Source organism: Pelodiscus sinensis, chromosome 28, assembly GCF_052426305.1.
Source record: "Pelodiscus sinensis isolate ZL-2025 chromosome 28, ASM5242630v1, whole genome shotgun sequence".
NCBI lineage: Eukaryota > Metazoa > Chordata > Testudines > Trionychidae > Pelodiscus > Pelodiscus sinensis.
In genome coordinates, this window is record NC_143079.1 from 19,412,047 (window position 1) to 19,483,202 (window position 71,156).

Consider the following 71,156-nt stretch of genomic DNA (forward strand, 5'->3'; position numbering starts at 1 on the left):
GAGTGTCACACAAATGTACTGGGATTCTCTTTGTTTTGCTCCCTTTCTTCTAATTACCTGCAAGGGTTGCCCTCACATAGTTGTTGTCCTTTTCTAAATAACCTCCTTCGGCGTCTCATCCTGGGCAAAGGCATCTTTTGTCCTAGGGTTTGGCTGATCTGCTGCAGAAGAACAGTGAACAACTCCGGGAACAGCTCCTGCACAGTTTTGCTCAACTGCAATGCTGACACCACTTCAAAGATGGCACATGTTGCCTGAAAGGAGAGCATGGTAAAAGAAGAGGTCTCTTCCTAACACTATCACACTCTCTCCCCTTCTGATACCTGCTGGACTAAATTCTCACTCCTGTCACTAACTTGATGAATGACCGAGAGCAATTCACTCCATGTGTGCCTTAGCGTCCCATATCTGTAAAAATGTGTAGGACCTATCAAGGCATGTTATGAGTTGCACAAAAAATTTGCAAAGCACTGTAAGAAATCTGATTCAAAGACTTTCTAATTGCCAGATATTATTAAGTGAATCAGCCACATACTCTAAATCTGCCACAGAAAGCACAGCTGGAATCCAGGAAACAGTACTTCAGAAAAGAAGTGCCCATATGACAATATTATACCACTCATCTAGCTTTCCATCAGCATGTTTGTCACAAAGCAGAGAAATACATGTCTGTCGTCTAACTTACTGTGAGAGGTGCAGCAGCTGCTAAATGCAGGTCAGTTTCTGTCTCTGAGGTCATGCTTCCTTCTTGGCTTGTTGGAGTCTTTATTCTTTCTATTAGGACCTTCAGGACTTGAGGGACGAGCAAGGGATCTGTCCCCAGAGATCTCCACAGCTCAGTGGTGTTACTGCAATTTAACATAGGTTATATGTGACCCCTGGAGACTTTTGTGGCTCTGACTATATGCATCATATTCAAGTAAAGAACACATTTTCTCCTTGACTATGATCAGGGCTCACCAGCCGCGCTGTCCGGCGATCTGCGCATGCACAGATCGCCCGAACCCGGCTCTTCCAGGTTACAATCTACACGCCATGGATGAGTAGATTGTATTATTTGTCAAGCCCTGCCTATGATGAGCAAGTTCAGAGTGCTGTCCTCCTTATATGGTCCTCATGTTTTACATATTGAGTTTCTAGTTACAGAACTAAGTTAAGTTACATTTCAGGTTACATTTCTACAGTGCATGACTATTTTGGGATCCTGGAGGTATCCCGAAATACCTACCCCACATTTACAGAAGCAGCCCGTTATTTTGAAATATTTTTCAAAATAATGGGCACACTATTTTGCCATCCCAATAAACTTTGTTGCATGAGGGATAAGGGATGGCTTGAAATAGCACATTATTTCGACGTTTGGTGCTGTGTAGAAGCGCCACATTTCAAAATAGGCTATGCAAAATATGATACGCAATTTGCGGAGTGCAAATTGTGCATCTTATTTCAAGTTTAGGGTGCTGTATAGACACAACCCTAGTCTTACTGCACCATAACCATTAATGCTAGACTTCAGAAGGAAAGGACACAGAGCTCTAATCACAGTTCCTGTTTTCCTACTTCTCAGTAGATATGGAATCATGAGCATATGATGCCCAAAGATCTAGGGCCTGGGAGACAAGTTGAAGAAAGAAAAATGATCTTCCTACTAACTGGATGTACAACTATGAGAACAAATATTTGTGGCTAGCCCATGACCTCTTCACAAATGGCATTCCCTGGCCTCTATTTGCCAGAATGGGCATGTTCTGTTCATTCCCTATGGGGCACCTGGCATTGGCCACTGTCTGAAGACAGGATCCTGGGCTAGATGGACATTTGGTCTGACCCACTACAGCCGTTCTTATGTTCTTAGATTCCAGCACAGATGACTGATAATTCAGCTAGGGATGTTTGAATGAAATGATAGATATGCTTACCGCCCTGTCTTTAAGTACCAAGAATGACAACTCCATTCCAGCAGCCATACCCTTCCTGATACCAAAAGCCTGGTGCCCTATCCTTGCTAATCAGCCAGGAATTTGGATTTGAAGCTTTCATGCTACCAGAAAACGAACAGTCACTGGCAATTTCCAGGGTGATGTTAGTTCAGGGGTCTGGAGAGGCAAAAGTCCACTCCAGTGATGCCAGTAAAGGGAAGTCTTTAGGATGCCAAAGCAACTATTAATTAATGGAAACAGAATGAAACTTAATTTCTCCCTGCACCCACCTTGACATGGTCTTGGACCTTTCTGCAGAAAGACCCAAGCTATTAACCTTTAGGAATTATCTCAACCTGTCTGTGGCTTAAATGAAGCCTTACATCTTCCAGTGAAGCTGTGGGATCCATGGTTACCAAAATGAACACTGTAAGGAGCAGTATATACCTGTCCATCGGCAGACGTTTGATGAGGAGGCTGAAGATCACTGCCTCTAGGTGATGGTGGGCTAGAATGGACATTGCCTCCACCAGGAACTGCCTCAAGCTACCCTGCTTGATGGTAGGCATATGAATATATATTCTCCTCAGGATAGCTGGCACCTGGACAGAATAAAACCAGAAAAAATGTCCCTTTTCCATTCTCTCCATTCATTCTGCAGAGCCAAAACCTTTATTTAGTCGTTTAGCAATTTGCTGTTCTTGTAGAAATTCCTCCCTTCAAAAAACAAGTATTTAGACATGGCTGCATAGATTTAATCCACAAAAATTATGCATATCTCTGCCCATACCTGGCTGCAACACCGGGTTAAGTTCTAATTAAAGATCCTAATTCCATGAGGAGTAACAGTAGTTCGAATTAGGATCTTTAATTTGAACTACCTAGTCCATGCCGCATGTAGCCGCGGGCACGGAGTTTGGAGTAAGGGGGATTTAAAAATGGTGGCGCCAGGGAACACGCAAATGAAGCCCGGGATATTTAAATCTCGGGCTTCATTTGCAACTCCGCTTGCCCTCATTACCCTACCGAGCTCGAACTAACGAGCTAGTGCAGATGTACCGTTAGATTATCTCTGTCTTCTGCTGTTGATTCCCCCATTGCCTGACTCAGGATAGGAACACAGATGGAATTAACTTCCAATCCCAGGGGGAGAAACAGCAAGACTTGTGTTCACTGCAAATGATGGCAAAGACCTGAAAGCCTGCAGGTTAGCCAGAAAAACCTCTCCAGCTTCTATTTTACCTCATCCAGCATGGCACCTCCACACTCCTGCAGGATGATCTTCATCCACAGACCGGCTGCTGTGGCACAGGAGGGGCTAGCAGACCGCATACCATCCAGTATGGCCTCAATAAAATCTGTGGCTTGTTCAGAGGGAAAGTACTTACTAACCACCTGTGGACAGATCAAAAACAGGAAAGATTGCAATGATAGTCGGCTCCAGTACTTTTAAGAAAGGAGGCCTAAGAGCTGTATTGGAAAATAATGTATTCATCAGCAAATTGCTAATTGGGCTCATATCTGGCAAGGCAGTTGCAATTAAAATTTTCTCTGTAATCTTTCTAGCTACCACATCTCTATTCTACACTAATAATATCAGGTTAGATCTTAGGTTGTACAGTTAGCACAACATTGTATGGGACAAACAGGATGTAAATTTCCAGTTTATATTCTATTATGTACATGACATCTTTTCACAAAATATAAAAATATGCAAAGAGATGCATGCACACAAATATAGGTTCAGGTAAACACACAAGGTGCCAAGACTGGTTTCTCAGCTTGATGTCCCGCTCACATATTTTCCCCCTGGATGGATGGATGGATGGATGGATGTGCGCGCGCACATGCATGGGCATGTTCATGCAACTGTCTGGAATCTGTTTGTTTTTTACATGGCATTCATAGCATATACCTATGAAAAGCATGTTACTGATTACCCATGAATGCCTCACTCCCATAGCTCGCTCCAAGTGTGGAAAGACATCACAAAAGCATAAAACAATCATAGAATCATAGAATACTAGGACTGGAAGGGACCTTGAGAGTTCATCGAGTCCAATCCCCTGCCCTCATGGCAGGATCAAATACTGTCTAGACCATCCCTGATAGACATTTATCTAACCTACTCTTAAATATCTCCAGAAATGGAGATTCCACAACCTCCCTGGGCAATTTATTCCAGTGTTTGACTACCCTGACAATTAGGAACTTTTTCCTAATGTCCAACCTAAATCTCCCTTGCTGCAGTTTAAGCCCATTGCTTCTTGTTCTATCCCCATAGGCCAAGATGAACAAGTTTTCTCCCTCCTCCTTATGGCACCCTTTTAGATATCTGAAAACTGCTATCATGTTCCCCCTCGATCTTCTCTTTTCTAAACTAAACAAATCTAATTCCTTCAGCCTTCCCTCATAGGTCATGTTCTCTAGACCTTTCATCATTCTCGTTGCTCTTCTCTGGACCCTCTCTAATTTCTCCACATCTTTCTTGAAATGCGGTGCTCAGAACTGAACACAATACTCCAATTGAGGCCTAACCAGTGCAGAGTAGAGCGGAAGAATGACTTCTCGTGTCTTGCTCACAACACCCGTTAATGCATCTCAGAATTATGTTTGCTTTCTTTGCAACGGCATCACACTGCTGACTCATATTCAACTTGTGGTCCACTATAACCCCTAAATCCCTTTCTGCCGTACTCCTTCCCAGACAGTCGCTTCCCATTCTGTATGTATGAAACTGATTGTTCCTTCCTAAGTGGAGAACTTGGCATTTGTCTTAAACTTCATCCTATTTACCTCAGACCATTTCTCCAATTTGTCCAAGTCATTTTGAATTAGTGACCCTATCCTGCAGATTAGTCGCAACCCCTCCCAGCTTGGTATCATCTGCAAACTTAATAAGCGTACTTTCTATATCAATATCTAAATCGTTGATGAAGATATTGAACAAAGCCGGTTCCAAAACAGACCCCTGTGGAACCCCACTTGTTATGCCTTTCCAGCAGGATTGTGAACCATTAATAACTACTCTCTGAGTATGGTTATCCAGCCAGTTATGCACCCACCTTATAGTAGCCCCATCTAAGTTGTATTTACCTGGTTTATTGATAAGAATATCATGCGAGACTGTATCAAATGCCTTACTAAAGTCTAGGTATACCACATCCACCCCTTCTCCCTTATCCACAAGACTCGTTAGCCTATCAAAGAAAACTATCAGATTGGTTTGACATGATTTGTTCTTTACAAATCCAGGCTGGCTGTTCCCTATCACCTTGCCACTTTCCAAGTGTTTACAGACGATTTCCTTAATTACTTGCTCCATTATCTTCCCAGGCACAGAAGTTAAACTAACTGGTCTGTAGATTCCTGGGTTGTTCTTCTTTCCCTTTTTATAGATGGGCACTAGATTTGCCCTTTTCCAGTCCTCTGGACAAGGGAAAATGAATGGTGCACAGCCACTAGGACAGTCACCTAGGGTGTGTCTAGACTACATGCCTCCTTCGACGGAGGCATGTAGATTAGCCAGATCGGAAGAGGGAAATGAAGCCGCGATTAAAATAATCGCGGCTTCATTTAAATTTAAATGGCTGCCCCGATCTGCCGATCAGCTGTTTGTCGGCAGATCGGGGGAGTCTGGACGCGATGCCCCGACAAAGAAGCCTTTCTTCATCGACACAGGTAAGCCTCGTGAAACCAGGTTTACCTGTGCCGATGAAGAAAGGCTTCTTTGTCGGGGCATCGCGTCCAGACTCCCCCGATCTGCTGACAAACAGCTGATCGGCAGATTGGGGCAGCCATTTAAATTTAAATGAAGCCGCGATTATTTTAATCGCGGCTTCATTTCCCTCTTCCGATCTGGCTAATCTACATGCCTCCGTCGAAGGAGGCATGTAGTCTAGACACACCCCTAGTGTTTGTTACCTTAGCCATTTTGGAAGATGCTTGAAACAGAGCCTCAGGGTCTGGAGTTGTTAGTGCCTCACGGAGACAACTCAGCTCCTCCTCTGCTGACCCCAGGTTAGTGCACTGACCTAGGATAGAGAAAAGGAGAAAAAGTATGGCAACATTTAATAAAACTGAACCTCTGATCCATAGATAATCATACAGGAGGATCTATGGGGTATGTTATTACCAGCTGTGTGTGAAATTTTGGCCCCACTAAAGCCAATGACGAAATTCTTGTTGACTTTAACGGAGTCAGAATTTTACCGTCAGGCTATGTCTAGATTACATCCCTTTTTCGGAAAAGGGATGTAAATTAGACGTATCGCAATTGCTAATGAAGCGGGGATTTAAATCTCCCCTGCTTCATTAGCATAAAAATGGCTGCAGCTTTTTTCGGCACGGAGCTTTGCCGGAGAAAAGCGCCAGTCTAGATGCTGATCTTGCGGAAAATTAAGCCTTTTCCGAAAGATCCCTTATCCCTCCGAAAAAGGGATGTAGTCTAGACGTAGCCCCTATGTCTGAAAGTTAACGGTAATGGCATGTGATTCATTGTGATTCATACAGGATTAAACAGGCACTGTATTCTGTGTGGAGCATCTTTCTCTGTATATCTGGTTTCAGTAGCCACTCTGCTCTCAGTATTTAAATCTAATCTCATAGTCAAGCACAACTCATGTAGATTGATCTGAGGTTCTGATTTGGAGGAGAATCCCTCCACTGAACTCTCATTGTAAAAGAGATGGGGCTGACCAAAAGCTTAGGTAGGAAACCCAGGCTCTTCGCTCACTTCTAAATCATGAACTGTCTCTTTAAGGGAAAGCTGTCCTGCTCTGTCATCTCCCTCTCCCCACCCCACTCTGCAGAGCGGGGGCATATGGGCATATGGCGGGGGAGAGAGTGTGTGTGACACAATGTATGTGTGGTATGTGTGTGTGTGTGTGTGAGAGAGAGAGAGAGAGAGAGAGAGAGGGACATGCTGGCTGCCAGAGAAATCTTAGAAACAGTGCCTCTTTAGATAGGCACTCCGTTACTCACCATACTTCAGACTGGAGCAGCACTATTGTATGTGTCCCTCTCCCCAAACTCTGCTCTGCAGAGATGATGACAGGGGCAAAGGGTCACCCTGACTTCTGCATGTCTCCCTGCTCACCTCCCCTCCACACGCCACTAGCAGCAGATAGGATGGAGCAAGGTCGGAGAGGGGCAGCTGAACACATGCTGCTGGCATGCTTGCTAATCAGCTGAGCGCTCCAGACAGAAATTCTGGGGAGAAGGGCAGATCTGGCCTGTGTGCTATATTTTGTCCACCCTCTAATATTTGCAGATTATTTATTATTTGTGCAGTTCTCTTCCAGCAATGTACTTACAAGGCCCCAATCGTTCTGTTATATAAGTGTCGCTAACAAAACAGAAAGAATTACAGATGGAAAAAATGGTCATTACAACAATGAAAGAAAGTGAAGAGTTACTTACACCTGCTCATGGTCTCCTCACCTTGTATATTGAGAAGACAGTTGATACAGTCAACCACCCACTGACGCGATGTCGTAAGTGAAGCACAGGTATATGGTGCTAACAGCCCAATCAGCGATCCAAACTGATCAAAAGTTTCCTGAGGCTAATTTTAAAAGAATGAAGAATGAAAGTTCTCCGGCTATACTGGACATTATTTGCCTTCCTTATTGTGAACTCCATTACTGTACCTGGGTACGGCACATTGGAAAACATAATCCTTGTTGTACATGCAAATTGATGGGGTCTAAATTAGCTGTAGCACTCAAGAAAAATCTCAGAGTCATTGTGGATAGTCCTCTAAAAACATCTGTTCAACATGCAGCTGCAGTTAAAAATGCTAATGGTATGTTAGGAACCACTAGGAAAAGGGATGAATAATAATATGATAAATATCATCATGCCACTGTTTCAAATCCATGGTACACCCACACCTTGAATATTGCAAGCAATTGTAGTCCTCCAACTTAAATAAAGTTAGGTTATAATTGGAAAAAGTTCAGAGAAAAGCAACAAAAATGATATGGGATATGGGACAAGTCATACAAGGAGAAGTTAAAAGGACTGGGACCATTCATCTTAGAAAAGAGATGCTTACAGGGGAGGTTGATAGAGCCATATAAGATGATCAGAGATGCATGATATGGGTGTCCCTATATCTCTGACTGCCTGGGGCTGGGACTGGACAACAGGGGAGAGATCACTCAACAATTGCCTTGTTCTGTTTGTTCCCTCTGATGCATGTAACACCCACCACTGTCAGAAGACAGGCTACATGAACCATTTGTCTGGGGGATCCAGAATGGCCATTCATGTTTTATGTTCTTATCCGATTAAATAGAAATAGAAATTCAACTTTAACAGCGATAGAAATGTAGCTGTGTTAGTCTGGGGTAGCTGAAGCAAATGCAGGACAATGTAGCACTTTAAAGACTAACAAGATTTATTTATTTATTTATTTATTTTTTAAGATGGTTTATTAGATGATGAGCTTTTGTGGGCCAGACCCACGTCCTCAGATCAGGAAGTGGGTCTGGCCCACGAAAGCTCATCATCTAATAAACCATCTTGTTAGTCTTTAAAGTGCTACATTGTCCTGCATTTTGCTTCAACTTTAACAGCCTGAGAGTATAGGAATGCATCTATGACACTGACACAGCCAACCTATGTGTGACCACAATAACTTAACAAGCGGCACTGCAATTGTATCAAGACAAGTCACTTCTATGTTATTTCAAAGGGTGTGTCTAGACTACTGAGTTTTGTCGACAAAAGTGGACTTTTGTCGACAAAACTATACCTGCGTCTACACTACCGCTGAGTTCTGTCAACATAACGTCGACAGAACTCAGCAGTTTTGTCGATGCTGGTAAACCTCATTTTACGAGGCATAACACCTTCTGTCGACAGAGTTCTGTCGACAGAAGGTGTCATTGCATGTAGGGTTGTGTCTAGACTACAGGGTTTTGTCGACAAAGCAGCTTGTTTAGTCGACAGAACTGAATGTGTCTAGACGCTCTTTGTCGACAGAAGTTTTGTCGACAGATACTGTTGACAAAACTTCTGTCGACAAAACCCTGTAGTCTAGACGTACCCAAAGAAAAGTCCTAGACTAGCGATCACCAACATTATGCATTTTGGTAATAGATATGAAAGGTAGATGTTATGTATTATTGTCTGTATTTATATCTTGCTAGAAGTTTAACATAACCAAATTAGCTTGTAGATTCCAATTCCTTTTCATGTCTTAATTGCCTTAATTATATGCAACTGTCTTCAGTTAACCTTAAGATCAAAGATATAAGATAGTACAAGAAAATATTTTGTACATTGTATCTGTGTTGTAATGGAAGACTACGATCGGCTAATTACTTTATGTGAATGACTATCACCCATTTACCAGTGTATGCGTAGGAAATAGAAAATTAACTTCAAAACAAAGTACGACAGGAGATCTGCATGACCTATTCTTTCTCAGGGAGAGATCCTGCTTCGACAATTTCTGTGAGGAGGCTTGCCAACCGGCTAGAATAGCTATAAAAGACAAGTTATGGGACTGATCTTCTCTCTCCAGTCTGCTTAAACTTTGAACAGGGGACGTGTAAGCCATAGGACATAGATCTTCCAAATAATTATTTGGAATAGTCTGGGAAATGCATGGAAAAACTAACAGCCTTTGCATCTAAACTGGCTTTGGATGTTGACCGGTTAGCATGATTCCAGAGAGACTTTTACAAGCCAGCCGTTTATTCCACCATGGTTGTGATCCTGAACTATGAAAAGTGAAAGTCATTTTAACAAATATCTATCACTTAACCATTTGTAACTCTCTTCTTTTTCCTTTTAACAACAAATCTGATATTCCGTTATTAAGGATTGGCTGATATTTAGGGAAGACCTGTGATTCATATTAACCTAAGGATAAGTGTCTAGTCCTTTGTGATTGGTGATTATATTAGACTTAGTTGTCTAGATGGGAACCAAGGTCTGGAATGCCTAAAGGGTACTATTGTTTGGTATTTTGTTAACCAGAGTAGAAGCTCTTTTCTTACTGGTTTGGTGAATCTAATTATAAAATCACTAGTCTGGGGAACTGCCTGCCCTGTTTCTTACAGTCTGGCCTGAGTGCTGTCACAGCACTATTATGGAAACCTTTCTCTTATGGAAGCAGAGGGATCTTACTCACTTTGAGGCCCCAGCTGCAGGCCTAGTACAATTTCTCATGAATTCACGTTGAATGTCAGATTTGATATAAGTTGGGAAGTCAGCTCAAGGAAGAGTAGAACTATACTCACTGTGCTATTAACTATCTCCTGATAGGCAGTTAGCAGCCAGACACTGGCCTGCAAGGCCCTTTCTCTCTCCCACTCCTGCCCTGAACTGAGCCAGGTCTCTAGTAGCTGTTGGCAAAGCAGGAGAATGGACAAAGTTAGTACCAGAAAATCCCTCCCAAACGTTTCTTTTAAATAGGTTTGATTGTCACTAAAATCCCTCTCCAAAGCATTTAACTTCCATATAGCAAAAGATTTATATGTCTCCAAAAAGAGACCCTTGTATATACAAGTCCCAGGGACCAGATTCACCTCTGGTGTACGTAACTCCATCAAAGCCAAAGGAGTTACATGAGAGATGAGTCTGGCTCTGTGTATGTGAGGGCTTCTGTAGACTGTCTGATGGCAGCTGTCTAGCACATTGCATGCAGTTTGGGGTCCGGTGCTGTGTTCTCTTTCCTGGACAGCTTCTCCCATGCTGAGTGGCAAATGACAGAGAGGAGCATTTCTTTTTATTTAGAGCAGAGAAGTCTCCCCAGCCCAGCTCCTTTTATAACTTTATTTTCATACCAACGTTGCACCTAACTCCCCTCCCCTCAGCTCTTCAAACTATTCTGTTTATGTCTGAAGAGCAGGAAGTCTTTGGTGAATGAGTTTCCATACACAGAGCTTAACTCAATACTAATTCATTCCTTTTACGAGAGGTGATCAGTTCTCACTGGTCCTCTTGAATTTGGTTACTGCGCTGATGATTTTCTTTCCTGTCCATGTAGTGTTAACTATACTGGAAAAACTAGATCTCAGTCCACCACTGGCATAAAATGTCCCCTGCTATGAGATAGATACATAGCATTTACTAGCTAGTGGGAAAACACTGGCTGTAGAATCGGTGTCTATTTCTTACAAAGCCTTTCTGAATATTGACCTAGGAGAGCTTTTCCATTGCATTAGGAGTGCACAAATCATAAAATCATGGATTAAGGATGGAAGGGACCTCAGGAGGTCATATAGTCCAACCCCCTGCTCAAAGCAGGGCCAGCCCCATCTAAATTATTCCAGCCATGGCTTTGCCAAGCCTGGCATTAAAAACCTCGAATGATGGAGATTCTTAAGGGAAGAGAATAACAGAAACACCTAACTGGTGGGTCAGAACCCAGGCTTAGGAAAACCCCAGCACAAGGGGACACAAAGAAGATGGAGAGAGGCTGTTCTCAGTAGTGACAGATGACAGAACAAGAAGCAGTGGTCTCAAGTTGTGTGTGGGGGGGTGGATCTTAGGAAAAACGATTTCACGAGGAGGGTGGTGAAGCACTGGAATGGGTTACTGAGGGAGGTGGTGAGATCTCCATCCCTAGAGGTTTTTCAGTCCCAGCTTGACAAAGCCCTGGCTGAGATGATTTAGTTGGAATTGGTTCTGCTTTTAGCAGGGGGTTGGACTCGATGACTTCCTGAATTCTCTTCAAGCCCTATCGTTCTATGATTCTATAAAAGAGTTCCCTGAACTCTTTTCAAAAAAAATTTCAAAAAAGAACATTTCTTCTTTTTATCTCTGAGGAGAGCCACTCAGACTCTGCCCAGTGGAAATAAATATGCAGAACCTAGAGGGAGCCATTCTGTTTGTTCTGATGCCCCAAGCAGCTTGATCATTCTGTGCATAGTGAATGTGAGTCTATCTATAGGCTAAATTCTGTTCTTCCTTACACCAAACTAAATATTGATCAGCTCTACTGATTTCAGTTTAAATAAGAGCAAATGTGGCCTGATGAGAAAGAGTTGCCTCCTACTTTCTTTGAGATGGGTAGGATGAAAAAGAGGCAGTTGGTGAGTACTGCCATAAGCTCCCACTTCGTAGCTAAAGGGCCAGGCAGAGCTAAGATCCTCAACAACTTACTGTAAAGTTAATGTATAGCATGGATCCCATCATGGAACTCTGTGTCTGGAGTCCATGACTCTGCCCATAGCTGGAAATACCCATTGAAAAGATTTTGAACTAGTACACATAGAACAGAGAATGAAGTGTGCAGCAAACTTTTCCAGGTTCTAGACATCTTGATGTAGGCTGCATAACTTCAGTGTTTTGCTAATAGTTTATGTATGCTTCAGCAGCCACAGGATTGGGCACCATTGTGTTCTTTGGAGAGTCTATTTATAAAAAAGATGTGCTTCCTTATACAAGAGCATTTCACTGAAAGATTGTGTTGTCAGAATTTTCACTGACTTGCCCGAGGTCTAAGTAATGTAGGTCGTACTGTCAGATATAAATATCCAGAATCAGATTCTGGTCTCTGTTACACTTGTGCAAATCCAAAATAATGCCACTGAAGTCAGGGGCATTACCCTGGTTTTACACGAATATCACTGATCAGATTCTAGCTCTAATCCTTCAGTCCAGCTGCATCCTTGAGCATCCAAAGCTCCCACTGAAGTCAAGGGGAACAATCAGCATGCCAGAATGGCAGAACTGAGTCCTAAGTGTTAAGAACTCTCCTTACCAGATTTCTGGTGGACACATCGAACTCTCTGAATACATAGGCGACCATATCCCCTGCTGCACAATTGTCCACACTTCCTGAACTGAGCAGCTTCAGGACAAAATGGAGAGCTGCCATCCTCACCTGCAAGGGTAGAGATTATGCACAAGTTATTATTATCTCTTCTGCATGCAATATGAGACAGGATATGAGAGTCCTTTTGCTTTTTCTTTTATCTCTTTGGAATAGTGGCTGAAGTACAAATGATTAACACATCTGTTATGTAAATTCCTTGCAACACTGGCTACAGAAGTACCATGCAAATGCCAGTTTTCACTTTCAGGTGACACTGTAATTAGGAAAAAGGCAGCATTTTCTCCTATAAATGGAAACAAACTTGTTTGTCTTAGTGTCTGGCTGAACAAGAAGTAGGTCTGAATGGACTTGTAGACTCTAAAGTTTTACATTCTTTCATTACAGTTAACAAAAAATATCTACATTTGTAAGTTGCATTTTCACGCTAAAGAGATTGCTCTACATCACTTCTATGAGATGAATTGAAAAATATTATTTCTTTTGTCATTTTTACAATGCAAATGTTTGTTATAAAAATAATATAAAGTGCATAGTACACACTTGTCATTGTGTTGTAATTGAAATCAATATATTTGAAAATGTAAAAAACCACAAAAATATGTAATAAATCTCAATTTTTAATCGCATTAATTTTTAGTTAACTGTGATTAATTGAAACCCTATTAATAATCTCAGCCTAAAAATGTGTCTCATTGCCAGACTCTCCACTGAGTGAAATACTTCCCAGATATTAACAGCAATACCACTATTCCACACACAATCTTACCTTAGCACTCTGATCACTGAGAGCAGATTTCACTGCCTTCACAATCAGAAACTTTCTAACTCTTGTCTCAGGCACTGAAAGATAAGGAGAAGTGTGCAATATAGTATATCTTTGTTCCAAACACTCATGCTCCACATTAGAATGTGTCCTGTGCCCTATTTAAGAGTACTCCCAAGCTTCACTCATATACAGAATCAGCGGGGAAAATATAGGACCAGACTCTGATCTCAGTTACACCAGTCTAAGTCTGAAGTATTTCCACTTCTGTAAATAGCACCATCATACTATCCTGATGGAAATATTGTAAGAGAGTTAGACAAATGGAGGTCAGTGAAGTTAGTCTGTGTTTGCCACCAGTATAGCAGAATTCAGAGTCTATTCTAGAGTGTCTAATACTTATTCAGTCAGGAGTACTATTTTGTTTTTATCTCATTATTATTAACATGCATCCGCCACAAGATTACATTTGTATTTGTACCTTGAAAATATTTTAGGCTACATTCAGCACTTAATTAACCCTGTTGATTTCTGTGTGACCACATGGGAGTAACTTAGAGCAGCACTGGGTCCCTTTAGTGAATTTCCAACCCTCTGGTGAGCATGCATCTAAAAGGGTGTCGCAAGGAGAAGGGAGAAAAATTGTTCTCTTTGGCCTCTGATGATAGGACAAGAAACAATGGGCTTAAATTGCAGCAAGGGAGGTTTAGGTTGGACATTAGGAAAAACGTCCCAACTGTTAGGTTGGTTAAACACTGTGAAAAATTGCCCAGGGAAGTTGTGGAATCTCCACCACTGGAGATATTTAAGAGCAGATTGGATAGACACCTATCAGGGGTGATCTAGACAGTGCTTGGTCCTGCCATGAGGGCAGGGGACTGGACTTGATGACCTCTCAAGGTCCCTTCCAGTTCTAATAATCTATGACTATATGACTCTATGTGTTGCAGCAGGGGCAGATGACCGTTTTGCGGGGCCCCGGGCAGCATAATTCCGCGGGGCCCCCCCTTTGCCACGGCGCATGCACAGTGACGCCATGCTCATGCGCGGTGGCACCACGGCGCGTGCGCGGGGCTTTTTGAAGCGCGGGACCCGGGGCGGCCACCCCGCTCGCCCTGCCCTATATCCGCCCCTGTGTTACAGATCCTCTGTGCCCCATTTGCAGAGATGATGAGTATGTTATAGCCCTACCATGCCTGCAAAGCCTTGGTTCTTTAGATCAACCTATAGCAGCTCATGCTTTTAGCTCTGGATGTCCCCAACTCAACCCCCAGCACGATGGCGATGATCGCAGCAGTCACAGTTACTCCTGTGTTACTTACAGTCAGCACCAATAATAGCTGTGAGCAGATTCAGGGTTGCCACACGAACAGTCTCATTCTCAATCTTCAGCTGCGAGTGCAGAAATGCTATGAGGTCATCAGGAGAAGAACGGGCTGCAAAGGAAGAAATCACATCCTCACTAACAACTGAAAGCTCATTCTTACCACACCTACAAAAGAAGGAAGTTACAAGGAAACTACTGTGTAATTTGGAGTCTCTTCCCCTACCTAGCAGTAGGATACAATAGCACAGCTCCATTTGATTTTCCATGATGAGCTGCTGAGTTGGAGAACAGATCTGTGGGAAGAAGAGAAGTGATCAAAGGAAAACTAATCAGAACAAGCAACTGAAAAGAAGATGCTCAATTAATTTCTAAGCACTCACTTCCTACCTTTCCAAATAGAGCTCTGAAGCCAAAATAAATGGTACTGACTGCACAACAAGAATCAGAAACAATGACCGAGACACTGGATAACAGAAGTTCCTGCTTTCAAAGTGTTTTTAGCAGCAGAGCTAATTGAATCAAGACTTGACCCTTGGTAACTGGTTCAAATGGTTAATTATTCCACCATAAAAATGTAGGCCTTATTTGCAGTCTGAATTTGTCCAGCTTCATTTTCTAGTTATTGGCTCACGTTATGCCTTTCTCTGCTAGATTATTACATATGTTTCCCCACATAGATATTATAGACTGCAATTAAGTCACCCTGTCACAGGATAGGTCCTCCCCATTTGGATGGGATCAGTTTTTACTATCTAACTCTAACTCCCTCTAATAACTGGCTTATGCTAAAATTGCTTTACAAACTGAGCTGGATTTTAGCTAATAAAATGAGACCACTATCTGCTTATTCTTAAGCCAGCAGAAACCAATAAGGCATGAGAAGGTCTCCGGGCTCTTCACTAGCATTCAAAAGATGTTTATTCTTAATATGCTTCAGATCTGCTGTGCTTAAGCTCAAGTGATACAAGAAGAAGTTCCCCTCACCCGGTCATGCAGAGCACTGCAGATGGCTTGAAATTTCCCTTCAGGTAGAAGGATCTTATATTCACCAGAGACTTCCAAGAGCTGCCTCAGACTCTACAACAGAGGGTGAAAGTTAGAAGGTGGGCATACAAAGGAGCAATATGCAATGACTGAAGCAGGTTCATGGAATTCATAGATTCCAAGGCCAAAAGGGATGATTGTCATCAACTAGTCAGGCCTTCTGTATGACACAGGCCTTAGAAATTGCCAAAATAATTCCTAAAGCAGAACTTTCAGAAAAAAATCCAATCTTGATTTTAAAATGATCACCTTGACTCTTGGTAAATGGTTTGAATGGCTAATATCCCACCACTGAAAAGGTAGACCTTATTTCCCATCTGAATGTCTCCTGTTTCAGTTTGTAGCCACTGGATCATGTCATGCCTTTCTCTGCTAGGTCATTACATATATTTCCCCATGCAGATATTATAGACTGTAAGTAAGTCACCTGTCACAGGGTAGGTCCACCCTGTTTGGATGGTATCAGGTTGTGGAGGAGTTAAAGAACTAAGGCAGCCCAAGTGACCTAGTCTCCCCAACCACCATAGCAGGCCTGGTTCTTAGAGCAGCATTGCCTAATAGTCAGGGTCAGCGCAGCAGCCCTTTAATGAGGCTCTTCAGCTCAATGACCCAAGCCCTTCTAGGTACGACCGTGCAACCTAGTGCTCAACCACCCTTTGGGGCAAACCAGTGTTGCCTAGTGGCCAGCCCTTCTCCACCAGGCTCTACCTACTCCACAGGGTCCCAGCCCAGGGTCTTGTCTTGCAGCTCAATGGGGTTTCTTCCAAAACATGCAGAGTCAAAGACTAATACCTCAACTCAATAATGCTTAGTTCACATAGATTACTTCCCACCATTCTTCTGCAGCAGGTCATCTCAGTAACTCCGTGGTCTCTCCTCCATCTGTGGCATTGGATGGTTGTGGGAGGGTCAACTGGAAGCACAGGCTGGCTGGTTTCTGCATCCTAGGGCACTGGCAGTCCCTCCACAAAAGCCTGCAAAGCACCTCTGCTCCCTTCAGCTGTCAGCCTAGACAGAACTGAGCTGCTCCCTTTTATATCCTGGTTCCAGTTGGAGCATTCCCAGCAAGTATGAAGGGGCATAGCCCACAGATCATGATTAGCCCCCGCTGAACCATGCATGGTGGGTATCCTCTGTCACAAACACTCCCCCTTAAGAGGGTGTCCATTGGTGGACCTTCCTCTTCATCGTCTCCTTCCACTTGGGAGAAGTCTGTGTTTGCATGAGCCTTCCCTGGCCCAGCGTAACATACAGAAGTCATAGGGTTGGAGCGGGAAGTACTACCTCATGATTCAGGCACTGGTGTCCTTCATGTTATTAATCCATCTGAGGGGTGCATGGTTGGTGACCAGTTGAAAGGGCTTCCCCAGTACAGAATATCCCAGGGTATGTCTACACTACAGCGCTAATTCGAACTAACTTAGTTCGAATTAGTTAATTCGAACTAAGCTAATTCGAACTAATGCATCCAGACTAAAAAAACTAGTTCGAATTAGCGTTTTGCTAATTCGAACTAGCATGTACACATTAAGTGGACCCTGAACCGGGCTTAAGGATAGCCGGAAGCAGTGCCGGCAGGGCATCAGATGAGGACTTAGAGCGTGGAGCTGCTGCCTCAGGCTAGCCGAGGGCTGTGCTTAAAGGGACCCGACCCCCACCCCGGACAGACAGTTCTCAGGGGTGCCCCTCTTGCAAAGCAGTCCTGGCTTGGAGTGCTCTGAGTGCCCTCACTGGGCACATCACAGCACTCGGCCATCAGCCTGGCTGTACTTGCCGCAGGCTGCCATCTGGGGAGAAGGAGCAATTGGGGGGCTGCAGGAGAGCTTCCACCCCCAGAAGCACGCAGAGCCAGCCCAGTCCTCCCCATCGGGGGCTCGTACCCCATTCCTCCATCACCTCCTTCCACTTACCCTTCCCTAGCCCCCCTTCCTGATGTACAAAATAAAGAAAACGTGTGGTCAAAAATAGACTCTCTCTTTATTGAACAAAACTCGGGGAGACTGGGAAAAGGAGGTGGGAGAGGGGAAGAGAGAGGGTGGGAGAGGGGAGGGCAACTAAAATGATCAGAGGTTTGGAACAGGTCCCATATAAAGAGAGGCTAAAGAGACTGGGACTTCTCAGCTTAGAAAAGAGGACACTAAGGGGGGATAGGATAGAAGTCCATAAAAGCATGAGTGGGGTGGAGAGGATGCATTAAGAAAGGTTCTCCATTAGTCCCCATAATAGAAGGACTAGAGGACACCAAAGGAAAAGAATGGGTAGCAGGCTTCAAAATACTAACAGAAAGTTGCTCTTCACAAAGCAAAGATTCAACCTGTGGAACTCCTTGCTGCAGGAGGTTGTGACGGCTAGAACTTAGAACAGAGTTTAAAGAGAAGTGAGATAAAGTGATGGAGGTTGGGTCCATGGAGTGCTATTAGCCAGGGGGTAGGAGTGGTGTCCCTGCCCAAAGTTTGTGGAAGGCTGGAGAGGGATGGCACGAGACAAATGGCTTGATCACTGTCTTCGGTCCATCCCCTCCAGGGTCTCTAGGGTTGGCCACTGTCAGCAGACAGGCTACTGGGCTAGATGGACCTTTGGTATGACCCAATACGCCCATTGTAAGCTCAGGGCTCAGGGTTGGGGGTCTCAGTGGACCACCTTCATTTTCATGCACACCTGCTCCTAGGTGGCCAGGCTGGCAGCTCTCCTGCCCTAGACGGCCACTTTCCTGTGCCTAGAGCGGAGGTCGTGGATGAGGTCCATGATGTCCGCACTAAACCAGGCGGGTGCGGTCCTGGGCAGGCTCCCGAGAGCCGCCAGCCTGGTCCCGGGAAGAGGGGGATGGCTGGGTGGCAGCGGGAGGCTGGCTCGAGCCATGCCAGGTGCAGGGTCTGCTAGCTGGGTGCTGGCCAGCCTGTGCCCCTTTAAGAGGTCCGGGGCCGGAAGGGGGGCAGACTAGTTTCCCTGGTGTTGGCCAGAGTGGCCACCAGGGAAAGCTGGGGAGGGCTAGCCTCCCACTAGTTTGAATTAAGGGGCTACACACCCCTTAATTCGAACTAGTAAGTTCGAACTAGGCTTAGTCCTCGTTCAATGAGGTTTACCTAGTTCGAACTAAGCACACCGCTAGTTCGAATTAAGTTCGAACTAGCGGAGCGCTAGTGTAGCGCCTATCAAAGTTAATTCGAACTAACATCCGTTAGTTCGAATTAACTTTGTAGTGTAGACATACCCCCAGGGTGTAGATCACCCACTTGATGGCCAGGGCCTCCCTTGCTATAGTAGGGTGGCAGGTCTCTCAGGAGAACAGCTTGCAGCTGAGATAAAGGATCTGGTGCTCCTTCCCACCTATTTCTTGAGATAGTACCACTCCTGGTCCTACCTCCGAGACCTCCATTTGAAGGATAGAAGGCTTTGTGAAGTTGGATGGGATAGGACCAGCTCTTGGTTCAGCTGTTTTCACAGGGCCTGGAAGGCTTCCTCACAGTCTTCTGATTACTGGACTTTCTGTGATTGGGTGTTCTTCATCAGGTCCAATAATAGGGTGCCCAGTGTGATGAAGTTGAGTACTAAGCAGCCACTGTGTCTGAAGTATTGTGGCACCTGTTTCTTTGTCAGGGAGGTGGGGCAGTCACACAAGCCTTAGACCTTATTTATCAAGGAGCTATAGTTTTCCCCTTCCTACTGTGTTCACTAAGATGGCACTTGGCTGGATTCACAGTGAGTCCTGCATCTATTGGGGATTACAATACCTTGCTAAGATGTCAGAGGTGTTTCCCCCAGCTGGTGCTGTGGATGACAATATTCTTAATGCACACGGCTGTATATTGCATATATGTTTGCAATATTTGGTTCATGAGCTGCTGAAAAGTGGCTGAGGCTCTGTGCAGCCCAAATGGCATCCTGCTGAATTGCTATAAGCCAAGCAGGGTGTGGAAGGCACTCTTCTCACAGGAAGCTGGTATCAGGGGTATCTACCAATATCTGTTGGTCAGTTCTAGTGTGGAAATGAACTTTGCATTTCCCACTATATTCCTCCTTGAGATTTCCCCATGTATGCATCCCAGTATCATTTCAGCTTTTTTGGCCACAGCATCGCATTTGTAGGTCATGTTCAGCTGAGTATTCACCAAGTTTCCCAAAATATTTTTCAGAGTTACTGTTTCTCAGGAAGCATCCCTCAACATGTATGTATCACCTACATTGTTTTGGTCCTAGATGCATCTATTTACATTCAGCCATATTTAAATGCACATTTATTGTTAGCACCCAGTTTACCAAATGATCTATATCACTCTGAATCAGTGAGTTGTCCTTTCCATTATTTACCACTCCCCAATGTTTATTTCATCTGCCAATTTTATCAATGATGATTTTATGTTCTCTTCCAGGCTATTGATAATGAGATGACAGTCTAACTCCTTCCTGTACCTACACACTTTTCTTCTTTGCTGCTTGAAGCTTCCAGGATATCTCTGATGAAATCTACATATTTTACTACATTTAGGCTCTTGTGTAGTCCTCTGATACTTTTAGTCAAGTCCATGAGACATTGATTCCCTCAAAGTCACGGGCATTCCAATCCCAAAAGCAACCACATATTCTGGACCAGAAAGCCAACATAGATTGGGAGTAAACCATGGAGGAAGTGGGGAGGGGGGAAGGGCAGCAGGGTTGTGGCCCTGGATTTGCTGCTTGGCTTGTACTGAGCCAGCTCACAGAGACTGAGCATGCTCAATCATACTACTGAAGCCAACTGCCCTCACTCCATCCTCTCACTATCAGCAGACAAGAGTTACCTTGGTCATGTGATACTGAGGGTAGATGAAATAAGAGAGACAAGGTGGGTGAAATAATATCTTTAATTATATTATCTCACCCACCTTGTCTCTCTAATATCCTTGAACCAACACAGCTACAACAGCCCTGTACACAACGGTAGATGAAAGAGACAGTGATTTTATATCTATCTAGTTATATAATCTAAAGCAATGCACTTCAGGCCTTCTTAGTATTAATTTTCAGCTACTGGCAGTTTACTTAATACTGCCCAGAGACAACACACAGCAGCCCCTGCTCTGAGGAGTTTATTTATAATCTAAAAGAGAGACACAGAGTTGATAGGATGTACCAGTAAATCACAAGGAGGGAGTATCTTATGTGGGGGGGGGGGGGGGGGGGAGGGAACAGGTGTTTTGTTTCTTACCTCCTTATCATCTCCAGAAACAGAAGATACTTTTCATGAGAGGCTTTTACCTACAAAACTTGTCACCTGGGTCACCATGTCTATAAAATCAAGACTTGTGTGTTTATCTATTATCTAACAAGTCACTATGTAGACCAGGAAATGCCACTGGTAGCAGCTAGTGCAGTTCACCTATGCGCACACATTGATAGTTATTTTAATAAGTATCTCACCTTGGTGACATGAAAAACATTAACATCCTCTTTATATTGCTCAAGGAGCCATGGGATCTGTTCGAACACCTTATCTTGATGCTCTTCTTTATGCAGGAGGAGGCTCATCATAGTACCAAGGGCTTTGATAATGGCCTGCTTGAGCTACATAGAGACACAGAATTTATGTTCCTACAAATTCATTCAATATCATGCAATGGGCCCATCTTTTCTACTTCTGACGAGTGCAATTTCCCTTTTCCACTGTTGAAACAGCCCTATCTCAATATTTCCTGGTAAAGAGTTAAGACTCATGGGCTTCGTCTACACTGGCATGATTTTCCGAAAATGCTTTTAACGGAAAAGTTTTCCGTTAAAAGCATTTTCGGAAAAGCACGTCTAGATTGGCAGGATGCTTTTCCGCAAAAGCACTTTTTGCGGAAAAGCGTCCGTGGCCAATCTAGACACGCTTTTCCGCAAAAAAGCCCCAATTGCCATTTTCGCGATCGGGGCTTTTTTGCAGAAAACACTACTGTGCTGTCTACACTGGCCCTTTTGCGCAAAAGTCTTTCGGAAAAGGACTTTTGCCTGAACGGGAGCAGCATAGTATTTCCGGAAAAGCATTGACGATCTTACATGAGATCGTCAGTGCTTTTCCGGAAATTCAAGCAGCCAGTGTAGACAGCTGGCAAGTTTTTCCAGTCTAGACACAGCTATGGTGTTGGTTTCAGAATTATATTCTACTGCACCTCACAACTTTCCCAAGTGGGATATTTCCCCAGATTAGTATGCACACTAAACCAACTCATTCCTGCTATAACTCTACTGGAACTGAATAGACATCTGCCAGGAATGAATTTAGCCCATTCTCCTATATTCATCTGCATGTCAGGTGACAAAACTGGAATCTATGTACACTATGTACAGACAGAATTTCCATGAGATTGTGACATTATAATCTTTTTTAAATGTTTTACATCATACTCCGTTCTATCCCAAAGAACCTGCCATTGAACTCCATCATCACAAAGAGTGCCATACACAGAGAATTTAACAATACAATTTCTCATAAAGGTTTAGAAAGCCTACAATTCTCACCTCCAAATCTTCACATGTGGTCCATTTGCTTGTCACATGACGATAGAGGGGAAGAATTTCATCACAGAATTGAGATTTACCCATTTTGGGAAATGGCCACCTTTCCCAGTTACTAAAATATACATTTACTGCCCTTGACCATTTTTCCAGAACTGCATGGAAGGAAAAAAGACAGGCAATATGAAAAGGATGCACTAGTAATAAGGATACGTTGTTTTATCAGTGAAGACACCCAGGCTTGTAGTTTATTACAATTCCATGCCCAATTCAGGAACAGCTGATGAAATCCAATAACAGTTTTGAATGATTTCTCTTCCCTCCTTTCCGTTTCTTGTTTCTCAAAAGGCTTTCTTCTCTTTTGTCTCTCTCCATCTCTTTTTAATTCCCATCATTTGAAAACATATTTTTTTCTCCCTTGTTACCTCTTAATTAGAGCTGATTGTAAAGGTAGTTGAAATTAAATTAAAAGTGTTTACTCTTGTTTTTTTCAAAATTTCAAATTACAAAGATCATTCACATGTTTCAAAAATCAACAAATTTCAGCCACCTTTTTAGCTGCACAAAAACACTGAACACATCCTGATTAAAACTGTCATTGACATTTTTTCAGTTTAATATTCCATCAACTTGGAAAAAAATATGAAAAATGTAATACAAAAACAAAATATTTTGACCAGCTGTTTTCTGAATGATTCATGTCCTCTGCAGTTATTGCTTATTTAGCCCTAAAACTGTATGATTTCCTGTTGGGTTACAGTTTGTCTGAAAGATGTTCAGTGCCCCTAACTCCTATTAGCTATACTGAGATTTGACAGCATTTTGCCCTAAAATTAGATGCACCCGCTGCCCTTGAAAGGAAAATTAAGGCTCAATCCTATGTTCTATGAAGCTGATGGCAAAATTCCCATTGATCTCAAAGGTGCAGGATTAATCCCTTAGGCCTGATCTACACTAAAGGGGAAAGTTGACTTAAGGTACGCAACTCCAGCTATGTTAATTATGTAGCTGGAGTTGACGTATCTTAAATCGTGTTTTCAGACTGTCCACACAGTGGAAGGTTGACAGGAGTGTTATTCCTCATGAGAAGCAGGCCTACCGGTGCCAACGGGAGCACCCACTCAGTTCGAATTAGTGGGTCTTCACTAGACCTGCTAATTTGGACCCTGGTGATCAACTGCAGCAGCATTGATCTTCTGCATAGTGTAGACGTGGCCTTACTTGAGCATCAACTAAAAAGCAAAGGAAGAGAGAAGTGGAGAAGACCAGAGGACAGAGAAAGAGGGTGAAAGGAGATGATAATTAAGCAACTAAAGAGGAGGAATGGGTGGAGGGGTGGAAAACGGGAAATTTTTAAATGTAATTCAGTCTGTTGCCCGCACATTCTCCCCCAGGAGTTTCCTGGCACATGGGCAGCATCAGCTTTTGTTTATTTTTAAAATAGCCACAAGTCATAAAGGGCCTGAACTTACAAATGCTCAGCACCTCCAGCAAAGTAAGGAGCACTCTCAACTCCACTGAGTGCCACAGGAGCATGAGGACTCAGCCCCTGGTACAATCCAGTTCAGAGCCTGTTTGTAACGATCAGTCACTTAACTCTGTACCAAGGCCCCTAAATATCCATTTTGGACATCTACAATAAGTGCTGGCACTTACCACCACAAAATGCTTGCCTCAGCCTGCTCTCGTCGTCTAACATCCGCATGGAGCTCATGCCGTACAGGGTCATTCCCACAAAAGGAATGCACTTGAGTGCTGAAAAGAAGGACCAGAAGAAAAGGAAGACAGACAATTGACTGTTATTTGCCTTCTTACTATCGCATTTAGAAACACCGCTGGGTCGGATGCTATGGGCTCCTAGGTCATTTTGTGCTGCGTACACAAATGATAAGGCAGCAGTAAAAAATCAGTGGGGGATTTACCCTGAGGAGGAGCATTCTCCACCAATGTGCAGCTGTGCCAGATGCCCAATCCTCTCCCAGAGTAGGAGAGAGAGCACTGGGGAGGGATGAGAAATGGAATGGAGAAGAGCTCCACTAGACCTGATTTTCCTCAATCCTGTCCTTTAAGAACTTCAAATGGGGCATAAGAGCTTGCACCTTGGTGTGGATAGCTCATGGTCTAGCAACTGGAACCAGCCACAGCAGTTCATCTCATGCCCCCCAAATAGCACTCTGTGTAGCTGTACAGAGTGTGAACCTCTGTCCTTAAATGGAAGACAATAACTTTGAAACAAAAGATGGAAGTTGACATACGATAAGCTGATGATAGGTTGCCCAGCGTAATCAAAGTGAACACGTCAGACAGCTTCAGTGGATTCAGATGACATTGAAGCTCATACATCACCTCACTGAAATAGCAGCGTGCCAGAGCCACTAATGTGTTGCTCGCTGCCACTTTTAGTTCATTTGTTGCGTCCTTAAAAAATACAAAAAGAGAGAGACTGAAGTGATTAATGCCAACTACACCAGCCAATGCTGCTCAAATGAATCAAGTTCTTATTTCTGTTTTCCACCCAACTTTCTGAGAACAGAATCATGAGTCATAAATAATCATTGAATCGTTTGGCTAAACACTTGTCAGCCTTTCAGTTGTTTGCAAGCTGCTTAGACTATTCGCTATTAGCTATTTGTGGTGGATGATTGGCTATCATAGTGACATGATATTTTTCCCTCAGAGGAGGTGGGCAGCTTCAAGATATTCAGAGAATTTTCCTGAATAAACTATACCCTAAATCCAAATACTGCTTCTTTTGGAAACAGCTCCGATTCTGTTTAAAGGTTTCATCCTGCTGCTTAACACCATAGTATCAGAGCACCTTCCACACAAAATCAGTATCAATAATGAAATCCCTAGTAGACTTCACAAAATACTTGCTTGTTAAGAAACGGTAGGCCTCTCTGCATCTGATATATGTCACAATATCCTGACCTTACAAAGCACTTAAGCACACGTGTAACTTGAACAAGATGAAACTAGTCACATGCTGCTTAGGACCTGGGATTTCTGGAGGACGGTGTGGGGATCTGTGGGCCCCTAGCAGTCATTAATCCTGGAGTTTCAGTATATAGTTTACAAACAATGTTTTAATTAGTTTAAGCTTTCATTCCTGTCATTAGCATATAGGGAAAACTAACTTACCTGAGTATCAGAGGGGTAGCCGTGTTAGTCTGAATCTGCAAAAGCAGTGAAGTGGGTCTTTGACCACAAAAGCTTATGCTCCAACACTTCCGTTAATCTAACTTACCTGAGTCTCTCTCATGTGCTTTGAGGCAAGTGTTATTATTTTGCTCAGTAGCCTTCTCTCTAGGACCTGGGCATCCTGCTGTAATACTTTCTCCAGGATACAGTAAATGTCTACTCTGTTTTTCTGGGGACAAAACATAAAAGAACAATTGGGGGAAATGTTTCCTTGATGACAATATAGTAATGCTATAAGCTAATATAGTAACGCAATATAGTAACACTTACGCTAATAAGCTTCTGCCCAAAAGAGTTTACAATCTAAACATGAAACAACTAGCCCAGGCTAAAAGAGCAGATCAATAGCCAGGAAAATAATTCAGGTCTTCTGATTCACTATCTGGAGTCCTCTCCACTAGACCACACTGATTCCACAGCCTGCATACTCACTCAAGTAACCCCTAGTCTTCATTTGTATAAAACTTGCTATGCCCTCCACAATCACCCCAGCTAGCAGCATTTCAGAAGAAGCTGAGCAATTTACAAATTTTTTAATCAGAATAAGGGCCCTGCACTGCCCCCTTATCTAATTTCATTTATTATTATTATTGTTGTTATTATTATTATTGTTATTGTTGTTATTGTTATTATTAGCATCATGCCTTTTTTTTATCCACTCCAGACAGAATTTGTAAATACAATTATAAAATACCCAACTCCTGGGCTACGTCTACACTGGCATGAATTTCCGGAAATGCTTAAAACGGAATACATTCCGTTTTCAGCTTTTCCGGAAAAGGAGCGTCTACATTGGCCACGGAGTTTCCGCGATAACGATGCGCTTTTCCGGAAAAGCGCGTCTACATTGGCGGCGCGCTTTTCCGGAAAAGCAAAAAGCCCGGAACCATTTTGAAAAGGGCAAAGGCCACCAGACCTTTCCGGGGGCGGGGCCGGAGCTCCGTCCAGACGCGTGGTTAAAGGGGTCTCGCCGGGCAGCCGTTTGTCTCGTGCTCCCGTGCCTTGTGACCTCTGCCAGAGACTGGCACCCTTCACAGGGTCGGTGGTTGCCCTGTGAGTTTTGGGGACACCACCCTTTGGCCCCCCACCAGCTTTTCCTGGCATTTTATTTTTTCTGCTCTGCACTGTCTGCTATGGAGCCGTGGATGGCCATGTACCTGCTCGGGCCCCTGTTAGACCTGTACAGGTGCCTGGAGCTCGTGCTGCAGGCTGGTGCCCTGCTGTACACATACCAGGAGGCAGAGATTGCCTTGGACTCCCTCACCAGGGAGGTCCTGGCAACCGCGTGGCATCAGCACCCAACGATAGACCGGCCCATTTGGACTTTGGAAACGAGCACCGACTGGTGGGACCGTGTGGTCCTCGGACGATGGGACGACTACCAGTGGGTCCGGAATTTCCGAATGAGAAAGCGGACCTTTTTGATGCTGTGCACCTGGCTGACCCCCGCGCTGCAGAGAACCGCCACCCGGCTGCGGGCACCCATCCCCGTCAACAAGAGGGTTGCCATCGCGCTGTGGAAGCTGGCCACACCGGACAGCTACCGCTCGGTGGCACACCAGTTCGGGGTGGGAAGATCCACCGTTGGTGTTATCGTCATCCAGGTAAGTCCCAGGGGGAGTGAGATGGGGGGAGGGTGCTCCACTCCAGGCCCAGGGACACCCAAGACTCCAGGCTGGGTCGCTCAGGGGTTTCGACCGTCCCTCCCTTGCACCGGCCCACTGGTGGGGGGGGGGGGCGTGGGGCGAGGGGGGCCCTGTGTGTGTGTGTGTGTGTGTGTGTGTGTGTGTGTGTGTGTGTGTGTGTACAGAGGGAATCAAGGGGGGGACCCAAGGGAGCGCACACTCACCCCTGGCTGTATGTAATGTGTTCCCTTGTGTTTCTCTGCACCCTTCTGCAGGTCGTCCACGCCATCAACGACGTCCTGCTGCCAAGAATCATCCGCCTGCGCGACGTCGATGAGACCATGGCCGGCTTCGCTGCCCTCGGGTTCCCCAACTGCGGGAGAGCCCTGGACGCCACCCACATCGCCATCCGGGCCCCGGAGCATCGAGCGGGCCATTTCATGAACCGCAAGGGGTACTGCTCCATCGTCCTGCAAGCCCTCGTGGATCACCGGGGTCGCTTCCTGGACATCTACGGCGGCTGGTCCAGCCGGGCACACGACGCCCGCATCCTCCGGAACTCAGGACTGTTTCAGAGGTTGGAGGCGGGCACCTACTTCCCCCGGCGGGACTTGACTGTCGGGAATGTGCCGATGCCCATCTGCATCGTCGGGGATGCAGCCTACCCCCTGATGCCCTGGCTCATGCGGCCCTACACGGGGCAGCCGGACCAGAACCGGGCCCGGTTCAACGACCGCCTCAACCGGGCCCGAAACCCAGTGGAGCTGGCGTTTGGACGGTTAAAAGCCCGCTTCCGTTGTTTGCTCACCCGTCTCGACATGGGTGAGCAGAATGCAACAGAAGTGCTGGCCGCGTGCTGCGTGCTCCACAATATTGTGGAGCGCAGTGGGGAGGCCTTCCTCCCTGCATGGGTGGCAGCTGAGGCACAGACCTTGGACCAGCCCGACACAGCTGCCATCCGCCAGGCGCGCCAGGAGGCGGTGCGCATTAGAGAGGCCCTGGTGGACATGTTTGCCCAAGCCCCGTAGCAGGGTCGCTTGGGTCACCCCAGAGTACTCCGTCCCAGCTCCTACCCTTCCCCACCTCCTCCCCTTACCTCCTCCCTCCCCATAGTATAGTAAAGCGTCGGGTCACAGCACATCGCGGCCGTCATCGAGTCTGTTCGTCGGGTGCGTCGGGTGTAGTTAGGGTTTTTCTTTTAAGTTAGGCTAGGGTTTAGGCCACCATCGCCGTCCTGAGGAACAGCCAACAGGATTTGGGACTTGTGTCGAAGGCTTACATCAGTGCCATCTTCAATGGATCTCCTGGCTGTTCCTCTCCTGAGGCCCGGAAGGCCCAAAGGACTGACATGGCCAGGAACACCACAGTCATCCGTCGAGGGATCTCCTGGCTGTTCCTCTCCTGAGGCCCGGAAGGACCAAAGGACTGACATGGCCAGCAACACCACAGTCATCCGTCGAGGGATCTCCTGGCTGTTCCTCTCCTGAGGCCCGGAAGGACCAAAGGATCGAGGTGGCCAGCAACACCACAGTCATCCGTCGAGGGATCTCCTGGCTGTTCCTCTCCTGAGGCCCGGAAGGACCAAAGGATCGAGGTGGCCAGCAACACCACAGTCATCCGTCGAGGGATCTCCTGGCTGTTCCTCTCCTGAGGCCCGGAAGGACCAAAGGATCGAGGTGGCCAGCAACACCACAATCGTCCTCCCTGCGCCTAACTTATGTTTTTGAATGTGTACTGTACTGCATATTGTAACCATTTTTTTCTGCTTGTTTGTTGCTATGTAAATATAGTTTCTGGTTTACATCTTTACTGAAAAGTCTCAAGTATTTCTTTATGCGCCGCAAACCAATGACCACTGAAAAAGCCCCCCCCCCCCCCCCCCCCGGTGATAGAGTCATGAATTTGTTGTCCACAGTTGTAACCCTCTTTAAATTGAAGTGGCTAATTGGCATCTCACATAATTTCTGTACAGTTACTAGAGGAACACAATAACCACACAAGATTGAAATGAAAACAGAACTTTTTATTTACAAAGGAGGGGGGGGAGCTTTAACTGCGAGAAGGAGGGGGGGACCTTTAACTGCGAGAAGGAGGGGGGGACCTTTAACTGCGAGAAGGAGGGGGGGCAGTTACTGGGACGGGTGGCCCCTGCGAGCGCCCCTCTGGGGGCGGACCTGCCCACGCTGGGCAGACCACGTTGGGGCAGCCTGCACGCTGAGGTGCCCACGAGTAGGAGCACGAGTAGGAGCACGAGTAGAAGCACGAGTAGGAGCACAAGTAGGAGCACGGTCTTCAGGGTCAGGGTCAGGAGCATGAGCAGGGTCAGGGTCAGGAGCATGAGCATGAGCAGGAGCAGGAGCAGGAGCAGGAGCAGGAGCAGGAGCAGGAGCAGGAGCAGGAGCAGGAGCAGGGAGAGGAGCAGGAGCTGGGAGAGGAGCAGGGATAGGAGGGGGCATGGGCTGTGCTCCCGGAGGGATGGCGGGGGCATGCGGTCCGGCCATGCCATAGTGGATGGCATGTATTAAATGTGCCGTCAGGGTGCCCATTGTGGCACGCATCTCGCGGCATTCCTCCAGGAACGCAGCCCATCCCTCCTGCCGCCACTCCTGGTCCCCCTGCACACGCTCCGCAATGGAGGTCTGGATCCCCTCCACCGCGGTGACATGACGCCGAAGCAGCTGGTCCCGGTGTCGGAGCCTGGTCCTCCGGGCTTGGGCAGCTGGGGGTGCCGCTGCTGCTGGAGTCGCTGGTCTGGTGCTGGGTCCCGCTGCAGGGAAGAGAAGAAAGGACGGGTCAGTCAGGCAGGCCATCCACTGTCCCCACACTTCCATGCCCTCCACCCCAGAGCCCCAGGTGACCGCACAGTTGTGGCTTGGGCCCACTCAGTTCCCCTCCTGCTCCCGGGGGGTGTTGTATGTTGGCAAGAAGGACCACCCCTGGGAGTAGGGTCCTCCCTGCAGTATTGTAAGCACCGGTCTGTATCCTGGCTCCGTGCAGGGCAGGAGGGTGCTTGTGCTGCGTTCACCTGTGGAACTCCCTGCCGGTGGACACTGTGAAAAGCTTAGGGCTAATCACTGGTGTTTGACAGGGAGCGAGATGCATCCCCACGCAGTGCCTGGGAGCACACCTGTCAGTGGCGGTCTGGGCTCTCAGATCCCATTGCGTGCGATATCTCCTGGTCAGAACCAGAAAGGGTGACTGGGTGGGGGGATGTCCCATCCTTGCAGCAAAACTCAGGGGCCCATCTCCCTCCCACTATCCCTCCCGCAAGCCTGGTAGCCCAGGGACAGGTGTGGCCGCAGTGGGGACTTCCCTCGGGGAACCTGCCAAGGCACTGGGAGCAGGTCCACGGTCACAGGACTGTGACGCTGCACTTATCCCAGGAGCAGCTGGCTGTGCCTCACAGCCAGGCCTGGGACAGTGTGCCATTCCCTGTGCTGCACCCCTTGGTGGAGCAGCAGACTCTGGGCTGAGTCCCTCGGGCCCTGGCCGGTTCCAGCCGGCATCCACCCTTCCCCCTGATCCCGCTGAAATGTGTGTGAGAAGCACGGTCCCAGCCGTGCCCGCAGCTGCCTGCCACGGCCACCTGCCGCTCAGTCACCAGGCTGCACGTGGTTGCACGTGCTGCTAACTGCCGCATGCTATGCAGCGTGCAGCTCACGTGGCCTGAGTGACATGCTCTCCCCTTCCCCCCTCCGGACACTTGGGTCTCGCTCCCCCCCGCCCTCCGCCCCCCGCCCTTTGGGAGTGTAACCTTCAAAGACTCACCAGTGGGTTCCTCCCCGGCCACAGAGGAGCTGCTGGAGGGGGCCTGCTGGGTGGCAACGCTGGCCTCCTCTCCCGAAGCGCCGCCGCTGTCGTCTTCCTCCTCCGGTTCGGTGGGACGAATGATCGGGGGGTGCTGGCAGGTGTCAACGGGGACAGCTGGGCCTTGCGGGGCTGGCTCGCCCAAAAATGAGTTCAGCCGCTCAAAATAGGGGCAGGCATCAGGCCCTGCTCCCCTCCCCTCCGTGGCCCGCACGTACCCCAGCCGCAACTCCTTAACCTTCGAGCGGACCTGCTCGCAGTTGCGGCTGGGGTGCCCTTGCTGGGCGAGGTTCCGGGCCATCCGGGTGTACAGCTCAGCATTCCGGCGGCGGGACTGGAGGTCATGGAGACCCTCCTCCTCCTCCCACAGGTCCAGGAGGGCCTCCAGCTCCCTGGGGGTCCAGGATGGGGCCCTGCGCTTCCGGCCCCTGGGGGCTTCCTCCTCTGCCCCGGGTGACGGTGGCTGACCACCTCGAGCTGCCATGCCTCCGCTGAGGTGGCTGGGCAGCACACTTGCCACGTCGCAGAGCTGGGAAGGGAGGTCTCTGAGGGCCTCCTGCCACGTGCGGCCAGTAGCGTGCTGGCTCTTTAAGCCCTCGGGTAATGCGGAAGTCCGTGGCTTCTACGGGGTCTCCCGCCGTCCAAACCGCTTTTTTACGTTTCTTCTGCTTTTCCGGAAAAGCTGTCTACACTGGCCCTTTTCCGGAAAAGCTTTTCCGGAAAAAGGACTTATGCCCGAGCGGGAGCATCGTACGGTTTCCGGAATAGCGGCTGATTTTGTACAGTACAGCATCGTTGCTTTTCCGGAAATTCAAGGGCCAGTGTAGACAGCTCGCGGCTTATTCCGGAAAAGCGGCTGATTCTCCGGAATAAGTGGCCCAGTGTAGACAGTAAATCTTCTGCAGCTTTTAGGGAAAATTAGCTCAGGAGTTACCTCTACATTGACAGTAGCACACTTGAAGGTCTCTTTTATGGGGTCCATCAAAGTTCAAATTCACAGATGATACTAAATATGGAGGAGTTGAAGGTATGAGTTGTGACAGAGAAATAATAAAGAGGGGCACAGAGAAATTAGAAACCTGAGCAGAACAAGACTGATTTCAGAGAACTGCAAACTAGCGCACCTAGAGAGGGGGTCAATATAACTGACATAATGAGAGGGAGAAAAGTGGGAAACAACAAGTGACCTGGAGTGACAGTGAAAAAAAAAGTCAGCCATCTGGGTTGGGTTTGTTACATACAGGAATCTTGTCATAAAGCAGGAAGACAACAGTTTCTCATTGTTCATCTGAGGTGTGACTGCTTCTGGCTTATTTCACTTTTTTGGCACCACATTCCCCAGAAAAGATCAACAGCTTGGAAGTAATTCAGGAGAAAATTTTAAAAAGTGCAGGGAGGCCAGCAGAACTGACTTTTAAATAGAGACCTGCAACCTCTATGGGATCTGACCTCATGCATCAGGGTGAGGTTGGGTGGGTGTAGGGGAGCCTGCCTTGACAATAAATGGCCACGTCTCCCTTTAACACGTGCGGATCTCTAACAAGCAAAACCCAGGCCTGTCTCAAGTCTGGTGCACATAAGCATGCAGGCAAGGTCATGGGAGAAGCTGTGAGAGGAAGGAATGTTTTGCATAACAATGCAGATGAAGCATGGTACGTGAGACCATGTCAAGAACACATGGCAAGCAATCTTGTACAGGTACTTCTGTTTCTGATAACCACAAATTACAGATGCAGCCATACAACTGTCAACTATGCACATAGCAGCAACATCCTGAGTGACAGGATGTACTCCAGATAGGGTATTGGGCATGTTCCATATCCTACACAATACGTAATCAATTGGTAAATATTATTAGAACAACCAAGTCTCGCTTTGCTATAAAATGGGCTTAGTAAGAACAATCAGTGGGAGGGAATGAGCAGGATTGACCCACAGGTACTGCTCGATGTAACTAGAAGTAAATAGGCCCTTCACACCGGTGATGCAGTGCATGGTGTTCCAATGCATGGGAAGAAAAGGAACCCTGACCTCCTGCCTGCTACTGTAGGTAGCATACGGGTGAAGTGTAAGTGAACTAGTCTTTATTATTGTAGTATAGTAGCTCTTTTATTAATTGCTTTTGCATTGCTTTGCACTATATTCTTGCTTTAGAATGTATGGCATTTAAGGTTTAAATTGTGTAGTAATTGTTTTTAAGGCTTGTAAAACTTAAACAACTGTAATAACTGCTTAAAGCTTGCAATAAATAAGAAAGTGGTTAAGTATCCCTGGAGTGTCCTGGTTTCTCTTGGATCTAAAATGAATTGTATCACATCACAGTGGGAAAACAACTGGACTCCCCTGGGCTCAGATCAGGTCAGCTCTCCTCCACAGAGTCAGCACAACCGTGACTGCCTACTCCAGCCAGCCACCACCTCCTTGCTGCATAGCATGCACTGTGGAGTGAGGATGCTTAGGAGTCAGTGTTTCTTACCCTGCAGCACGTACATTGCACAGCAGGGGGCAGTATCAGAGACATAAAATTTAGACTTTAACATCAGGAAAAATGCCCCAGCTATAAGACATCTATCAGGTTATTACATCGTCTTCATTGGAAAGTGGTGGAAACCCAGTCACTAGGAGCTTTTAAAATTGGTTTGGCCCAAAAAAATGAAAAAGGCACTGCTGGGAAATTGGATGATCCAACAAGCCTTTCACATCTGTCTCCTGTGAGTCTATAACTCTGAATTCAGGCAGCTGAAGGTGTGAACTGCCTGCTAAGGTCATAAAGCACTTTGGAATGTTCAAAGCCAATGGTTGGCTACACATTCCAGTGGTTGTGCTTTTAAAGGATGCTGCTGCAAACTGCTATTATTACTGCTCTAGTGGGGAGAGGCTCTGCCTCTTTCCATTCATTTTTAAATGTAAGGAGGATTTTTAATTGAAAATCATAATTGATAACTTATGAATACAAGCGCCCCACACTATTCAAGCAAGCCAGAAATGAACTGCTTGTCTTGGCTTCCTGGTACTTGAAACTAAAATGCCTTCTGTGTTGACCCTTAATAGAGAAATGGACTTTGCTGGATGCAAGTATTAATAAAAGAAAAAGGGGTTTGGATTATTTAAGAACCCTTCAGAGCTATATCCCAATCATATGTCATTATAATTAAGAAGTGTTGTCTTGGGTTTAGAGCAGAGAGTCAGTTCACATGGGTTTTATTCACCATTCTTCTACTAACTCACTATGTGGTGTTGAGCAAGTTATTTAATTCCCCATGACACAGCCCATCAGTAAATGGGGATGTTTATCACTCTCCCAAAGGTGCTGTAAAACCTAATTCATGAGTAAGTAGGTAAGTGCTTTGAGGTTTTTGGATGAAGATGCTAAAGGAGGACAAAATACTGCTATAAGAGATTATAGATACCCCTACAGTGCACTTTTATAATCTACAGCCCATGTACTCCAGTGTGTACAAAAGGACAGTGCTCCTCTGCGTGTCTCTTTATTATATCATCCTGATCTGTAACAGAATTTTGCATGATGAGTTTTGCATGAAGACAGAAGGGTAAATACTGATTACACTGAAGGTGGGCTGAGCCAAGTTCTGTATTGAATTACTTCCATGAAGTCAAACAGAATTTGGAGTGGAAACATGGAAAACAGATGTGATTTGATGAAACTGCCCTACCTCATCCTGCTGAAGTTTTTCTAGCAGAACAGTCACAACGACAGCCAGTTTGGTCTCAGCTATCTTGACAATCTGAAGGGCAATAGAGGCCTTATCTTGATCGTCCATATGGTCCAGGAGGAAAACAACCTCGCTGTAAACAGCTGAAATTAAAGGAAAGGATTCTGCTGGTTATCATTGATGTTGGGATTCAGGGCTTGTGTCTTTAATTCACTATCTAGTAAAGACTCTGTAGGAGACCAGACATGGTGATAAGTGGACCTGGGAATCATGCAAATCCTTTTCTTCCCTCATGGTGACCATGTCTGTTTGCAGAGCTATTGTGGGGGGACGGATTATAATAAGGAAAAGCTGCTCATTTTAAATAAGATCCCCACATAAAATAATCTTTTCCACCTTTACTATTAATTTAGGCATTTTGATAGCACACAGAATAATTTATAGCCAAGATTTTTAAAACTGGGTGCCTAAACTAAAACTCCTAAATCCATATTAACACGCCTACATCCTGATTCAACAAATTAATCACATGCCTAACTCAATGCCAACAAATAAATCTAAAGTTAAACACATGCTGAAGTGTTTTGCTTAGTCAGGGTGTCATTTCCAAAAGTGCTGAGCACCCAGAATTACCTATGGATGGTGCAAAGAACTTCTAGGGGTTCAGTATCTCTTGAAAATCAAGCCACTTTTTAAAGACCCCACTGTATGAATTTAGAAGTCAAACTTTATGCACTCTGTTTTGAAAAAAGGCTTCAGTTTTATCTTATGGTAATTTAAATACTTGCAGAGAAGACACATGGAATAGGTATTTGTCCAGTTGCCTCTAGAGACCCTAAAAGATTTTCCCCCAATGCACAACATAAGAACATAAGAACGGCCGTACTGGGTCAGACAAAAGGTCCATCTAGCCCAGTATCCTGTCTGCCGACAGTGGCCAGCACCAGGTGCCCCAGAGGGGGTGGACAGAAGACAATTATCAAGCGATTTATCTCCTGCCATCCCTCTCCAGCCTCTGACAAACACAGGCCAAGGACACCATTTTATCCCCTGGCTAATAGCCTTTTATGGACCTAACCTCCATGAAATTATCTAGCTAGGTGTTTTCCATGGGTAGGGTGATTGCCCCATACCTTTATGTGAAGCCTCAGAGATTAAGTCTTGGTAAGTCTTGCTCACATAGTCAGGATCAGTGTTACCTGTAAACTGAGCACTTGGGTGGCAGACATGTGTTTCTAATGGTTGTACACATCCGTACATGCCTCAATGCACATAAAATGTATTCTACACGTAGAATTGGAGAGAACATTGGTCAGGATGCAATTGATCTCCAGATTTGAGGGTGGGGAGGAATTTTCCCTGGGTCAGACTAGCAGGGATTATTGTTTGGGAGGTTGGGAATTTGTCTTCTTCGGGAGTATGGGGCACTGATCAACCACCAGGATCATCAGGGCATTTCTGACCTAATCATTTCTCTACCATTGCAAAGGCCTCAGGCATTGGTAGCATTTCAGTTTCTCCTATCCTCTGTCTGCAGCACACAGCATCTTGGTCTCCTAGGCCTTGGGCACATCTACACAGCAGGGCTAAAGCAGAAATAAGCTACACAACTTGAGCTATCAATTGTGCAGCTTAAGTTGAAATAGTTTATTTTGGCTTTTGGCGCTGTCTACACAGCAGGAAGTCGGGGAAAGAGCACTCTTCCTCCTACTTCCCTTACTCCCCATAAAATGCGGGTTATAGGAGTCGGAGAAAGAAGTCCTCCAGCTTGACATTATTTGACATTATGTTGAAATAATGGCTTGCTGTGTAGATGCGGACTATGTTATTTTGCAATAACATCAGTTATTCCAAATTAACACTGCTGTGTTGACATACCCTTCAAGAGTGACAATTTTTAGTCCAAGACAAGTTTTGGTTTCAGCATAGGGTTGCTAGGTGAAACGTAATGGTTTTGTGACATACAGAAGATTAAAGTACATGATCTAATGACCTACCAGCCTTAAACTCGATGAAACTGTGAAATAGTTGATGTATTAATAAAATCAGGATTTTATCTCCCATGTGTCTCTCAGCAGAAATTCTCCTGGAGACTTAATATTTAACAAGAAATCTGAAATGCCATATATATCTGTCTCCATTGTAACAGCATTCCAAGGCATGGAGGAGGAATTGATCAGAATTTACCCTTCCCATGAAAGATTGCTCAAGATTAGGCGATTACCCATCCTTACCCTTCGATTCCAACACCCAGATGCAGATGGAATCAGAACTGTAACTTACATTGCCCATACAGTTGCAATAGTAATGGTGAAGGATTAAGAGCACTAGTGTTGCTAAGAAACGCTTTGTTATCCTCCATTTAATATGCTAGCTATCCACTTAATATCTTAAGTAGACAGCAGGTACATCTAGACTGCAGAGTTTTTCCAGGATACCAGAGATATCCCAGAAAAGCTCTGCCACGTCCAAGGAATGCGTCTGCTTTTCCAAAAAAATATTGGAAAAGCAGACATGTTTTTTCAGCATCTCAGTAAACCTCGTTCTACGAGGAAGAAGGGATGTTCTGAAAGAGGCTTTTTTTCTGACATTTGGCCCAGTGTAGACGGGCCAACTGTCAGAAAAAAAGCCTCTTTCAAAAGAAAAGTGATAGAACTTTGTAGTCTAGACACAGTCAGCTAGAAGAGAAGTCCTTCTGTGTTTTCTCTTCTAAATTCTCCCATCTCTGATGCTTTGCACCACTAGATTTTGGCTCCAAGGATGCAGAAGTCATAAAATAAGGACCCATATTAACAACATAAAACAACTGGAGAAAGGAAAGAAGACCTTCCCCATAACATCCAATAGTGACACAGGTTGTCAGGAAAGTTTCCAGGTTCAGAGGCTGTAGGCCAGTCCTTCAACTCAAGTCAATTAAAAGGGAAGTCAGTAGAGGCTCACTGGATTTACAGCAGCTAATGATCTGGTCATAGAAATGGAGAATATTACACGTTTCTATGCACCCATGCTCTTGAATGTGTATGTGTGGATACAGGTTGGATATAAAAAATACAATAGTGACCCTTACCTCTATCAATTACCTCCTGTTCACTCACAAATGTATTCATGGTTTAGTCTTTCCTCAACACCTTCTCTCAATCCTTTCTCCAACTAGCTCCAGTACTGAGAGAGAGATGGCCTCTCAGTCTGTCAACCAGAACTTCCAGTTAAACTTACACAAGCACTATTGTGACATCCTTGTGACCTAAGCAAATTCCATAAACTGTTGATGACCAGGTAGGCACACAGGGACTCTGTCACTTTGCTGGAGAGAACTATGGTTAAGATGACCTGTCACCTGTCTATGACTTTTACTAAAAATTGCCCTAAATAAATTTTAGGTGCTGGGGAAAGGCAGCACTCCAGCAGACTCCACCGCTCTGAGAGCAGGCTAGGGTGCCACTACTACTTCCACTCCAGGTGGGTGAACTGCCCAGGGTACCCTGACTGCTCTCCAACCAATGCTCCAGCACAGCATCTGGCCCCAGGGATGCCCTGAGATGTACCACGCCAACTACTGTGGAAGTCACAAAGGTCCCAGAAAGTCACAGAATCCATGATTTCTGTGATAGAAATGTAGCCGTGTTAGTCTCGTGTAGCTGAAACAAAAAACAGGACTATGTAGAACTTTAATGACTAACAAGATGGTTTATTAGGTGATGAGCTTTCGTGGGCCAGACCCACTTCCTCAGATCAAATAGTGGAAGAAAATTGGCACAACCATATATACCAAAGGATACAATCAAAAAAATGAACACATGAAATTTGATTTGTCCTTTTCATATGTGTTCATTTTTTTGATGGTATCCTTTGGTATATATGGTTGTGTCAATTTTCTTCCACTATTTGATCTGAGGAAGTGGGTCTGGCCCACGGAAGCTCATCACCCTAATAAACCATCTTGTTAGTCTTTAAAGTGCTACATAGTCCTGGTTTTTGTTTCATGATTTCTGTGACCTCCATGAATGATTCACAGCCTTATTCATAATCACTTTCTCCCAAATAGGCCTCTACCTACAGGTTCACAACCATCTCCTCCCTGTTGGTCAGAATCAATTCTTAAATGCCTATGCCCTGGGTTACTTCCTTCAGTTTCTGAAACAAAGCATTGTCCCCATGACATTCCAAGAACTTATTGGATATTTTGTGTTTTATCATATTACTTTTCCCACTGATGTCTAGGTAGGTAAAGTCCCTCATTACTATAAGGGTCTGGATATTTGTTTTATTTGTTCTAGAAATGCCTCATCTCCCTCCTCCTCCTGGTTTGGATGTGTTTTCCCCACTTCGTCTTTACCCAGAGACTTTCAGCTGGTCTGCCTCGTGCCTCTTTCTGGAACTTAGAACAAGTGTACAATACAACACCACCTCCCTTTTATTCCTACATGCTCTTCCTGAACAAGATGTACCCCTCTATGCCAATACTGCAGTTATGAGATTTATCCCATCAAGTATCTGAGATGCCACTTAAGCTCAGTTATGACTTGTCTATTAGTACTCCCAATTCTGACTGCTTATTCCTGTTATTCCTTGAATTTGTGAGTAGACGTCTAAAGCAGTGACACTCAAAATGGTCCATGAAACCACTTTGAGAAAACTGCTAACTGGCTACACTAGTGTGTTTATTTACTGGTGCCGCAGCCACAAAGCCTCGTGGCTCCCATTGGATCCGATTTGCTGTTTGCAGCCAAAGGGAGCCATGGGAAGCAGCAGCCACAGCTCCTTTTGCTGTGACTGGTTAACCAGAGCCAAAGGGACCTGCAAGGCTCCGTGACCTCAGTGCTGGTAAATTGTAGGGTAAACTGAGGCAGCCCTAAATGTGCTAGTAGGCCTCTAAACAGCATAACTCCATTCTAGGATTAAGGCCTGGGAACACCACAGTCAGGATAAGAACTGCAGACAGTAAAAGACCCTGGGCACCATAGCAACCACGTTCTAAAACACTCGAACTGGGTCTCAGTTGGTAACGTAACACATTTTGCTTGAGATAACATTCATAAAATTTGCTTAAACTGTCTTGCTTCACTCCTAGATAATAAGCCTGAGAACCAAGTGCTGCACCAACTCAAGGCCATACCCGCCTCCTATAGCAACATCATCATCTATGGAGACTAAAATGTTATTACTGTTTTGCTGACATGTTTTGGCATTTGAACAATAACCACCTGTATATTAATTAACGAGCTGTTACTTTGCAATGGGTGGAGATATTATGTAATCTTGAGTAGTTCTATTGGCTTATGTGCTCATTTCGTCTTGCTGCTAGACCTATCAAATCATTTTTCCTCCGTCCTCCTGCTGACTATAATCTATTGTATTGTGTTAATTAACCAGTGATCACCAGGGTAACCCCTGCGTGTCACTCCATCAGCTGATGTATAATAAATCCTCTGCTTGTTTTCACCTGCATCCAGAGTGTCCTGGCTTATTTCCAACATAAATAAACACACCGGCGCGGCCAGTTAGCAACTTTCTCAAAGTGGTTTCACGGATCACTTTGAGAAACACTGATCTAAGGGATTGATCAAATTCCCCCCAGGAATTTCCCTCTTGTTGCTCCTGTAATTCTACTCTAATTTTCCATATCTGATTCTCCCCAAAGAACTAGTCCTCTATTAAAGATACCTTTTGAACCTAGTTGCCTTTTGTCACCTGCCCCTACTCAACTTAGTTTAAAGCCCTTCTAATAAGATTGGTGAGTCACTGCATTAAGATGTCCTTCCCTTTTGTGGTCAGATCGACCCCATCTCTTCCCAGCAAACCTCCTTCCTGCAACAGTATGCCATGACTGAGGAAGTCAAAACCTCCCATCCATCCATCTTCATCACACTATTATGTGGACATGCTTACCATTTAGTGTAAAAAGCAGAAAAAACACTCAGTGCAGGAAACAAGGGGACTGAAACTGAAGCTGTCAAGTTCACATGCTTCCATTTTCACTAACTGATACATCTGGATCTCTCAAGCTAGTGGGGATGTCCAAGGCAGAAAAATATTTCTGTAGATCAGCATGTGATTATTTGTATTGCGGTACTGCCTCATAGTCCCAGTCATAGCCCAGAATCTCATTGCCTTACGACCTGTACAAACTCAGAATAAGATGGTCCTTAACTGTCATTAAGTAATATTTATTCACAGCACAACAGAGAAGATAATTAAGCAAGAAGATAAGCCTACTTTGACCAGGTACCAACATGAAACTAGTGTAATAATACTACATATTTAGGAAACTTTCACCCTGATTCAGGGTCTGTTGTGGCTAAGCCCCAGTTCCATACCATTGTGCAAACTGGGGTCTTATACAACTGCGCTAGATAGAAAGTGTACAGCAGTACAGTTCAAGAGTACTCCATATTTAATACATGCACAGGAGGTCACTTCCACAAGAAGCTAAGGGCATGGTCATCACAGAGAGACTTCCTGTCTCTGCTAGTTTTATGCATCCCTCACTGTCTACGCCTGCTCCATAAGTTCAGGCCTTTCAAAAACACAGCATCATGTACAGGTAACTGTAACAATGCTTGTTCGTTGTATCTGTTCACATGAGAGCAAGGCATCCAATATCAGTCCACTATGGGTGGATCAGCAATAGGAATAATGTTTGTGCATGTGACAAATAACCCCAGGACCACAGAACAGATTAAGGACACCAATGTGTGTAGCAAAGTCATCACAAACACCGTGCAGACGTCAGGGAGCTCATAAGTTAGCATATAACCTTCATTCCGATCTTGGTGCAATAGTATATCCTCAAAAGGAAACTTTACTTATTACTTGGTTGTATTTTACTTATCAGTTGGTTGTATTTTACAAGATAAAAAGCTGAATCGTTGGTTGAATGTTAGTTTATTTGCCCCAGGGCCAGATTTTTACAAAAACAAGTCATGTGCACATACACAACTAAGAGTTCTGCAGCAACGCACACTGTCCTGCAGCAAGTAGTAGTGGGATCCTGCCCTTAGCAAGTCCTGGGCTTACAATTCACATGCTTATCTCACTAATAGGTATCAATTGATCAGCCTGTACTGAATATGGCTTGACAATTTGCCATCACTCAAAACACATTACAGTCAGAGAGGATGATAAATATACCATTTATTCACCATTATGTACAAAGTCCAACATGTCCAAGGAGGCAAGAAAACAAAACTGGTGAATACAGAAAAAACATTACAGCCTCTCTCCGACTTACAGACCAAACACTTGGATGTAACTCGATCAGTTTGTAACTTGGACCCCATTGAGTTACACGTGACCACGCTGTTTGTAAGCGCGGGTCACATTCGTAACACGGGGACCGCCTTTACGACTGCTCCATGGGAGCTTTGGTCGTAAGTGCGAACGGTCGTAACTCGACCATTTGCAATTCGGGGAGCAGCTGTAATGCAAAAAATAGACTGATAGCAAGAAGCTTTTGTACAATGTGCAGTAAGATGCACACCTTAATCCCGCTCAGCGTTTGACTGACTCTAATTCAACCTAAGTTTTGTCAGAGTAGGGTATGAGGCCCAGATCTTCAAAGGTATTTAGACTAATTTCCATTGAAACCAATGGGAGCCAGGAATCTCAATACCTGGGAGGATCTGAGCAAGGACGGCAGAATTTGATGCAACAACAATATGCATTTCTAGAGAGATTTTCCTTTTTAAATAATTTTACTAACTCTCTGATTCAAATATAAGCCATTATTAGCCAATAATTATTTTTTTCTATCCCTATTAGAGCACAGACAAATAGGAGAGTGGAAATAACATGATTTATTTAAAAGATTTTAACCAGGTTCTTTCATGGAAAAAAATTAAAGATCCAGCACTGTACAGATCACTCTGCTGAGATGTGAGCCAAATGACTTAAAGCAGAATTCCAATATTACTTCTCTTTTTTGAAAGTTTTCTCACAAACTCCTCAAAATATCTGCCTCCACCTAGTGGTGTGGGTTTGTTATTTATATTCCCTGTTGTAGAAATACATCAAATTATACTCCGCATGATTCTATGATTCTATCTGTAGGGACAGGGACAGGGATAATCCTGGGAAGAGGCTCTTTTTTCCTTCACTACTCTATAGAGGTTCTTATACTGCTTGTTGTCAGCAAGACATGAGAAGTCATTCTTCCACTCTACTCTGCGCTGGTTAGGCCTCAGTTGGAGTATTGTGTCCAGTTCTGGGCACCACATTTCAAGAAAGATGTGGAGAAACTGGAGAGGGTCCAGAGAAGAGCAACAGGAATGATTAAAGGTCTAGAGAACATGACCTATGAAGGAAAGCTGAAAGAATTGGGTTTGTTTAGTTTAGAAAAGAGAAGACTGAGGGGGAACATGATAGCCGTTTTCAGGTATCTAAAAGGGTGTCATAAGGAGGAGGGAGAAAACTTGTTCATCTTGGCCTCTGAGGATAGAACAAGAAGCAATGGGCTTAAACTGCAGCAAGGGACATTTAGGTTGGACATTAGGAAAAAGTTCCTAACTATCAGGGTAGTCAAACACTAGGGCTGTGTCTAGAATGCATCCTTTTTCCGTAAAAGGGATGCAAATTAGACACATTGCAATTGCAAATGAGGTGGGGATTTAAATCCCCCCTGCTTCATTTGCATAAACATGGCTGCTGCTTTTTTCCGGCTCGGAGCTTTGCCGGAAAAAAGTGCCAGTCTAGACGCGGATCTTTCGGAAAATAAAGCCTTTTCCATAAGATCCCTTATACCTCTTAAAAAAGGAATAAGGGATCTTTCGGAAAAGGCTTTATTTTCCGAAAGATCCCTGTCTAGACTGGCGCTTTTTCCGGCAAAGCTCCGAGCCAGAAAAAAGCGGCAGCCATGTTTATGCAAATGAAGCGGGGGTATTTAAATCCTCGCTTCATTTGCAATTGCGATGTGTCTAATTTGCATCCCTTTTACAGAAAAAGGATGCAGTCTAGACACAGCCTGGAAGAAATTGCCCAGGGAGGTTGTGGAATCCCCATCTCTGGAGATATTTAAGAGTAGGTTAAATGAATGTCTATCAGGGATGGTCTAGACAGTATTTGGTCTTTCCATGAGGGTAGGGGCCTGGATTCGATGACCTCTCGTGGTCCCTTCCAGTCCTAGTATTCTACGATTCTATGATTCTTTTCATCCATAAACATTTTTACAGACAAAGGGAACGTGATGCAATTGACCTGGCCTTGGGATCCCCTCCTGGAGGCCCTATGGTCTGACCATACCCTAGAGACACAATAGAAAAGTCCTCCAGACAGACTGGAGTGGCTGTGGGAGAAGCAACCAATCAGGGCCAGGAAAGTCCTATCAAAGCAGCGGAAAGACCAGTATCAGTCATTGTCTCTGGAGGCCACAAGGTATGCAGAACCAGGAGACAGGCTGCCTGAGAGAGTGGCAGCACTGCAGACAGCTCCTTGGCTATGTCTAGACTGCAGGCTTCTTTCGAAAGAGCCTCTTTCGAAAGAGCGCGTCTAGACTACAATACGCGGATCGAAAAATCGATCGGCTTTTTCGAAAAAGAGCATCCAGACTGCTGGACGCTCTTTCGAAATGAAAGCCACCCGGAACTGCTTCTGCCAGGGCATGGGGGCAGCATTTCCTTCCGGGTGCTGCCTGCCTGCCCTTTGCAGAGACGCGTGGTGAGAGGGACACTCCTGAACACCCGTTGCTCTGCTCCTGCAGCTGCCTTTGCTGTCCCTCGAGGAAGTAAGCAAGGCATTGCAGTGCTGCTTTGGAGTGCTCAGCTTCCTGGGACACCCCAGCAGCTTTTTTCTTTTGAGGTTTTTCGCTTTGAGACCCTTTTTTTTGGCATGGAGCCAGAGCTGCCCCTGGGCAGGCGATGGCCCCACACCACCATACTGCAGCTGTTGCTCGTGATGGAGATCTGGGATGACCGAGACTGGCTACGCAACTTCCGGATGCGAAAGACCACTTTCCAGGAGCTGTGTACCTGGCTCGCCCCTGCTCTGCAACGGCAAGACACCCACCTGCGGCCCGCCATCCCCCTGGAAAAGAGGATCGCCATTGCCCTCTGGAAGCTGGCAACCCCCGACAGCTACCGCTCCGTGGGACACCAATTTGGCGTGGGCAGGTCTACCGTAGGATCCATCCTGATGGAGGTAAGTCATTGTCTGGGGACAGTCACAGTTTGGGGTGGGGGGAAGGGAGACTGTCAGGAAGGGCCAAGTGGAGTGGGAGTGGGAGGGAGCTCCTCCACTCACCCTGAATTGTTGGGGGGAGGGGGGTTCTGAGAAGGGGATTCCCGGGTGTTTGAGAGGGAAGGTGGGTGGTGGGTTCTCCTCCTAAGAGATAAGGCACCCCTTCTAACATTTTGTTGTCTGTCTCGTTCTGCAGGTGGTGAGGGCCATCAATTCAGAGCTGCTCAACAGGCTCATCTGTCTACCAGATCTGGACAGCGTCATGGCCGGCTTTGCTGCCCTCGGCTTCCCGAATTGCGGAGGAGCGCTCGATGGGACACACATTGCAATCCGTGCACCGCCCCATCGAGCAGCCCAATTCATCAACAGAAAGGGCTACTTTTCTATGGTCCTCCAGGCCCTGGTCGACCATCGTGGCCAGTTTTCGGACATTTGTGTTGGGTGGTCAGGGCGGGCACACGCTGCCCGCATCTTCAGGAACTCGGACCTCTACCGGAGGCTTCAGGAAGGAACATTTTTCCCACATCGTGAGTTTGCGGTTGGGGATGTGCACATGCAGGTGTGCATAGTGGCTGATGCCACCTATCCCCTGATGCCGTGGCTGATGAAGCCCTACACCGGCCACCTGGATGCGAGCAAGGAGCAGTTTAATGCTCACCTTAACCGGGTTCGCAACCAGGTGGAATGTGCGTTCGGACGTTTAAAAGGCAGATTCCGGTGCTTGCTCACACGCCTCGACATGGGGGAGAGCAACATCCCTGAGGTGGTGGCCGCGTGTTGCGTTCTCCATAACCTGGTGGAGAGGAAAGGGGATGCCTTCCTACCAGGGTGGGGTAGAGGTGCTGATGGCCAGGAGAGGCACTTTGCCCAGCCCCGGACAGCTGCCATCCGCCAGGCTCACCGGTCTGCTGTTGGCATCCGGGAGGCCCTCCGGGAGCAATTCTCCAGTGGAGGCCACTGACTCTACTTAGGGGCTTCTGCCTGGGGACTGGGCCCTGGCCCAATAGAAGCTTCCCTCCACAACCCATCTCCTGACCCTGTTTGGACACATCAGTAACACCAGGGTGTGTTGCAAAATAAAATGTTATGTTTAATGTTTGTACATATTCTCAAACAATAGTATAAATGTAGCAAACATAACACATTTTTTTTTCATTTTTGTTGTTGAAAACACTATTTACAATAAAGAAACATTTTGTTGAACCCTTTGTTTGTGCTTTAACTGGGGTGATGGGGGTGCTTGAAACCTGGAGGGGGGAAGGGGACTGGAAACCTGGAGGGGGGAAGGGGACTGGAAACCTGGAGGGGGGAAGGGGATCAGGTTGCACGGTGCTTGCCAGATTTCCCTCTCCTGCCTGGGCCTCGTGTTTGGGGTGCTCCACGGCTACGGGATCGGGTGGTGCACCTGTCGGTTGGCTGGCTGGGGTGCTTTTAGGACGTGGAAGCCTGGGGGAGAGGAGGGCCAGGGGGAGAGAGGGGCTGGGGAACTGGGGGGGCTGGGGGAGAGGGAGGTCCAAGGAGGGAAAGGGATGCTGTTGTGGAAGGGGGGTTTGGTGGGGTGGGGTCATGGGGTGCTGGAGGAGCAGGACCAGGCACAGGAGCAGGCAAGCCGCAGACCTCCCTGAGGGTGGCACACAGGGACGTGCGCTGCAGGACCAGCTCGTCCATGAGCCGGTCACGCCAGCGATCCTCTGCCTCCGCCCTCTCTCTGAGGATGGAGTTCAGCTCCTGCACGGCCTCCACGTGCTGCCTGAGGATGTTCGCATAGACACGCCTGTGTCTGCGGCTCCCATGTCCCCGAGATGGAGATGGAGGTGGGGCTGGGGTGCTGCGGCCCTCTTCCACGGCTGGTCTGGCTGTGGAGGAAAAGAAGAACACACAATCAGTCCTAAAAACTGGACTCTGTAGCACTTAAAATACTAACAGGATGGTTTATTAGGGGATGAGCTTTCGTGGGCCAGACCCACTTCCTCAGATCAGAGTAACACGGCTACATTTCTATCACAATCAGTCATGTGTGCAACAGCTGTCCAAAAGGGCATGCCCTCTCCCTTGAGACAGGGGAATCAGACATTCTGAAGGTTACACTGTGTGTGTGTGTGTGACCTGGGCATCAGCCTGAGCATGACAGGTTTCCCTTGTGCATCACCCACTGTGCCCCCCCCCATCTTCAAAAAAGGGAAGAAGGACGATCCAGGGAACTATAGGCTGGTCAGTCTTACCTCGGTTCCTGGAAAAATCATGGAAGCGATCCTTAAGGAATCCATTTTGAGGTACTTGGAAGAGAGGAAACTGATTAGGAATAGTCAGCATGGATTCACAAAGGGCAAGTCATGCCTGACCAATCTGATTAGCTTCTGTGATGAGGTAACTGGCTCTGTGGACGTGGGAAAGTCAGTGGATGTGATATACTTGACTTTAGCAAGGCTTTTGATACCGTCTGCCACAATATTCTTGCCAGCAAGTTAAGGGAAAGTGGATTGGATAAATGGACGGTAAGATGGATAGAAAGATGGCTAGAAGGCCGGGCCCAGCGGGTTGTGATCAATGGCTCGATGTCAGGATGGTGGTTGGTTTCTAGCGGAGTGCCCCAAGGTTTGGTTCTAGGACCGGTTTTGTTCAATATCTTTATTAATGACCTGGATGAGGGGATGGATTGCACCCTCAGCAAGTTTGCAGATGATACTAAGCTAGGGGGAGAAGTAGATACGCTTGAGGGCAGAGATAGCGTCCAGAGTGACTTAGACAAATTGGAGGATTGGGCCACAAGAAATCTGATGAGGTTCAACAAGACGGAAGAATCCAAAGCATAGTTACAAGCTGGGGACCAACCAGCTAAGTAGTAGTTCTGCAGAAAAGGACCTGGGGGTTACAGTGGATAAGAAGCTGGATATGAGTCAACAGTGTTCCCTTGTAGCCAAAAAGGCTAATGGCATATTAGGTTGCATTAAGAGGAGCATTGCCAGCAGATCCAGAGATGTCATTATTCCCCTTTATTCGGCTTTGGTGAGGCCACATCTGGAGTATTGTGTCCAATTCTGGGGCCCCCACTACAAAAAGGATGTGGACGCATTGGAGAGAGTCCAGCAGAGGGCAACCAAAATGATTAGGGGGCTGGAGCATATGACTTATGAGGAGAGGCTGAGGGAGTTGGGTCTGTTTAGTCTGCAGAAGATAGGAGTGAGGGGGGATTTGATAGCAGCCTTCAATTTCCTGAAGGGAGGTTCCAAAGAGGCTGGAGAGAGGCTGTTCTCAGTAGTGACAGATGGCAGAACAAGGAGCAATGGTCTCAAGTTGTGGTGGGAGAGGTCCAAGTTAGATATCAGGAAAAACTAGTTCACTACGAGGGCAGTGAAGCACTGGAATGGGTTATCTAGGGAAGTAGTGGAGTCTCCATCCCTAGAGGTGTTTAAGTCTTGGCTTGACAAAGCCCTGGCCGGGTTGATTTAGTTGGGATTGGTCCTGCCTAGAGCAGAGGGCTGGACTTGATGACCTCCTGAGGTCTTTTCCAGCTCTATGGTTCTATGATTCTATGATTCTAGGTTCTGAATCCTGCTCTTCCCTAGTTACTTTTATTATGGACAAAATACAAAGTTCTTGGTTTTCAACACAAAACTGGTATCTGTACTGATACCAAGGAAGGGGGGAATGGAAAGATTGTTGTGGGAAAGGCAGAGAGGGGCAACGCACAGGCCTCTAGGGGGAGGGGAGTCATGGAGAGAGTTGGTGGGGTCTTTCAAAGAAACTCTCCCTCAGAGCTTCCCAGATGTGCACCCTCATTTGATGGGCCTGATGGATGGCAGCTGTGCACGGCGCATTCCACATGGATACAGGCCCTGTTTAGGTGGGTATTAAATTGGTCCCTGCTGAGGTCCAGGTGGCAGGTGTATAGCTTCATCAGCCATGGCATGAGGAGTAGGCCACATCCCCCATGATGCACAGTGGCATCTATGTTATACCAAATAAAAGCAAGCAGGATCTTATGAGGGGGATAAGGTAAAAAGCCACGTTTATTGTAAAGATAATAATAAAAAATAAAGAAAAGATAGAAGCAAACAACGTTGTTTAACTACTTAACCCTTATACATATAAACATTCATTCATCCATTTATTCAGGTTCTGTGTATTTGTTATAGTTACCAGCCTGGAAGTTGCTTGTGACAGAAAAATGGCCAGGTATTCTGTACACAAGTGATCATAGAATCATAGAATAATAGGACTGGAAGGGACCTCGAGAGGTCATCGAGTCCAGCCCCCCGCCCTCAAGGCAGGATCAAGCTCCGTCTACACCATCCCTGACAGATGTCTATCTAACCTGTTCTTAAATATCTCCAGAGAGGGAGATTCCACCACCTCCCTTGGCAATTTATTCCAATATTTGACCACCCTGACAGTTAGGAATTTTTTCCTAATGTCCAATCTAAACCTCCCCTGCTGCACTTTAAGCCCATTACTCCTTGTCCTGTCCTCAGAAACCAAGAGGAACAAATTTTCGCCTTCCTCCTTGTGACACCCTTTTAGATATTTGAAAACCGCTATCATGTCCCCCCTTAATCTTCTTTTTTCCAAACTAAACAAGCCCAGTTCATGAAGCCTGGCTTCATAGGTCATGTTCTCTAAACCTTTAATCATTCTTGTCGCTCTTCTCTGTACCCTTTCCAATTTCTCCACATCTTTCTTGAAATGTGGCGCCCAGAACTGGACACAGTACTCCAGCTGAGGCCTAACTAGTGCAGAGTAGAGCGGCAGAATGACTTCACGAGTTTTGCTTACAACACACCTGTTGATACAACCTAGAATCATATTTGCTTTTTTTGCAACAGCATCACACTGTTGGCTCATATTCAACTTGTGGTCCACTATGACCCCTAGATCCCTTTCCGCCATGCTCCTTCCTAGACAGTCGCTTCCCATCTTGTATGTATGGAACTGATTGTTCCTTCCTAAGTGGAGCACTTTGCATTTCTCTTTATTAAACCTCATCCTGTTTACCTCTGACCATTTCTCTAACTTGCTAAGGTCATTTTGAATTATGTCCCTATCCTCCAAAGAAGTTGCAACCCCACCCAGTTTGGTATCATCTGCAAACTTAATAAGCGTACTCTCTATCCCAATATCTACATCATTGATGAAGATATTGAACAGTACGGGTCCCAAAACAGACCCTTGAGGAACTCCACTTGTTATCCCTTTCCAGCAGGATTTAGAACCATTAACAACAACTCTCTGACTACGGTTATCCAGCCAATTATGCACCCACCTTATCGTGGCCCTATCTAAGTTATATTTGCCTAGTTTATCAATAAGAATATCATGTGAGACCGTATCAAATGCCTTACTAAAGTCTAGGTATATGACATCCACTGCTTCTCCCTTATCCACAAGGCTCGTTATCCTATCAAAGAAAGCTATCAGATTAGTTTGGCATGACTTGTTCTTCACAAACCCATGCTGGCTATTCCCTATCACTTTATTACCTTCCAAGTGTTTGCATATGATTTCCTTAATTACCTGCTCCATTATCTTCCCTGGGACAGACGTTAAACTGACCGGTCTGTAGTTTCCTGGGTTGTTCTTATTCCCCTTTTTAAAGATGGGCACAATATTTGCCATTTTCCAGTCTTCTGGAATCTCCCCTGTATGCCATGATTTTTCAAAGATCATAGCTAACGGCTCAGATACCTCCTCTATCAGCTCCTTGAGTATCCTGGGATGCATTTCATCAGGACCTGGTGACTTGCTGACATCTAACTTTCCTACGTGATTTTTAACTTGTTCTTTGTGTATCCTATCTTCTAAACTTACCCTCTCTCTGCTTGTATTCACTACGTTAGGCACACCTCCAGACTTCTCGGTGAAGACCGAAACAAAGAAGTCATTGAGCATCTCCGCCATTTCCAAGTTCCCTGTTACTGCTTCTCCCTCCTCACTAAGCAGTGGGCCTACCCTGTCCTTGGTCTTCCTCTTGCTTTTAATGTATTTATAAAAGGTCTTCTTGTTTCCCTTTATGCCTGTAGCTAGTTTGATCTCATTTTGTGCCTTTGCCTTTCTAATCTTGCCCCTGCATTCCCGTGTTGCTTGCCTATATTCCTCCTTTGTTAGTTGTCCTAGTTTCCATTTTTTATATGACTCCTTTTTTATTTTGAGATCGTGCAAGATCTCCTTGTTAAGCCAAGCTGGTCTTTTGCCATATTTTCTATCTTTCCTACACAGCGGAATTGTTTGCTTTTGGGCCCTTAACAACGTCCCTTTGAAATACTTCCAACTCTCCTCAGTTGTTTTTCCCTTCAGTCTTGCTTCCCATGGGACCTTACCTACAAGTTCTCTGAGCTTATCAAAATCTGCCTTCCTGAAATCCATTACCTCAATTGTGCTGGTCTCCCTTCTACCTTTCCTTAAGATCATGAACTCTATTATTTCGTGATCACTGTCCCCTATACTGTCTTCCACTTTCAAGTTCTCAACTAGTTCCTCCCTATTTGTTAAAACCAAATCCAGAACAGCTTCTCCTCTGGTAGCTTTTTCAACCTTCTGAAACAGAAAGTTGTCTCCAATGCAGTCCAGAAACTTATTGGATAGCCTGTGCCTCGCTGTGTTAGTTTCCCAACATATGTCTGGATAGTTGAAGTCCCCCATCACCACCAAATCTTGGGCTTTGGATAGTTTTGTTAATTGTTTAAAAAAGGCCTCATCCACCTCTTCTACCTGGCTAGGTGGCCTGTAGTAGACTCCTAGCATGATATCACCCTCGTTTATTACCCCTTTTAGCTTAACCCAGAGACTCTCTACACAGCTATCTCCTACATTCATCTCCACTTCAGTCCAAGTGTGTACATTTTTAATATACAAGGCAACCCCTCCTCCCTTTTTTCCCTGTCTGTCCTTCCTGAGCAAGCCGTACCCTTCCATACCAACATTCCAATCATGCGTCCCATCCCACCAGGTTTCTGTAATACCAATGATATCATAGTTGTATTTATTGGTTAGCAATTCCAGTTCTTCCTGCTTATTACCCATACTTCTCGCATTTGTATATAGGCATCTAAGATACTGATTTGATCTTGCCTCCCTGTTGTGCCCTGACCCTCCTTTCTCCTTCCCATTATAGGCCGTAGTCCCCCCCATTTCCAACCCATCTGGTAGTGGGGAGCGAAGTCCCCATGATGGTAGTGGGGAGCGAAGTCCTGATCAGATGTGCATCTGAAGCTCCTGGTAGGCTGGCAGCAGAACCTTGGACTCTGATTCCATCGTTTTTTAGTCCAGTTCTTATAGGAATTTTTTCCTATGCCAGTCTATGGAAATTGCTGCATCATGCTGATGTCTCCAGGGTGGCTGCCAGGTGCTTGACAGTGATCTCATCGGGTGGACCTTCAGTATTTGACACCTTTTGGTTGCACTGGCACCTGATGCCTTTTTCAGCCCTTTGTTGCTGTATTCTCAGGCTGGCACCTCTCAGAACCATTCACTCATCATCCAAGCACTCTCTCTCTTACATACATTCCTTAATTAATGTTTCCCATACAATATTTTTGTATAATAATAACTTTACATATCTCAGAGTTGTAGTTACAAAAAGTTTCTGGATGGTATTGCTTAAAACATTCTCTGAGTGCTGAATAAAGTTACAATGTTTTAAAGAGAACAGGCGTTAAGTAAGTAATAATGCCCTTAGTCAATTACAGGGTTTGGCTCCCATAGCAGAGTTAGTGGATTGACAGTGCATTGTTACAATGTATCTCTGAAATGTCAATTTCAAGCAGCCCCTTGCACAAGCTTGAGCATGCCCTGGAGCACAGAGGGGGGGGCTGTTTCTGGCTACATACAATTATATTCTTAACAGTTCTAAATTACATAACCTAATACCTTATATTCTAAAGGGGCAATAATAATGATAAATCTAAACATTTAACAATCTTAACAAATAATAATAAGAAGAAGAAGAAGAAGAAGAAGAAGAAGAAGAAGAAGAAGAAGAATTAATAATAAATCTAAACACTTTAAGTTGTGGGGAACAAATTATGGGGAGTCACTTTCATTTGGGGGAATCATTTTCAATATATTAATATGTTATCCCTACATCTGCACATCCCCAACCTGACAGTCACGCTGGGGGAAGAATGTGTCAACCTCCAGCTAGTGGTAGAGGCTGGAATTCCTGAAAATGTGTGCATCGTGAGCTCTGCCCAACCACCCAACAAAAATGTCCATGAACTGTCCATGGTGGTAGACCAGGGCCTGCAGCACCATGCAGAAATAGCCCTTGCAGTTGATGTATTGGGCGGCTCGAAGCTGTGGTGCATGCATGGGAATATGGGTTCCATCTATGGCCCCACCGCAGGTGGGGAAGCCCAGGGTGGCAAATCTGGCCATGATGGGGTCCAGGTCTCCCAAGCAGATGACCCTGTATAGCAGGATGGAGTTAGGCCTTCACCACCTGCAGAAGGAGACAAAGAAATACAGAAAACAGAGAATGAGAGGGGGTGCCTGAGCCCTTGGGAGGTTCCGGAGTCCCTCTTCCTCCTTTCCCCCTCAAACACCACAGGAGCCACCCCCTATGAGTCGTCCCCCACCCCCTGCAGGGCTGTGTGAGGGCGGGATGGCACATCCCCCCCAGAGATGGGACTTTCCCTCCACTCCCAGCCCACCCCCCACAGCCTCGCACCCCTTTCCCTAGGGTCCCCTTTTCCAAGACTTCTCTCCCCCCCCTCCCAGAGATTCTGAGAACACCTTACTTCCATGAGGAGGGCCCGGACAGTGGACTTTCCCATGCCAAACTACTTGCCCATAGACCACTAACTGTCTGGGGTGGCGAGCTTCCAGACAGCGATGGTGACCCACTTGTCCAGGGGGATGGCGGGTCATATCTGGGTATCCCGTCAATGGAGGGCGGGGCAAGCCAGGCACACAGCTCCATGAAGGTGGCCTTCCTCATACGAAAGTTATGGAGCCATTGCTGGTTGTCCCACCACTCCATGACCAGCTGGTTGCACCAGTCGGAACTGGTGTCCAGCCTCCAAAACCGTCTCTTCACTGTGGGATGCAGTTGCCAGGACCTTGCTCCGCACACAGGGAGAGGGTCTCAGTGATGAGCTCGGTGTCGAGCTCGTGCAGGGCCAGGAAGCAGCCTGCACAAACAGAAGCTGCAGCAGTGTGGGGCCATCGCATGCCCACAGGCAGCTTCGGCTCCATGGCAAAGAGTATGCTGTGGTGTCCAAAAGCCGGGCAACCAGAGCACACACTGCAAAAGCTTTGCTGTTCCTCGGAGAGGTAGGCAAGCAAGCAGCGGGGTCCCTTTAAGCACATGTCTCAGCTAGCCTTAGGCAACAGCACCCAGAAGCAACTACTGGTAAACCTCATTGCAGGAGGAATAACAGCTAATTCAATGTAGGGCTTTAATTTGGAATCCCGTTTCACTGCCGCGTGTAGACGCGGGCAGTTACTTCGGCCTAGTCAATTTCTAAAATGGCGACTGGACGGGAACATGCTAATGAAACGCGGGATATTTAAATCCTGCGCTTCATTTGCAATTTCGGTCACCCTCATTAGCCTCCCTAGATCGAACTAGGGGGCTAGTGTAGACATACCCTTCCAGAAAAGCTTATTCCAAAAGAAGCTTGCAGTCTAGACGTAGCCCTAAAGTCCATTGCTTTCAATGGATGTTAGAAGGCTAAATACCTTTATGGATCTGGGCCCTACTCCTACAAAATGATCCACACAGATAGATCTGTGTGTCTGCATTCATGTCAATGGTACTCTACACAGATACAATGAAAGATTAAGGAGTAAAGGATATTTATTTGTGATATATCTCTTCAGACACGCACATACATGCCTTCATACACAGTAGCCCAACAGTTAGTTTGTTCTTTTAAAGAAATGATGTGACACACATAAGGCTGACTCAAAGGCAGGGACTCATAAAAACGTGTAGTGATATATGCCTGTCAACTTGTACAACTATAATCATTAGGAAATACAACTTAAACCAGTTTTATTTCCTAACATGCAGCGCACATGTAGGCAGGGAATAGCAAGCACTTTGAAATGTATCCACACACTTGCTGAGCTGTCTATGGAGAGCGACAGTCTACATCCATCAACTCCAAGGCTGGCATGTCGGATCCAAAGCAATGAGCAAAAGTCTTAGTGTCATCAACTTCCACAGATGTCAGTGGGAGCTACAGATACTGAGAGCTTCTCAGCACAGTATGATTATCTATGTGTGTGGCCAACTTTAGCAGGATTTTGTTTTGTTTAGTTTTGTTTTTCCTCCAAGCCCTAGCTCTTGGATTCATGATTATGTACAACTCAGTTTTTGCCTTCAAAAAGTAAGTTTCTATCCGTCATGATTACAGAGAAGTTTAAAATATGACATGAGTTCACCCAAATGACTCAGAATCCAGAAAACAGTCCAAAAATAATATTTTTTTAAAAAACCTCATGATTTTTAAGCCAAATGAATGACTTTTTTCAGGCCTGACCTGAGATATTTGTTATGCTTGGGTTTAGAAATATTAATAACATGTTAGAAGCAATTTCTATGCTGGGCTCTTGCAGTGCATTAGAAAGCCTGATGAGTGCTATCCCACGAGAAGTACTGTTTTCCAACTGAACAGGGGAGAGGATCTGTGGGATCACGTGAGGATTACTTGTATTCCCTCCCTCTGGGGTATCTGGTGTTGGCCACTGTTGGCAGACAAGATACTGGGTTAGATGCACCTTTGGTCTGACCCAGTCTGGCCATTCCTTTGTTCGTATCAAGCACCCATGCTGAGTGAGAATGTGAATGGAGCAGACAGGGTATGTCTACTAGGGATGTTAAAAGTTGATTAAATAGGTAACTATGTGACCACTGAAAATCTCATGGGCAACATGCTGCATGCTCTTAAATAAGCATTATATTGCTGAGCCCACAGCGATGCCTCCCTGAGAGCAGGCCTGTCAGCCCCTGCTGGCCTGGCTCCCAGGGAAGTGGTTTCCCTGCCACAGTGAAGCTACATCCCTGGGAACTGCCTACATCCCTAATGTCTTCACCAGTGGCCTCCAACCTTTTTATGCACAAGAACATTTTTTAAGTATTAGGGCAACTCCCACCCTACCCCTGAGGCTCCACAGACTTCATTCCCCGCTCTCTCCATCACTTGCTCTCCCCACACACACACTTTCATTAGGCTGGGACGGGGGGTGCAGGCTGCAGGCTGGAACCAAGAGTTCTGGGAGCAGGAGGGGGTAAGAGATGCAAGCTCTGGGAGGGAAACTGGGTGCAGGAAAGGGGCTCTAGGCTGGAGCACAGTATTAGGGTGCAGGTGAGGTATAGAGTACTGAGCAAACACCCAGGCCAAGGAGAAAGTCTCTGAATGCTTATGGGAAGCAAGGCTTTGCATTTCCCCCCTCAGTGACCCCTAGCATGCAGGACAGCTGCCTCCCAGGCTGGAGGCCCAAGGAAAAAGCCTGTGTGGGTGAGCGCACAACAGGGCTTGGTGCAGTAATTTGCTTGACCACAAGCCCTCTAATGGGGTGGTCTCGGCTACTGCCTAACTCCATCTGCACTGCTAGCCAAGGCAGCACCTTCTCCTCAGTGCGCACAGGCTCCAGCCTCAACTCCCCTGGGCAGCTAGATAGCCAATCTGTTATAATCTCCACTCCCTCCCCATCCTATCATTCCAGACTCCCTGCTGAATGCACAGGGGCAATCCCATCCCCTGAGTCTGTGGGGGCCGTTCTCAGACAAACACCTTCCTGCTGGCCAGATCCACCATATGCCACAGCAGCTGGATCAGCTCTTATCAGATCCCAATCTAGACCCCCCAGCATCAGCAGTCTTCCTGGACAAGATCACAGAGTAGTTAGGAAGGGAGGAGGGAGAAGCCTGTGGTAATAGCAGCAGCAGAAGGCAGCAAATTGACGGTGGAGACAGCTAAAAGTGGGAGAAAGCACCAGCAAATGGGTGACAGGGCAGGAGCAGAGGTGGCAGCAGCAGGAAGGATGAACATTAGATGGGTCCCAAGAGAAGGGGGAGGAAAGAAATAGCAAAAGAGAGGGATAAATGGATGAGAGGCAGCAGGAGACAGAGGAGCCAATAGCATGGGCAAGGGCCAGCAGTACTTGGTAGGAGAAGGCACTTCTAGCAAATGGCAAAGTTGTTTATGAGATCAACGTGTCTTCTAGTGCCCAAAGGAGCTCAGCTGAGACCTGGCCATCCAGGCTCTCGCTCTGCATGGTCATTGCAAATGGTCCTTCTCCCTGCTGGAGAAATGTGAACAGCTCTGACATCGCTGTGTGATCATTAAATACTGCCAATGCTGTTCTCTCCTGGGACTCTAGGGGTATGTCTACACTACCCTCCTAGTTGGAACTAGGAGGGTACCGTAGGCATACCGCACTTGCAAATGAAGCCCGGGCTTTGAATTTCCCGGGCTTCATTTGCATAAGCTGGGCGCCGCCATTTTAAAATCCCGGCTCGTTCGAACCCCGTGCCACGCGGCACGGACTAGGTAGTTCGGACTAGGCTTCCTAGTCCGAATTACCGTTACTCCTCGTGGCCACAACTTCACAGAGTGAGGGAAAGTGAAGGGGGAAACTGAGGTTCCAGGCTTCCCATAGACCAGACTTATTTTTCTGGAGTTCTGGAGTTAGTGGATTAGACTCTGGCGTAAGGATAAAAATAAGGCTTCAGAGGTAGGTACCTTATCCACTGTGACACTGAAGGAGCCCTCCAACCTCCCTACCTTCAGGGCCCCCTTTATCCTTCCTGTGTTCAAGGGTGCCAGGTTCGTTCTCTGTGACACTGGTGGTGGCTGTCCCCAAGGGGACAGTGTGTGAGACAAGACTCCCAGCAAGTAGGATAGGGACAGGGTGCAGGATCTGGGAGGTAGCTGGGGTGCAGAAGCAGGCTGGGAGTAGGGTTTCTGGCCAGTTGGAGGGAGCAAGAACGAGGGAGGGTGCAGTGTGTGGCCAGGAGAGAGGGTTAAAGAACAAAGGAGGGTGTCGGAGTAAGCTGGGGATGCTGGGTGTTGGTGGGGAGGTAAATGACAGGATTAGGGTGTAAGTGAGGGGGTCTGGACATGAGGGGGAACCTTACCTGGCTTCGTGCTCCCTTGCAGCAATGGCTGCAGCCACGCTGTCCTTGCTGCCCCAGAGGGAGGCACTGCTTCTGCGGGCCACGTGGTTCCGCAGGCCGGAGACACTGCGGCTGTGGCCATGCGATCCAGGGCTGACCCCGAGGCACTGCAGCCACAGGCCACCCCAGAGGCTGGAGGTGCCACTGCCGCAGCCACGCGGCCGGACCCCAGGTACCACCTGCCACAGAGGCACCATGGCCTGGGGCTGGCCCAGGAGGTGCCACTGTCATGGCTACACAGCAGGCCCTACAGGCTGCCCCAGAGGCACTGCAGTCACATGGCCCGGGGCCAGCCCCAGAGGTGCCACTACTGCGGATACATGGCCTGGGGCTCGCCCTGGAGTCACTGCTACCACAATGATGTGACCCAGGGCTGGCCCTGAAGGTGCTGCTACTGTGTCTTAGGGCTGGCCTGGAGGCACCACTACTGCAGCCAGGCCGCCCGGGTCCAGCCCTGGAGGTGCCGTGGTATCAGCGTCTCCATCCTCCGGAGCCAACCCCAGACTGTGTGGCCGCAGAAGCAGTGTCTCCTGGGCTGGCCCCTGGCTGCCTGGCTGCGGTAGCAATGCTTCCAGGCTGGCCCTAGAGAGGTGCTTGAGTCCTGGCGCTGCCTCCTCTCCAGTGGCAGTGTGGGGCATGTAGGGGCTCAGCTGAGCTCCTCCCCATCATGAGTCCTGTAATTAGGAGGAGGGGTCTGTAATTGCCTCGCGGGCCGGATCAAAGCCCAAAGCGAGCTGGATCCAGCCCGCTGAGAGACTTTTGTCCACCCCGATCTAAAGAATAGCCACATCTCCTGAATAGGAGTGAAACCCTTATGAATTTGTAGACAAAAGACATTTTCTGTGAAAAATCACTTTTTGTGAAAAATGTGATGTAATTGAGAGTCCAGCTTTCCATGAATAATTAGATTAGAGAGAAGTTTTTGACCTGCCCTAGTGAAAATGAATAGCCATTCAACATTTGAGGGAACATGTAGGCTGTGTCTGCATTGGCACGATCTTGCGCCAAAGTGGCCGCTTTTGCGCAAAAACGTGCTGCCTGTCTACACTGGAGGGGAGTTCTTGCGCAAGAACACTGACGTTCTAATGTGTGAAATCGGGGCTTCTTGTGCAAGAACTGTGATGCTCCCGCTCAGGAATAAGCCCTTTTGCACAACTGTTCTTGCGCAAGAGGCCAGTGTAGACAGGAAACATGAATTTCTTGCGCAAGAAAGCTCGATGGCTAAAATGGCCATCGGAGCTTTCTTGCGCAAGAGAGCGTCTACACTGGCACGGATGCTCTTGTGCAAAGGCACATGCCAGTGTAGACGCTCTCTTGCGTAAATACTTTAAGATTGAAAAATGTATATTTAGTTGTGATTAGGTTATTTTTCTTTGTTTTGTTGTTTGGTTAAACTCTGTGCTAAGCCCATGTGCCTCCCTCCTCCCCCTCCCCCCGACACACACACACACACACACACACACACACACACACACACACACACGCTATATCTAATCTGCACCCAGAGATATTATTTTTCTCTATGTTATATTTTGTTTTTCTCAGTTGCTCTGTAACATCTAGCAACCAAGTAGTCTTTATTAGTATATCTGGGTATGTCTACACTACAACGCTAGTTCGAACTAACGCGTCTAGAACTAAAAACTAGTTCGAATTAGCGTTTTGCTAATTCGAACTAGCAAGTCCACATTGAGTGGACTCTGAACAGGGCTTAAGGATGGCCGGAAGCAGTGCCGGCAGGGCATCTGAAGAGGACTTAGAGCGTGGAGATGCTGTCTCAGGCTAGCCGAGGGCTGCGCTTAAAGGGTCCCGACCCCCACCCCGGACAGACAGTTCTAAGGGGTGCCCTGCTTCAAAACCAGTCCTGGCTTGGAGTGCCCGGAGTACCCACACTGGGCACATCACAGCACTCGGCCATCAGCCCGGCTGCACTTACCGCAGGCTGCCATCTGGGGAGAGGAGGCAATCGGGGGGCTGCAGGAGAGCTTCCACCCCCAGAAGCCCGCAGAGCCAGCCCAGTCCTCCCCATCGGGGGCTCGTACCCCATTCCTCCCTCACCTCCTTCCACTTACCCTTCCCTAGCCCCCCTTCTTATTGATGTACAAAATAAAGATAACGTTTCTTCCAACATTGACTCTGTCTTTATTGAACAAAACTGGGGGAGACTGGGAAAAGGAGGTGGGAGAGGGGAAGAGAAAGGCTGGGAGAGGGGAGGGCAACTAACATGATCAGGGGTTGGGAACAGGTCCCAGATGAAGACAGGCTACAGAGACTGGGACTGTTCAGGTTAGAAAAGAGGAGATGGAGCAGGGACAGGATAGAGGTCTCTAAAGCAGGGGTTGGGTGGAGAGGGTGCATTCAGAAAAGTTCTTCATGAGTTCCCATAAAGAAGGACTAGAGGACACCAAAGGAAAGGAATGGGTAGCAGGCTTGAAACTAGTAAGAGAAAGTTGTTGTTGTTGTTGACAAAGCAAAGAGTTAACCTGTGGAACTCCTTTCTGCAGGAGGCTGTGAAGGCTACAACTAGAACAGAGTTTAAAGGGAAGTGAGATCAAGTCATGGAGGTTGGCTCCATGGAGTAGTCTTAGCCAGGGGGTAGGAGTGGTGTCCCTGCCCAAAGTTTGTGGAAGGCTGGACGGCACGAGACAAATGGCTTGGTCACTGGCTTCGGTCCATCCCCTCCAGGGTCCCTAGGGTTGGCCGCTGTCGGCAGACAGGCTACTGGGTTAGATAGACCTTTGGTCTGACCCAGGATGGCCATTGTAAGCTCAGGGCTCAGGGTCGGGGGGTCTCAGTGGACCCCCTTGATTTTCATGCACACCTGCTCCTGGGTGGCCAGGCTGGCAGCTCTCCTGCCCTAGCCGGCCACTTTCCTGTGACCTAATGCGGAGGTCGTGGACGAGGTCCACGATGTCCGCACTAGCCCAGGTGGGTGCCCGGCTCTTGCGGTCCCGGGCAAGCTCCCGGGAGCCGCCAGCCTGGTCCCGGGAAGAAGGGGTGGGCTGGGGGGCATTGGGTGGGTGGCTCTGTGCCGTGCCAGGTGCAGGGTCTGCCGGCTGGGTGCTGGCAGGCTTGCACCTGGCACGGGCACCGTAGCCAGCCCGTGCCCCTTTAAGGGGTCCGGGGCCGGGAGGGGGGCAGACGAGTTTCCCTGGTGTTGGCCAGAGTGGCCACCAGGGAAACCTGGGGAGGGCTAGCCTCCCACTAGTTTGAATTAAGGGGCTACACACCCCTTAATTCGAACTAGTAAGTTCGAACTAGGCTTAATCCTCGTAAAATGAGGTTTTCCTAGTTCGAACTAAGCGCTCCGCTAGGTCGATTCAAATTCGAACTAGCGGAGCGCTAGTGTAGTGGCTATGAATGTTAGTTCAAACTAACATTGTAGTGTAGACATACCCTCTTTTAGTTTTGTTAATAAAAACAACTTTTTTAAGGCGACGCTATGATTCTTGTATCCTAGAAAGCAGCAGGAGGTCTGTGTACGCAAGCCTAGACTGAGAGGTCATCTAGCAGAGATTACAATTTGTTTTCTGTTTTTCTTTTCCAAGCTCTCTTGGAAAAGAGTTTGGGGATACCCCCTTGGAAGACCTCAAAGCCTAAGAAGAAAGGTGGGTTTTTTATTCACTTGGCAGAGGCAGCTACCTCCCAAGGTGAAGGGATCTGTGACCTCAAGGAAGCTGGTTTTTATTTTAAGCAGAATGCTGTTAAGGCAAGGTCTTTAAGGTCTCTGGCAGGTCTGTACCTTCTGCACTCTGAATGCCAGAGTGGGGAACAGAGTTGACCACCCTCCCCCTCCAATGGCAACGGCCTCCCTGCTCTCTGCCTCCAGGCTGCGCTGACACCCCAGAAGCATCTGAGCCCAGCCCGGCCTGACCCCATGGGCCTGGCGTGGGGAGCTGGGCCCAGGGACACCCCAGGGGTGGGATCCAGCTGAGTGCCAGGTCCCAGCTCCCCACAGGGAACGCTGCCGCCCTGCAGCCTGGGGCCTGGGCGGGGAAGCAGGGACCCGGGGAAGGATTTAGGCCCCGGGGACAGTAACTGGCCATGAGCTCCCAGGGCACCGCGGGGCAGCTGGGCCGATGGGCCCCTGGGCTGTGTAACGAGGGGGCAGGGAGCAGGCACCGGGGGGGGGGGGATTTCCCCAGCCTGAGGCCTTGGGGAGGCCGATCCTGGATCATGCGCCCGGCTCTGGCCCCGTTTCAAAGGCTGCTGGCAAAGTGCAGCGTGGGCAGGGCAGGGCCCTCTGGTGCTAGAGGGGATTTGCCGACTCCCTGGGCTTCCTTGGCTCCATTTTCTCCCACCCCCTGCGAGTTAGCCCAGGCTCTCACACACTCACCGAGCAGCAAGAGGAACAGAGACAGGAGCATCGGGGCTGCGGCAGGAACCGAGAGGGTGGAAATGGCCAAACGACGTCGGCTTCTGACGAGACCAGGAAGGGACAATCTGCAGTCGCTGTCTGCTCCGACCTGCCCCCCGCTGCCCCTCTGGGCTCCCAGCAGAAAGCCCCCCTCCCCGTGCAGAGTCTCTGCCAGCCCCTCAGGGCTGGGCTGGGAACCCAGATGCTGTCGCTGCTCTGATCCTCGTCAGGGCGTACGGGGAGGGAGCAGAGATGCCGCGGCCCTTCTGCTCTGCCCCGTCCTCTCCTCGTGTCTGATCGTCACTGTTCTTCATTTCCAGTCCTCTACATACCCCACCACCAGCAACATCTTTATTTAGCGCCGGAAGCCTGAGAATCAAACACGTGTACTTACAGGACTCAGCGAAAGCTACCATGTTAGATGTAGTCCTGGCCTCGCGGGAAGGTTTAACATGAACTACACTGAACTCATACATAGAGCTCAAAGTGCTGTATCAGGGAAACAGGTGGGGAAACTGAGGCACGGGAAGGTGGGAATGGGAGTGTCCTGAAGTCACCCAGCAGGACAGAGCCAAGAATAGAAGTCAAGTCTTTGTCTATACATTCAGCATTAAAACACTGAGCGCACGGGGTGATTTTTTACACCTCTAAGCAATGTTCCCTCTAATTATTTTCATTTGTGTGCGCCATAAATGTTGTTATGTGCACTGAGGTATGTGTGGATATGCATCACTAGTGGCAACACCTATTCCCGGCTATGGGCACTGTGCTCCTCAGCTGGGCTGCATGTAAATGAAGGGTAGCGGTGGTCGGAGACTCTCTTCTAAGGGGGACGGAGGTGCCCATCTGTCACCCTGACATTTCATCCCAGGAGGTATGCTGTCTGCCGGGGGCCGTATCCAAGATGTTACGGAAGCATTGTCGAGGATTATCCGGCCCTCTGACTACTACCCCATGCTACTCATCCATGTGGGCACAAATGATACTGAGAGGTGTGACACTGAGCGGATCAAGAGTAACTACAGGACACTGGGGGTATGTCTAGACTACAGGCTTTTGTCGACAGAAGTTTTGCCAACAGATACTGTGGACAAAGCTTCTGTCAACAAAGAGCGTCCAGACTACTTACAGTTCTGTTGACAAAGCAGGCTGCAATAACGCCTTCTATTGACAGAACTCTGTTGACAAAAGGTGTTATTCCCTGTAGAATGAGACCGCCTTGGCTTAACCACGAGATCTTGCATGACCTAAAAATAAAAAAGGAGTCATATAAAAATGGAAAGTAGGACAAATTACAAAGGATGAATATAGGCAAACAACACAGGAATGCAAGGGCAAGATTAGAAAGGCAAAGGCACAAAATGAGTTCAAACTAGCTACAGGAATAAAGGGAAACAAGATGACTTTTTATAAATACATTAGGATGAAGAGGAAGCCTAAGGACAGGGTAGGCCCACTGGTCAGTGAGGAGAAACATAACAGGAATGGCAGAGATTCTTAATGACTGCTTTGTTTCGGTCTTCACTGAGAAGTCTGAAGGAATGCCTAACATAGTGAATGCTAGTGGGAAGGGGGTAGTTTTAGAAGATAAAATAAAAAAAGAACAAGTTAAAAATCACCTAGAAAAGTTAGTTGACTGCAAGTCACCAGGGCCTGATGAAATTTATCTTAGAATACTCAAGGAGCTGATAGAGCTGAGCCTCTAGCTATCATCTTTGGAAAATCATGGGAGACAGGAGTGATTCCAGAAGACTGGAAAAGGGCAAATATAGTGTCCATTTATAAAAAGGGAAATAAGAACAACCCAGGAAACTACAGACCAGTTAACTTAACTTCTGTGCTATGGAAGATAGTGGAGCAAGTAATTAAGGAAATCATCTGTAAACACTTGGAAGGTGGCAAGGTGATAGGGAACAGCCAGCATGGATTTGTAAAGAACAAATCATGTCAAATCAATCTGATAGCTTTCTTTGATAGGATAACGAGTCTTGTAGATAAGGGAGAAGCGGTAGATGTGGTAAACCTAGACTTTAGTAAGGTGTTTGATATGGTCTCACATGATATTCTTATCAATAAACTAGGCAAATACAACTTAGATGGGGCTACTATAAGGTGGGTGCATAACTGGCTGAATAACCGTACTCAGGGTATGTCTACACTACAAAATTAATTCGAACTAACAGACGTTAGATCGAATTAACTTTGATAGGTGCTACACAGGCAAACCGCTAGTTCGAACTTAATTCTAACTAGCGGAGCGCTTAATTCGAACTAGGAAAACCTCATTCTACGAGGACTAACGCCTAGTTCGAATTAACTAGTTCGAATTAAGGGCTGTGTAGCCCCTTAATTCGAACTAGTGGGAGGCTAGCCCTCCCCAGCTTTCCCTGGTGGCCACTCTGGCCAACACCAGGGAAACTCGTCTGCCCCCCCTCCTGGCCCCGGAGCACTTAAAGGGGCACGGTCTGGCTACGGTGCCCGTGCCAGATGCAAGCCTGCCAGCACCCAGACAGCAGACCCTGCACCTGGCACGGCACGAACCAGCTATCCACTGCCACCCAGCCCTCCCCCTCTTCCCGGGACCAGGCTGGCAGCTCCCGGGAGCCTGCTCGGGTCCGCAAGAGGCGGGCGCCCACCTGGTCTAGTGCGGAGATTGTGGACCTCATCCACAACGTCCGCAGTAGGCACAGGAAAGTGGCCGTCTAGGGCAGGAGAGCTGCCAGCCTGGCCACCCAGGAGCAGGTTTGCATGAAAATCAAGGTGGTCCACTGAGACCCCCGACCCTGAGCCCTGAGCTTAGAATGACCGTACTGGGTCAGACCAAAGGTCCATCTAGCCTAATAGCCTGTCTGCTGACAGCGGCCAACACTAGGTACTCTGGATGGGATGTACCGAAACAATGATCAAGCCACTTGTCTCGCGCCATCCATTTCCAGCCTTCCACAAACAGAGGGCAGGGACACCATTTCTACCCCCTGGCTAATAGCACTCCATGGACCCAACCTCCATGGCTTTATCTCACTTCTCTTTAAACTCTGATAGAAATGTAGCCGTGTTAGTCTGGGGTAGCTGAAGCAAAATGCAGGACAATGTAGCACTTTAAAGACTAACAAGATGGTTTATTAGATGATGAGCTTTCGTGGGCCAGACCCACTTCCTCAGATCAGGTGGGTCTGGCCCACGAAAGCTCATCATCTAATAAACCATCTTGTTAGTCTTTAAACTCTGTTCTAGTTCTAGCCTTCAGAGCCTCCTGCAGCAAGGAGTTCCACAGGTTGACTATTTGCTTTGTGAAGAAGAACTTTCTGTTGTTAGTTTGAAGCCTGCTACCCATTCATTTCATTTGGTGTCCTCTAGTCCTTCTATTATGGGAACTAATGAAGAACTTCTCTTTATGCACCCTTTCCACACCACTCATGCTTTTATAGACCTCTACCATATCCCCCCTCAGTCTCCTCTTTTCTAAGCTGAAAAGTCCCAGTCTCTGTAGCTTTTCTTCATATGAGACCTGTTCCAAACCCCTGATCATTTTAGTTGCCCTCCCCTCTCCCACCGTCTCTCTTCCCCTCTCCCCCCTCCTTTTCCCAGTCTCGCCGAGTTTTGTTCAATAAAGAGAGTTTCTATTTTTGAACACGTGTCCTTTATTTTGTACATCAGGAAGGGGGGCTAGGGAGGGGTAAGTGGAAGGAGGTGAGGGAGGAATGGGGTACAAGCCCCCGACGGGGAGGACTGGGGTGGCTCTGTGGGCTCCTTGGGGTGGAAGCTCTCCTGCAGCCCCCCGATTGACCCCCCCTCCCTGGATGGCAGCCTGCGGCAAGTGCAGCTGGGCTGATGGCTGAGTGCTGTGATGTGCCGAGTGTGGGCACTCAGGGCACTCCAAGCCAGGACTGCTTTGCTGTCCCTCATCGAGTTAGAGAAGCAAGCGGGGAACCCCTGAGAACTGTCTGTCCGGGGTGGGGGTTGGGTCCCTTTAAGCACAGCCCTCGGCTAGCCTGAGACATTCCTGAGTCCTAACCTGATGCCCTGCCGGCACTGCTTCCAGCCATCCTTAAACCTTGTTCAGGATCCACTCAATGCGGACTTGCTAGTTCAAATTAGCAAAATGCTAATTCGAACTAGTTTTAAGGTCTAGATGCACTAGTTCGAATTAGCTTAGTTCAAATTAACTAATTCGAATTAAGTTAGTTTGAATTAGTGCTGTAGTGTAGACATACCCACAGAGAGCAGTTATTAATGGTTCACAATCCTGCTGGTAAGGTATAACAAGTGGGATTCCTCAGGGGTCCGTTTTGGGACCGGCTCTGTTCAATATCTTCATCAACGATTAAGATATTGGCATAGAAAGTACACTTTTTAAGTTTGCAGATGATACCAAGCTGGGAGGGGTTGCGACCGCTCTGGAGAATAGGGTCATAATTCAAAATGATCTAGACAAATTGGAGAAATGGTCTGAGGTAAACAGGATGAAGTTTAGTAAAGACAAATGCAAAGTGCTCCACTTACGAAGGGTCTACTATAAGGTGGGTGCATAACAATCAGTTTCACACATACAGAATGGGGAGCGACTGTCTAGGAAGGAGTACGGCAGAAAGGGATTTATGGATTATAGTGGACCACAAGCTGAATATGAGTCAGCAGTGTGATGCTGTTGCAAAAAAAGCAAACATTATTCTGGGAACAGGTGTATTGTGAGCAAGACACGAGAAGTAATTCTTCCGCTCTACTCTGCGCTGGTTAGTCTTCAGTTGGAGTATCGTGTCCAGTTCTGGGAACCACATTTGAAGAAAGATGTGGAGAAAATGGAGAGGGTCCAGAGAAGAGCAAGAAGCATGATTAAAGGTCTAGAGAACATGACATATGAAGGAAAGCTGAAAGAGCTGGGTTTGTTTAGGTTAGAAAACAGAGAAGATTGAGGGGGGACATGATAGCTGTTTTCAGGTATCTAAAAGGGTGTCATAAGGAGGCGGGAGAAAACTTGTTCATCTTGGCCTCTGGGGATAGGACAAGAAGCAATGGGCTTAAACTGCAGCAAGAGAGGTTTAGGTTGGACAGTAGGAAAAAGTTCCTAACTATCAGGGTAGTCAAGCAGCAGGAGGGACATCAAGGGAGCTGGTTCCTTGTGTGACAGGTCCCCTCTGTCTTCTCGGCCCTGCTGGTGACAAGCCCCGGTGGCTCTTTGGCTCTGAGTGGCTGTTTGGAGGTTGTGGGAAGAAGAAGCATTTTAATCATCCAATAAGGCTCCTGCAGGCTGTGAGACTCAGCCAGGGCAATGGATGGGGGCAGGGGGCTGCTGCTTGGCTCTCTTGTTCCTGGCGGGGGCTCTCCTGAGAGCGTTGAAAGATGTGAGGGTGGAAGGGGGATGGGTCCCTGCAAGGGGCATGTGGGGCCCAACCTGCCCTGGGTCCCTGACATGGGGGGCGCGTGACCCCTGCTGGCCGCTGGAGTCACCCTGTTCCCTTCCCTCCCGCACAGAGTCCCCCTGGGTCTCACCGGAGAGCTGCTGGGAGCTGGTGGACTCCCGGGTGGAGGAAGTCGCCTTTTATGACATCGAAGAGCAGCTCCACACCCGGGACACGGTAGGAACCTTCTCCACACGGGGGGGGACCCGAGTGTGTCCGGCCCCTTCCCAGCACGTCCCCCCCCCCGGGGACACAGCAGCCCAGACCCTCTCGCCTCTCCCCAGTATGGCTGGCAGCTCACAAGGGCGACCCCGCCCTGGGCACGAGGCCTTGGCACCGGCTGTGGGCTCAGGAGGGGGCGGACATGGGACATAAGCGATGCCGAAGGGAGGGGTGTGGGCATTAGAGGCCACTACCATTGCCCCGCCCCCTTCCCCGCACCTACCCCTGCCCCTGTTCTGAGGCCACGCCCCCACTCATTCCACTCCCCCCTCCCTCTGCTGCTTGGGCTCCCCCACCCTCACTCAGGTTCGCTGGCCTGAGGCTGGGGTTACGGTGCAGGATGGCTGGGGAGTGGGGCGCGGGAGAGGCTGCGGGTTGCAGGCTCTGGGACAGGTTCAGGGCAGCGATGGGAGTTTGGGTGCAGACTCAGAGGCAGTTAACTGTGGGAGGAGGATCCAACAGGAGGCTGGGGTTTGGAGTGGGGGGTGTCTACCCCAGCTGCCTGAGAGATACTAGACTGACTCTGGTTTCCTTGTGTCTCCCCGGCTGGGCTCTCACTCCCACTTCTCCTCTCAGGGTCCCTGCCGGCTCCCCTGCTCTATCTGAATGCGTCCCTGGTGCCTCCAGCCCCCCCAAGCCTCACGAATGTGGCCCCGACTGAGACATCTCACTCCCCTGGCACTCCAGCCCCAGCACAGATTAACTCTCCTGGGTTCCAGGGAGAGTGGCATTTGCGGGTCCCTCTCAATCTGAGGGGGGGCCAAAAATGAGGGATCCCCGAACCTCAGTCCTCCCTGTCCCTTCCCCTCACCTCAGTGAGGCTTGTGGGTTTTGGAAGAAGGGTTTTTGTATTTTGCTTTTCTCGTGTGTGGTCCCCAACTGGTTTTTCTGGGGGTCAGTGGCCCTGGAGACAAAAAAGGTTCCTCATCCCTGCCTTTAATAAAGAAAACTTTGAAACCCTTTGTGGTAGACAGAAATTAACATTTTACCTTATTTAAAATGAAGTTTCCTAAAGTTAAAACACCTAATCTGTGTAAACATTCCAATTAAACCAGTCACCCAAGCTCCAGCACTAGCACAATGGCGCCGCGTGATGATGCAATGGACGGTGCGCACCCAGGCTCCTCCCCTCAGCTCTCTTCTGCACCCAACCGCCCCGTCCCAGACCCCAATCTCCTCGGTAGAAATGTGGCCCTTGACCACTTGCCAAAATGCCCCCCCCATTAAAAATTATTGACAAAGCCTGATCCAAATGTTTTTTGAAACGTTATTTAATCAGAATTTAAATACATTCTATACAATTGGGAGGGTTGGGGGGAGGGGGACGCAGCTGCTGGCTCCTCAGCTCCTTGTGCTCTCACTGGCTGTCTTCCTGCTGCAAGGGAAGCAGAATCCGTCACATTCATCCCTGGGGACTCAGGGGTACTGGGCCCCCCCAGCATTTCCACCCTCCTCCCCCCTGCGCTGAGACTTGTTCTGCTCTCTGGTCACCCCCGTCAGGCCCGCAGGGTGAGCTTCTGACCCACCCAGCAGGGACGTGGGGTGGGGGCAGCATGAGGAAAGGGGCGGGGGACTCCCTGAGGGGATGGGAAGGAGACCCTGGCCCTGCCCCACTCTCCTGCATCTGCTCCGGCTGCTCACCATGTATCCCAGGAGCTGATGGGCCTGCCCATGCAGGGCGTGGGCCAGGACCAGCCCGGCCTGGCTGGGGCGCCTCAGGGGGGAGCGGGCAGCGAGCAGAGCCTTGTCTAAAAAGCAGTTCTCCTGCTCTGGCGTGAAGAGCTGCCCAAAGACCTGAAATCAAGAGCACGGGAGGTTTCAGCTGACGGCCCAGAGCCCGGCCCCAACTCCTGGGGCTAAAACAGCTTCCTCCTTCTGCAAACTCCCTTCCAGACCCTGCACCCAGACGCTCTCCTCACCCTGCACCCTAACCCCTGCCCCAGGTCACACCTTCCTCCTGCCCCCAAGACCCTCCCAGACCTCACCCCCCTCCGCACAACAGAGCAGCCCTAGGCCACTGGCCAACATCTTGGAGCGACCTCCATCAAAAAGTGTTGCCCCCCCCCCGCCCTGCTTCCCCTCCTACGGGAGATCCGGGGCAAGGTGCGGCGCTGCCCCTAGGAAGCGCCGCCCCTTTGAAACGCCGGGACAGCGTCACAAAGGGGCAGCGCCGCCCTGTCCACGGCTTGAATAGTCGAGGGAAAATGCATCGACCATTCGATCAGCGACTCCCCGCTCCCACCCCGTGTCCTACCCGCACGAGGGCCCGAGCCAGCCCCACCCCCGAGCCCTGCCCTGCCCTGGCAGCGCGTCCTTACCTCTCCCACCCTGACGGTGTTGCTGTGAGCCAGGACCCATCTCTCCTTATAGTAGTGCCTGCACCACAGGTCCTCTGCCTGGTGGATGTTGAGGCCTGCAAGAGACAAACCAGGGTGATTCTGCTGGCAGGTCTGAGCCCTTCCCCTCCCACGGGTCCCTGCAGGCATCCCTGGGCAAATGGAGGGGCACAGGGGGCAGAAGGGGAACACAGAGGGACGCATCCCCCCTTGGGCCAGTCTGGGGGAAAAGGGCTGGGTCCCCTCTCCCCGCCGCCGGCACCCTCAGGGTGTCCCTGGGGCCCAGGTCCCGGCTGGGTTCCTTACCCCTGTGGTGCAGGAGGAGTCGGTACAGGCTGTGCACCCCCTTCCGGGCCAGCCGGCTGACGTCTTCGGATGGGTCCGAAATAAAAAGGCCCAGCTGGGCCACGTGGTGACCCATCCTCGGCCAGTCGGCGGAGTTCTGAGGGGAGAGAAGAGGGGGGGTCCCTCAGCATCCTGGGGCTGCACGTCCCATGCTAACGGCCGCCGAGGCGGTTCTGAGCTCGGGGACGGACAGAGACACCTCCCGGGGCGGGGCGGGGCGGGGCGGGGCCGGCCTTGCGAGGAGACAACCCTGAGCAATGGCCCCGACTGAAGGGTCACTCCGGGGGTGGAACAAGGGGATCCACTGACGGCCACTCCCCAGTCTGGGGCCCAGGTGCCCCCCGGAAAGGCCCAGGGTCGCCCCTCCCCGGGGAAAGGAGAACGCGGCCCATTCCCGGCCCATTCCCAGCTCTGCCTCCCGGGGACGCTCCCAGCCCCGCGCCCTGCAGCCCCAGACTCCCCGGCTCCGAGGTCACTTACCTCAAACCCCGGGAGGGTGGTGGCGACTCCCAGCAGGGCCGTGGTGCTGCCAAGGGCCCTGGCTCGCTCCTGGGGCAGGCGGGACTCCAGCCACGGGC

General features: G+C 47.7%; 2 protein-coding genes and 1 long non-coding RNA gene across 3 annotated transcripts in view; all 3 read right to left on the minus strand.

Moving 5' to 3' along the window:
- Positions 1-12,618: 12,618 nt before the first annotated feature.
- Positions 12,619-15,095, minus strand: LOC149521377 (maestro heat-like repeat-containing protein family member 2A). Its single transcript, XM_089773743.1, has 4 exons — positions 15,031-15,095; positions 14,803-14,916; positions 13,484-13,557; positions 12,619-12,765 (listed from the first exon to the last, which is right to left on the minus strand). Exons 1-4 carry the CDS (start codon positions 15,071-15,073, stop codon positions 12,619-12,621), a joined length of 378 nt encoding a protein of 125 aa, XP_089629869.1. The 5' UTR covers positions 15,074-15,095.
- A 6,112-nt stretch (positions 15,096-21,207) lies between these two features.
- On the minus strand, positions 21,208-24,736 carry LOC149521378 (maestro heat-like repeat-containing protein family member 2B). Its single transcript, XM_089773791.1, has 4 exons — positions 24,578-24,736; positions 23,979-24,077; positions 22,326-22,477; positions 21,208-21,392 (listed from the first exon to the last, which is right to left on the minus strand). The coding sequence occupies exons 1-4, from the start codon at positions 24,663-24,665 to the stop codon at positions 21,228-21,230; spliced, it is 504 nt and encodes a 167-aa protein (XP_089629917.1). The 5' UTR covers positions 24,666-24,736; the 3' UTR covers positions 21,208-21,227.
- Positions 24,737-71,097: 46,361 nt separating this feature from the next.
- Positions 71,098-71,156, minus strand: part of LOC149521379 (uncharacterized) — a 731-nt gene continuing 672 nt past the window's right edge. The window contains exon 3 of the long non-coding RNA XR_016348007.1: positions 71,098-71,156. This exon is cut by the window's right edge and continues 7 nt beyond it. This is a non-coding gene — a long non-coding RNA (uncharacterized LOC149521379).

Coding starts and splice junctions, on each gene's coding strand:
- LOC149521377 (XM_089773743.1), bottom strand. CDS start 15,073: ATGGAAAATCAAATGGAGCTGTGCTATTGTATCCTACTGCTAG. Junction 13,558..14,802: donor AGCTATTATTGGTGCTGACT/GTAAGTAACACA, acceptor CTTATCTTTCAG/TGCCTGAGACAAGAGTTAGA. Junction 12,766..13,483: donor TCAGTGATCAGAGTGCTAAG/GTAAGATTGTGT, acceptor CTACCCTTGCAG/GTGAGGATGGCAGCTCTCCA.
- LOC149521378 (XM_089773791.1), bottom strand. CDS start 24,665: ATGTATGAGCTTCAATGTCATCTGAATCCACTGAAGCTGTCTGACGTG. Junction 24,078..24,577: donor CAACCTATCATCAGCTTATC/GTATGTCAACTT, acceptor CCTTCTTTTCAG/CACTCAAGTGCATTCCTTTT. Junction 22,478..23,978: donor GAGGCAAGCATTTTGTGGTG/GTAAGTGCCAGC, acceptor CCTTCCATGCAG/TTCTGGAAAAATGGTCAAGG.